This window comes from Cannabis sativa, chromosome 1 (genome assembly GCF_029168945.1).
Source record: "Cannabis sativa cultivar Pink pepper isolate KNU-18-1 chromosome 1, ASM2916894v1, whole genome shotgun sequence".
NCBI lineage: Eukaryota > Viridiplantae > Streptophyta > Magnoliopsida > Rosales > Cannabaceae > Cannabis > Cannabis sativa.
This window is the reverse complement of record NC_083601.1, coordinates 31,665,705-31,736,728: the sequence shown is the minus strand read 5'-3', so window position 1 is coordinate 31,736,728 and position 71,024 is coordinate 31,665,705. Positions and strand designations below refer to the sequence as shown.

Below are 71,024 nucleotides of genomic sequence, written 5' to 3'. Positions count from 1 at the left end.
CTGCAAAATTTTGAAAATTTTAGAATAATTTACAATATAGAAATTAATGTTTAAACCGTCTATTTCACGCACGTATAAAATACAAAAGTCACGCGTCTAACAAACTCTTCGAACACTATTTTTACGTGTTAATTTTTTTTGAATTTCTCAAAATTTTGTCAGATGTCTTAAATAATTATAATGTATACGACTATAAAAAAAAAATTAAACTAAGTAATTTTTTAGATACCGAAATATATTTTAAGGGGATGTATTGTAGAATTTTCTTATATTTTATATTCAATAGATATATTTAATGTATTTGTCGTCTATAAACAATTGTTTGAACCTATATATTTTTTGACAATGAACAAATTAGAATTTATTTGTAGGGACTAAATTTTAAAAATTAAAACTAAAGTTTTGTGGATATCGAAAACACTAAAGGGACTCTATTGGTGCACTTATATTTAAGAGATGCATTGTAAAATTTTTACAATATTTTATTTTTAGTAGAAATAATGAGTCCTCCCTAAAAATTTATTGTTTGAAACTAAATATTTTTGGGGCAATGACCGAATTAGAATTTATGTGTAGGGGCTAAATTTGTTTTTAATAAAGATTTTAGGGCTGTAAGGTGCACCTTAAAAAAAGGGTCCTTTTGTGTTTTAATATTCCAATAGTTGTAATCTTAATTTTTATTATATATATAATGATATATATTTAGTTATTAAGATATTTTAAAAAATTTAAAATGATTTACAAGAGTTCAAATTAAGAGTTTATTTCACATGTATAAAATAAAAATAAAAAAAAATACACATTAATCAATTATTTAAACTTTATTTTTGATTCGTTAAATATTTTGAATTTTTTAAAATTTATCAAATATCTTAAATAAAAATGTTTTACATTGTCATTCAAAAAAGCATGATTAAAACTGTCCAAATGTCAACAATATGAAAGGATGTATTTGTAAACCTCTTTTAGGGTTACACCATATAATATTCCAAGATTATATTACTCTGTAAATATACATACTCTTTTTTTTTATTGGGAGGTTAAGACTTTGATTGAGACCTAAAGGCTAAAGCCATGTAGTTGGGAGCTTGGGAATCTTTTGTTGACATTTTAGCATGGATTTCGTAGCGTTTTGTTTTGTACATGTTTATTCTTTTCTTTTAGTTTTGTCATTTTATAAACATTTATTTTGAATGAGGTGTCTTTTTTGTTTATGTTTCCTCAACTTAATTATTTTCTAAGTACTAAGTTGCAAATGGGATTGTTAGCATAGGTAGCACTCTATGCCTATTTAGTATTTTTGCCAACTATGATTTATACATTATTTTATTCTATAATTTTTTTTAATTTATTAAAAATGATCTCCAAACTATTTATATTTTATCAAGTTTTGTTGTATGTGACAAACATAATGATAACATGGTTACTTAAACAATTGTCACGTTAATGACACGTGTATAATTAATGTGAAAAAAAAATTAAAAATTTAATTTTACCTAATTATTTTAAATATTAACTGATTTTTAGTTTAACAATCATTTAAAAATATATATATTTAATTTTAAATTATATACATGTAATGCTAACATAATAATGGTCTAAATAGTTATATTACCATTTTGTTTGTCACTTAATATATAACAAAATTTTACTAAATAATTAATTTATAATAAGTAAATAGTTTGAAAAATGGAAAATTTAAGGGGACAATAATATAGAGATGAAGAAACAAAAAATACTATATAACCTTATATTATCCGTGTGAACCAAATGAGAAGAGTCGTATTGACTTTTTACTGCTGTTAGTCTATGGACATTGTCAAAAAAGTGTATGGTTGGCCCACTTTGACCACAATCATTCTTATATTATAATATCACCTTATTTTGGATTAAAATTACTAAAATCCTAAAACCTATAACGTGTCTGCAATTTGAAGCAGAACCACTTTAAATGTAGCCAACAAAAGCAGCCCTGTAACAAAAGCATGCATGTCAGTCATGTCACACTCGGGATTTTTGTTTGTTAAATTATTTGTTCTATTTTGTTTGCTTCTGATCATCTCCATTACCTGAGATTTTATACACATTCCCATAGTATTTATTTAGATTTATATAGACTATTTTTTTTTTAATTTGGAAGTATCAAATAAACTTGAGGAGAGATATTGAAAACTGTTCAAATGTACTAAAGGTTTCATACATTACAAACAAATTACATAATTATATTTAAAATGTTGCCCCATAGACCACTGCATACATATACAATAAATATATATCCAATTTAAAAAATGATCATATATATAATATTGATCATAGAAACAAACATGTTCAGATGGATTAAATCAGGTGTGAAATAATATTTTGATATGTATTTGATTATTTGTAGCTTCAAGGAGTGCTAGGATGGTTAGTGCTTTATCTAGAACTCGACTACAAGATGGTTATGTTTCCTATCCATGGGAGAGAAGGATGCAGGAGTTACTATCGGTTCCCAACTCTAGCTCCTTCTTTTCTCTTCTTCTTCTTCCCAAAGCTTCTGATCGAGTTGCTTCTCGCTACAATGACCTTGAGGACACTCTTGCCAGGGCAAATGCTTGGCTTAATGCTTCTCAGGCCTCTGGAGTCCCTGTTGTCTTCATGAACATACAGACCGAATCCCTCCTCACTAAGGTAAAACTTCATCAACGCATTAATCCACATACTATGAATCATGTCATTTTATTGTCACCATGTATCAAAACTCACTTGTTCAAACGAGCACTCATTCCAAAATATAGAAAAACTAAAAGAGATTGGGTTCAAAGTTAGTGCTTGGAAAAATCCTGAATGGTATCTTAAGTAGGCTAAGGCTAATAATAAGTGCCAACGTAACAGATATCAGGAGAGACGGCTTCTTCCACTGTGAATGCAGGGTCATTATCCGATCTGGCGACCCTTGCTAATGCAAGTTTATACGGTTTTGAGGATTACCATGGGGTTGACATAGGTGTTGTTCGAGCTGTTCGTCTATGGTATGCCCCCTTAGGAGGAGAAATCGCCATTGAAATAAAGATACAAGAAGACGATACCAAACTTGGATTTGCAATCAGCCGCACTGAAGAGGTATTATATATATTCTATACAATATTCTTTTCATACAACTCATGAGTACAGAGTACACCAAATCATTGTCTTGCTCATTTCATCATCTTCTTGTGATTGATTACAGGGATTTATTTACGTGTCATCAGTCATGGAAGGCAATGAGAACGTACCCTCAAGCCGATCAGGGCTGAGAGATTTATACAGAGAAGGAGTGGAGACATCTAGGCTGCTGGTCGTGTCAAGAGTATCCAACCAAAAGGTCCTTCCTTGGATGGTTTCGTCAACAGGAGCAATGCGATGCTTTGATACGGTCTCACTCAGCCAAAAGCTGTCATTACATCGACACGCCAAGGTTCCTATCTTCATACATGTCTTCTTATGGGACAGGGCATTAGTATCAGCTGCAGCTGCAGCTGCAAGCATAAACCAGACCCGGCTAAGAGCTCCATCTTCACCACCACCCGCCATGCCATTACCCCCTGAGGTTCAACTAGTGCGCCAGCCAAGCGACAGGCAAGTACTACCTTTGCCTTCTGATACTCAAGATGGTGGTGGAGCCAGTAGTAATAGGACTACTGAGCAAAGACTCATTCGTGACACAGCCGGGGAGCTCTCGTTTAGGTTCCATGATTTTGCTCTCTCTAGCAACTGGGTTTGATATTAATTATTAAGTACTGTCTTCTCTATTTTATTATTTTTGATTGTTTTGGATGGAGGGAATTTTTATTAGTGAAGATTGTTCATGTGTTATAGAGAGTTTAGAAATAAAAGGTTAGCAATGAAAAGTAGATGTTAAGTCAATGCCTGGTCCTATTTTCATGTGGTTTGTATATTTAAGAAACATGTAAAAGAATATTTTGCCTCACAAAATATGAAAAATACATATTACTTTTAATTAAGCTGACTAATTATCATTTAATTATTGCTCGAAAATAAGTGTTCAAATATTTATAACAACAGGATATGTTTTTCAAGATTTGTGTTCTCCTTTGTGAGTAGATAAAAATCTCATTTGATCTCATTCAAAATAATTTTAGGATGGAATTGTCACCGAAGTTACTAAAAATATCATTCAAGAATATAGCATTTTATTTATATTGAGCAGTGACCTGATCTAGAATTTTTGATCTGGGGGCTTAATTATTATAAAAATATTTATTATTTACTTTACATTAAAATTATAATTATTTTGTGGGATTTTCTACTATTTTGTTGTATAATTATTTAATTAAATAAAAGATATTTAATCTTTGTTTAACATTAATTTTTTTTTACTGGGGTTATAGTCCCCACACTTTCATTACTGCGTCGTCTCTGGCAGTGACTTAAATTTGATTGGAACCGAACATATTCTAATATTAATGTTATCAGCATTTCTATTAGGTGTTTTAAGGTGGCCAAAATCATATTAATATGATACATTGTGAATGCTTAATGATTTGTTATGTTATTTATTAAATCAAAATGTGTGAGACTTAATATTAAATTTTAAGATATTTAAACTTTCTTCAATAGTATAGTATAAGGTAGTCATTTCTTTATATTTATTTATTTAAATTTTGCAATAAAATCAAATTATTCTGTGGGCCACATGTATTATGAAGAAATTAAAGAATATTTTTTCCCACTAGGAGCTATTTGGTCTAATGTAATATTTTTATAAAAATGGCAATCTTTCACATTTTTTTTCGAAACGATCTTTCACATCCTTATGTTTTATGTTTGGTATAGAGTTTTATTATTCTAAGTCTGGAAGAATTATTTAAGAAAGTAATCTTAAATCCTTAAAAAAAAATGGGTTCCAAATATTCTCATCAATCTTTTTCTTTTTCTTTTTGAAAATGATTCAATCCTTCAATCTTAATAGTAATACAATAGATTTATAATATATTAATAATTTTATATAACTTTTCATAACAATCTTTTAGATTTTTGTGTTTAACCAATTAATATAATTTAATTAACAATAGTTTTTTTTTTTTTGAACAGATTTAATTAACAATCATATTTTTCGCTTTAATATTCCCATGAATCAGACTTTTCAGAATTCCTTGTACCAAATGTTCCATTACAGTAATGTTATTTATTTATTTAGTTTAATTTTTATTCTTAAAAATTTAATGACAAATTTATCCTGAACCAAGATAAATTTGATTAGAATGGTAAACAAAATTGATGGAATGGTTAGAGATTTTTGGTGGGGTTTTGAGAAAGGAAATCATGGTATTCATCTTAAGGCTTGGGATAAACTTTGTCTTCCTAAATCTTTGGGGGGTCTTGGATTCAGAAAAACTAAGGAGATGAATCAGGCATTTCTGGCAAAATGGGGTTGGAATATCTTGAATGGAAGCCAATCTTTGTGTTGTCAAGTTCTTAAAGCCAAATACCTCAGAGGGAAGGATTTCCTTAACTGCAGATACAAAGATTCAGATTCTTGGTTTTGGAAGAGTGTGGTGAAGGCAACATCCATTCTGAGGAAAGGAGCTTGTAAGTTGGTCGCTAATGGGGAAAACACGAAGATCTGGGGTGATCCCTGGATTCCGCATAGAAAAGGGTTCCACCCGCAACCTCTCCAGGGTAATCCTTCCAGCTTGAACTATGTAGCTGACCTGATACTGAGTAATGGAAAGTGGGATGTTCAGAAGCTGCGAAGCATTTTTGACTGTGAAACGGTCTCAGACATGCTGAAAGGAGGCAATCCCTCTGGGATTGGTACTGATAGATGGGTTTGGACGCTTGAGAGGAAGGGGTGTTTCTCCACTAAATCGGCGTATCTGGCCCAAGCTTTGGAAAGAGCTCCTCACTGTGAGGTTGCTCCGAAACTCTGGAATAAGCTCTGGAATAGCAAGATTCTAGAGCGTCACAAGGTTCTGTGGTGGAGCATCCTTTCGAATGCCCTCCCTGTTCGAGCGGTTATTGGGAATAGATTCCACATAGAGGATACTAGCTGCCCTTTATGCGGAATGGGGGAAGAATCCTTTGAACATCTTTTCCTATCCTGTGATTTAGCTTTTCACCTTTGGCGATCCTCTCCCTGGGGCATTTTCCCAGTGTGTGATACTGGCATCCGTGTTTGGGACTGGGTCAAGTTTATCTGGGATTTAAATAAAAGAGGGATTGAAGCTAACGATGTTTTCCTGTATGCCTCGATTGTGGTGGATACTATTTGGAGAGTGCGAAATGAGAAGGTCCATAATAACTGTTCTCCTGACATATTAAAATGTATTGACAATGTTTGTACTTCTTATGCAGATTACCATGATTCTTTGCTGCCTAGTCCCAGTCTTGTTCTAACCGATGCTTGGTCCCCTCCTCCTCGGAGTGGATTAAGTTGAATTGCGATGTCAAAGTGGGACTCAATAGTATGTGCATTGCTGTTGTGGCAAGGAATCATCTTGGCAGTGTGATTAGAGTTCAGACGGCTCGGGAAGACTTCTCGGATGCTCTGTGCGGAGAAGCTGCGGCCTGCTGCTTAGCTGTGTCTGTTGCTTTAGATATCGGATGGTTATCAACGCACTTAATGGGATTGACTCTCATTGGGCTATTGAAAACTATGTCTCTTTTTGTACTAATTCTTCTCCTTTATTTATAAGTTGTAATTTTTCTTATGTTAGCAGAACTTGTAACTTTGCCGCTCATAATGTGGCTAAATGGGCATTTGCTCATAAGGTGTTTGGGGCTATCCAGATTGCCTCTCTACCTGACAATATATTGTGTAACGACCGGGAGGTCTAACTTATTTGATTTAATGATTTAAAACGCTTTTTCTCAAAAAAAATTTATCCTGAACCAAAAAAATAAACTTTAACTAATTATTTTTTTTATATAATAATATATAAACAGGAAAAGTAAACGTATTATAGGAGAAGCCAAATAGAAAACAAGTGTAATGGTCATCCGATACACAAGGATTCAAACTCTTCATAACTAACTTTGAGGATTGGATGGGGTCCTCACAAACGATTGCTATTATTACCCAGTCATCTAACCATAAAAAAATAAAATACAGAATCTCATTTTCTCTTCCTAGTTTCCTATATAAACGATCATATCCAAATATACTGTTTAATATAACTGAATATATTGATTAAAAAAAAATCAGTTGAAATATCAAACAGAATGGCTAAGAGGACAACTGTAAGTACATGAAACATTCATGTAAAAATAAATGTTTTTCTGGAATTTGGGTCATTATATTTTTCTAATTTCATTTGTTTACATATTTTGTTCATGTGTAGAACTATTGGAGATCAATCCTTGCCCGGATGGGGTCAAGCCACTCATTTGTAACTGCCACTGCTCCCAAATCTAAGGCTTTTACACCTACCATGGACGATGCTGCTCACTCTAAATTCAGGTAATAATAAATGATAATGATAATAGTAATACTAATAACCATTTATATGGTGTTGGGAAACCAATGTTTTTCTCAAGTACCCAACTTTGAAATGTGGTATAATGAATTGGGCAGGGATTTAGCAATGAAAGGTGAGTTTGTACCAATCTATATGGTGATGGGAATGGTGTTGGCTGCGTTGACAATGGCAACACACACGGCAAAGCAACAACTGTTGCATTCACCATCTGTCAATGTAAGCAAGAAGAAGAGAGAGACAGTGGCTGAGGTGGACTACCCTGATGCTGCTATTATCTCAGCTGACAAGTTCATCAACAAGTCCTTTCTAAGAAAAGTGGCTCATATCCAAGACGCCAATCCCACTCTCCCTGACCCTACTCGACCAAACCCCTTTACACAGTATGTTGTTGTTATTTCTCATTACACCTATGCTGTTTAGTTTTACTATTTTACTCCCACAATATTCACAAACAATTTTGATAAGAGGGCTGTTTGTTTTTCCTTTGCAGATCTAGAGAGACAGAGACTCTTAAAACAGTTGGTGTGAACCCAAGCCGCCAGTGAGTCTAAGCAATATATATTATGTGTCTCTTGGATTGGATCAAGTGATGATGCCATGATGGTGGTATTAGTATACATGTACATAAATTATATATTGGTTTTTTTTTTTCTTTTGTTATGTGAATATACCATTTTGACAGTTTTACTACTATACAGCCCTCACTCACTCACTCTCTAATCAAGTATCACCCTGTTTAATAGAGTGAAGCAGAGAAGAGAGGCTCTGTTTTTTTTTTAGACTATGTACTTTACTATGGAATTGAATAAAACAAGAGACACAATAGTTCAAAAAAAAAAAAAGAAAGACCGAAAATAGAATTGTATCTCTGATCCACTAAACTATGTACTTTACTATGAAATTGAATAAAACACAATAGTTCAACCCAAAAAAAAAAGACCAAAAATAGAATGGTTGTCTGATCCACTTTAAATTGAAGAACAAAGACTGAGAATCACTGAAATACAAATAATCACAATGTGAAACCTGCAAAAAAAAAAAAAATTAGAAACTTGTAACTTTCAGTTTTCTAAACATAATAATGAGATTTATTGTACAATAATTACCATGCATTATGCAAATTGAAGGCAGTAGATGGTGACCCAGAGAAAGAATTAAGTGGTTGGCTTAAAACTGAAGGTGGCAGTTCAAAATTGCCTACAAAATTAGTCCAATAGCAAAACATCAAAAGAGAGTTATAACAATTATTTAATTGAAAGTGAAAGTGAAACTGAAGAATAAATATGTTAAAATTACTAACCACATCGAAGAAGATTATCTGGGGATGCCCTTTCTTTAGCTGGGTTGGGATCAGCATCATAAACTCTCAAATAAAGCTCTGCTCCCAAATACCAATTTTTCAACTTCTGTGACCTCAAATTCCATATTCCTGGATTGTCAAGGTACACATAAACTGCTGTCCAACTCGAAGGAAATAGTTGTACAGTGGATCTAACAACCGGGTCATAAAGGTTATAGGTCGATCTTACTTCCGGTGACCACTCAGCAATCCCAAAACTGACCAACCAAACCAAACCACACATTTTACTTTTAGAGACAAATATGTATTTAGCTTTATGGTAATAAGTCAATAAGTCAAAACCATACTTACCCAACAACATAAAAGCTGAAACCATCCAAATGCCAAGAGTCCATTTCATCAGACCAATTCTCAAACACTAGTTCTACCCAATCTCTGTGATTCCCAGTTGCCACAAATGTGCCCTCTACCGGAACAGGGTTGGTGGAGTTAGTGGGGAATTTGTCGAGCTCGAACACCCCAGATGTGTTGGAGAAGTGATCGGCCAATTTCAAGGGTGTTTTTGGGGTCAAGTATGCCACATTGTTGACCGTGTAACGAGGGACACCACCAATTTCAGCTTTCGAGGCTGTAAAGGTGAATGTTTGTGAAATTGTCACGTGTGTTACGTTGAAACTTCCTTGTCGATTTGGCCTGGCTGCTCCAGTGGTCATATTCCACCTAATATATATAAAGTAATAAGTAGCAAAATGAGATATTGAAGAAATAATATGTATGTAGATTTAGTAACTTAACATTTATAAATACATACCTGATTGATTTAGCTTGGTTTATGGAAGATTCTATATCGAAGGGATAAGGGCCATTGGGAAGAGGTCCCATGGCTGGTGTGGTAGAATTATCATAGTGTAGAATGGCAACACCATATCTGCTATATTCTGAGCCGTTGTAGAAAAATCTAGGCTCTGCAACGATGTAGAAATCTGAAGCATCCTGATCGGCTGTGACGAGAACAGAGTAAGACTGTCCAACGTGGACATCCAACGAATCCAACATTATCTGATTGGTGTATGATCCCTCTGTTTCAACCAACTGCATGGTGTGATTTTGGATCCTGAAGTTGAAACTCCATGCAACTCCCACGTTTGATATTCTGAATCGGTAAGTTTTTCCTAAACAAATAATAAAAGAGATTAATTAATTAAACTCTACTATCGAACTGACTTCGGTAACAATTTAAATTTTTACAACTCCAAATAAAATTAACACAAAAAATATATATATGTGACAGTAGATAACTTCATGCATGAAAGTTTCTTACCTTTCGTTACAGTAAATGACTCGTGGGTTTTAGTAAGTGGGTCCATATATGGACCTTTACCATTCATCAAAATTCTATCAGGTGGGGCAGTCAAATATGCCATTTCCAATGTCTTCAACTGAGATCTAATATCCTGCGTTTCAAATTACAATACTAGCCTTCAAAATAAGCAAAGATTATAAATTTTTTCGTAACAAATTTAAATGAAAATGTTGTGTTAATTTGAGGACCTTGTAACTTTTTTTGGACCAATCACCAATGAGAAGATCGAAATCAGCTTCTGGTTTTGGAAATGGGACACTAATAACTGGGCGATTATTAATTCGAATAGGGCCAAATCCACCCCCAGCTTTGTGGAAATTGGTGGAAGGGAAGTAAAAGAAGCTCCCTATTTGATCTTTCAATTGATAAGTATAGGTCCAGTTCTTTCCTGGTTGAATCGCACAATTGGTACCCGAAACCCCATCTTGCCAAGAGTTCAGCCTTTGTTGTATCCCATTCCTATATATAAAGAAATTAATAATCAATTAATTATCTCTATTTTACATCATCATCATTAACACATTTTCATTTTCATTATGAGCCAAGCCAGTAAGTAATTAATACCATGTCATTAGTAGAGGTTCATCTAAGTGATTGAACACGTTGACATGAATGTTATCATTGGTAGTGGCATTAATGAGTGGCCCAGGAAACATTCCATTAATGGTAATAACCTGAAAAATAACATGTAAATAATTATGTCTATAGCAATTAATCTCACAAAAATGATATATATTTTCTTACCGGTTGATCTACGGTGATGATTGGATTGATAGAGTTATCGATTGCAACATGCCAATCGAAAACTAATTCATCAGCCACAATGAACCTGAATAACAGAAGAAGAATGGTAGTGAATAGTAGTGGAAGGCTATCTCCACCGTCACCTGATGCCATTGCCAAACAATACGTGAAGTTTTCAGGGTGAAATGAAAACTAACACGCCAAAACAATCTGTTAAATAAAAAAAATCTAACCAGATTTTTTAGGAGAGAAAGTTTGTTTATGAATTTTATATTATTTTTAAAATTTTTGAATTATTGTAAAGTTAAAAATCGGTTATTTAAAAAAAACAGAATTAATTGTACTAAGGAATAAAAATATATTTTTAAACTATTCTAAAATGAGAGAAAATAAAATAGGTATAGTAGCTAATATGGTATAAAATACATTAGTCTATCTAATCCAAAAGAATATAATGTATTTTTTTTAAGGAAAAGAGTACAATGTATTTATTTTTTTTTTTAGCTTTTTTTTAGAACAAAATAATATTGTTACTGAGTAAGAGCTAGCCAGGCCCAGTGCCCTTATTTATTCACCTGAAATGCGGAAATTCTCTCTAGACTCAATTGGAAGAAAGCTTGAGAAAGAGAGATAAATTTAGTTTGGTCAACGATTACTGGAAGTGCTTTGATAAATTTAGTTTGGTCAACGATTACTGGAAGTGCTTTGATAAATTTAGTTTGGTCAACGAGTAAACAGGCTAGCTGAAGACTTTTATTTTTTTTCAACAAAAATATTAATGAGGGTATGTAGAGAAATCTAAAAGAGGTGTCACTTTAATTAGGTTTCTTAGTCTATCCCTTCCGGTGTACTCCATGGAGACCACCAAGCTCTCCAAAGTAACAGTATCTAAGATATAGGTAGTATGATGCGGGACTTTTAATGGGGTTTTGAGAAAAGAAATTAAGGTGCCGTTTGGTAACACTTTTGTTTTCTAATTTTTTTAATTACAAAATGAAAGTAAAAATTTTGTTTTTGAAAAAAAAAAATGCGTTTTGTAACCACTTTTGTTTTTCAATTTTAAAAACAGAAAACAAAAGTGTGTTCTGTAAAGTTTATTTTTATTTTTATTTTTATTTATTTTATTAAAGTCGGGTCTAGGTCCGAAGTCGAATTCAGATCCGGGTCAGAGGTCGGGTTCAGCATAAGGGCCGTGGGAGAGGATTTGGGTCCGGCTCATGTCGGAGTCCAAAATATTGATTAAGAAAAAAAATTGTTTGAAAAAATATTAAAAGTGATTTTTTTGTTTTTAAAATTTTGATTCTCAATTAAAAAATTGAAAAGCAAAAACAGTTTTATAGAACATATTTTTAAGAAATATTTTCACTTTTTTAATTTTAAAAATAAAAAACTGATTAAAAAAGTATTATCAAACGCCACCTAAGGAATTCATCTTAAAAAACTTGGGATAAATTATGTCTTCCCAAATCTCGTGAGGCATGGGCTTCCGTAAAGCTAATGAAATGAACCAAGCTTTTCTATTTTGAATGGGTGCCTTGAAAGCTAAATATGTTAGGAGAAAGAATTTCATCAACTGTAGCTAAATTGGTCGAAAGAAAAAAAAGCATACATTGTCTCTTTCTATATAATGTTATAGCACTACAAACAAAGTGAGGCCTAAAAAGATAGTCCAATATGATATCTTGATTTTTATGCTTAAGCAAATTAATTAACTTATTATTTGTTAATGGGCCAAAGGCATAGCATTATAGTCAATAGTCATCAACTCAATTGGACTTTCCGACCAACTTATATTTCATGTGAAATGTGAATCACTTTTCTTTATACTTCATTTGAGTTTGAAGATAAATATAAGTAGTTGAATATGAATTTAAACCCGGAAAATGTATTATTTTATGGCTCTTTAATCTTTTCCAAATTAATTTGACTTAATTTATCATGTTTATAAAATAAAACATTAGATAAGAATAACAAAATAAACAAAGAAATGAATGAATAATAAGATTTGAGATAGGGATATTTTGTGCAATATTAATCTTCATATTGTATTCCTTGAGTCTATTATCAGTCTAACTAGATTATATCATTATATTACTTACGATTTATGGTCAAACTTATAGTTCGATATAATTTTTTTATCTTAATTAAAAATAAAATCTTATCATCATTTGATCTCTAAACAAAACCATAAATTCTTCTTAATCATTTTCACAGCAAGATCAATAATACAAAAATTTATCTTCTGAAGAAAAAAAAAAAAAAACTTATTGTAAAAGGAGAATAAAATTCTAACAGAATATTGGTCTACAATGATTTTTTTATATATATCTTTTTGAAATAGACAATGATTTTTTGATAACTAGTACTGTTTTTATATGGTTATAATTAAAAAAAAAATACAAAAAAGAAATATATTATAGCTTTATATTAAAGAGTAGTGTGATAACTCCGGAGGACGTATTTATCATCATTAGTAATTGAACTACTTCAGTTCAGTCCCACATTGTCTTATGTAATTGGGTCAGAGTTATAACAAGGTTATAAAAGAAAATATTTTTAATAGTTCTACTCATATTTGCACCCGAAAATACAGTTGCAAATTGTACCGGATTTTCCTTAACCATACCCTATACTTCAAATTCTAAATATAATCTATCATAATTATTGTTCATCTTCAAAAAAAATACTAAAATTATAATAGCTCTCTCAATATTTATTGAAACATACTAAAAAAAATCTAACAATATTTTTTTAGGAGAGATAAAGTTTTATTTTTATGATTTTTCTAGTAATTATAAGAATGTATATGATTTTTCAAATTTTTGAATTATCTTAAATTTAGGTCTGTTTTGTAAAGTTAAAAATCTATTATCTTAAATCAGCTGTATATCTTTATCAAAAAAACCGAATTAATTGTACTGAGGAATAAAAATATTTTTTTAAACTATTCTAAGATGAGAGAAAATAAAATAGGTATAGTAGCCTAATATGCTATTAAATACATTAGTTTATCTGATCCAAAAGAATACAATGTACTCTTTTTTTTAGGAAAAGAGTACATTGTATTTTTTTTTTAGCATTTTTTTAGAACCAAATAATATTGTTACTGATTAAGAGGTAGCCAATGCATTTCTACCTCTTCTCTCCATATCTGTTTGAATGTAAGCCCAGTGCCCTTATTTATTCACCTGGAATGTGGAAATTCTTCCTAGACTCTTGGAAGAGAGCCTGAGAAAGGAAGATTTTAAAGGAATCAATCTGAGTAGAGGTGGGCCAAGGCTTTCTCACATATTTTAGGGCCAATATTAAGGAGGTCTGGTTAACAAGTAAACAAGTTGAAGACTTTTTATTTTTTTAAGCAAAAATATTAATAAGGGTATGCAAAAAAATCTAAAAGAGGTGTCACTTTAATTAAGTTTATTAGCCTATCCCTTTCGGTGTACTCCATGGAGACCACCAAGCTCTCCAAGGTAATGGTGTGAGATTTCTGGTGGAGTTTTGAGAAAAGAAACTAAGGAATCCATCTTAAAATTTGGGAAAAATTATGTCTTCCCAAATCTCGTGGGGCATGGACTTCCGTAAAGCCAATGAAATGAACCAAGCTTTTCTAACCAAGTGGGGTTGGAATATTTTGAATGGGTGCCTTGGAAGCTAAATATCTTAAGAGAAAGAATTTTGTCAACTGTAGCTACAAGAGCTTTAACTCGATCTTGACTTTGGAATAATGTCGTCAAGGCAATTGAAATCTTTAGAAAAGGTGTATGCAAAATTGTGCTGGATGGGAAAGACACTAGCATTCGGGATGACCCTTAGATGACTTATGGGAATGACTTTTATTCAAAATTCAGTGAGGTGTTGTCTGTGGGGCTTAATAAAGTGGCTGTCCTTTTGATGGATAATGGTGAGTGGGACCTTCAAAAGCTATCCTAATTTGTTTCACCATGACATTGTTGTAACAATTTTAAAAGGCAGCAAACTTTTAAGTGAGGGTTGTGACCAATGTATCTGGACTAAGGAGACTAATGGCCGGTTTTTGACCAAGTCGGTGTATCTCACTCAAGCTTTGTAATGTGCTCCCCTTGCGAAGTCTTTCCTGCTCATTGGAAAAATTAGTGAAACATCCTCTCCAATGCTCTTCCTATTCGATCTATTCTAGGGAAACGTATGTGTATTAATGACACTCACTGCCCTATTTGTGGTGGCTTTGACAAATCTATGGAACACCTTTTCTTACACTGTGACTTCACATTTTACTTTTGGCGTTCCTCCCCTTTTGGAATTTTTTTCCATCTCTGGCAATGGGACTCAAATGTGGGATTGGATAAAGTTCCTCTGGGTTTAAGTAACAAAGGAATAAATACCGAGGAAGTGTTTATCTATGCCTCAATTATTGTTGATACTATTTGGAGAGCTCAAAATGACAAGAAACGTAATAATAATTTGGATAAACATTACACATTATATTGACTATATTTGTAATACCCGGAATTCAGAAAAAGGATTAGCAAAGCCCTAACTAGACAATTATGAGTAATTGAGGAATTATATTATTATATAGTTCAATATATGTGAATTTATATGAATTTTAGTATGTTAAAGACCCCGTTGGTGAGTCAGGGGCATTTTGGTAATTATGACCCGAGAAGGGTAAATTGATGAAATTAATTTAATTACGTGCTTAATAGAACTATATTATTATATAGTATGCCTGTGTTGTCTTTTCAGGTGTGTTCTGACAGGTTGGCGCGGTATAGTCACAACCGGGTATTTCGGGCTGAACGGGGTTCGGGCCTGCAATTTGAATTGAATTATTTGGCATTTTATTTGATAATATGAAATCTGAAATTTGTTTGGAAATAAATGAGTGTGGAATGACATAAATACCCTTGTGTGGGTGAATAAGCGTGCATTAGCCCTAAGGGCACTTTGGTCATTTGACCTTTATTTTCTATGATGGATAAAGATAATTTTTTTATTGGAAAAAATGGGAATAATTTCTGGTGTTATCCCTTTCTCTTACCCGACCCTCTCTCCCTCTCATGCTCTCTTGAATTTCAATTTTAAGAATTGAAGAAAATTGCTTGGTGTTACTTGATTTTGGGGCTTGATTTGGAAGGATTTTAAGCTTGGGATTGAGGTAGTTTCTTGCTGAAATTATTTGAAATTGATTGTTGAATTCTTGCTGAAATTCTTGGGGTAAAAGCATGTTTTAAGTTTTGAATGTTCTTTGTTGCATGTTAAGTGGATTAGTGGTAATCTTGTTAAAATTGAGCTTGTTGTTGTTGTATGCTTCTTTGATGAATTTGGGCAGAGATTTTATGGTATTTTCTAGCTTGGAATCATGTGTTTCTAAGATGTGTTATTGCTGGAAAATTATTTGAGTTGTTGAGGATGAAGCTCTTGTTCAAGAGCTTGAAGTTCCTTAGTTAAACATGATTTTGTGATATATATGCAATCTGGTTTTGGGGGTTTTATGTTGGAATTGATGCATGAAATATGTTATTTTGACCCCTTAATAATTGCTAGCAACCCTATTTGTTGATTTGAGAGTTTGGTTGTGAATTGGGGTGATTTGGATGAGTTTTGGGCATGAAAATCGTTGCTGGTTTTTGAGTTTTCTGGGTTTTGAACCCAGGTGCCGCGGCATGGTATTTAGCATGCCGCGGCGCGCCCATTTCTTTCTGGGCAGACCCTTTTTGCAAACTTCTATTGGCCATAACTTTGTGATCCGGACTCCGATTTGGGAGTTCTATATACCGTTGGAAAGCTCTTTTCGAGCTCTATCTGAATATGTGAATTTTAAATGCCATGTGAATATTTTATGAAAATGAAATCAGGGGTTAACCCTATTTGTGAAATCCCGGATTGTGTGACTAGGATTACCGGCACCTGATCAGGAGCACCCGGGGATTTGGAATCTCTAGCATTGCAGGACATCAGGTAAGACAGTGATTAGCACGTAGAGTATGCGCAGTGGCGCTTATATTGTGAATGATATGCATGAAAGTTTAGTAACCGGGATTAGGGTTATTACCCTAACATGAGCGGTTTAATAGCCTAGGGTTATTACCCTAATGATATATGTTGTATAAATACTATGCCATGTTGGATAAATGTATATATTGAGATTATGCATTATGCGCTTAAGGCATAATTAAGCTAGACTCGGTAAGTTGGTACCTTGAGTTAATTTTAATGCGGTCTAGGGTTATTAGCCTAGAATATTAAGAATCCAGTGAAAGCATGAGTTAGGGTTAACATTCTTAGTAAATGTTATCTGAGTATATAGAAGTGTATTATATGAGTGATTACTTGTTTGTAAGTTAGGGTTATTACCCTAAGATTATATATGTTGTAGTAAATGTTGAATACACGCATGTATGTTATAAGCTATGTGAATGAGACATAACTGGGTTAGACCTGGTATATATCACCAGGATAAACCATTGAAAGAACGTAATGTATGGATTACGTATATATATAAGAATAGGGTTATGCGAGCAAGGCATAACCAGGTTAGGCTCGGTAAGCAAAACCGAGGTAAACCCTACTAAGGCCTTATCGTATATAGACGTGTGAGAGCAACACGTAGGTCTACGCCACGTAGACATAAATAGGCATGTGAGCGTAACATGCAGGTCTACAGTAGATAGACCAATGGTGCAGTGGGCACCATCAGTTATGTGTTATACATATTAAAATTAAGGGTTATGCGTTCAACGCATAATCAAGTTGGACTCGGTAATCAGAACCGAGATGAACTATTCTAGGGCCTTATTGTAACTAGACGTGTGAGAGCAACACGTAGGTCTACGCCACGTAGATATAAAGAGATGTGTGAGCGCAACACATAGGTCTACGCCACGTAGACATAAATAGGCATGTGAGTGTGACATGCAGGTCTGTGACACACAAACATATATAAATGGCATCATCGTTTAAACAGTATGATGAGCATATTATTATTGTTATGTTATATACTGTCTTGCTGGGCTTGGCTCACAGGTGCTCTACTGTGCAGGAAAGGGTAAGACATTAGCTGATCAACCATGAGTTTCAGGAGCAGGGCGAGGAATGTACATGTTCATGCCACTTCAGACCAAGCGGGTTATGGGTCTAACAGTGTTGACTTTTGTATTCTATTTTGCCGCTTAGGTCGGCTAGAAAGAAAGGACTTGTAATAAGTTTGTAAATATTTTTGGGATCCCAACGATTTAAAAGTTTAAAAGTATTACAAGTTTTATTTTCATTCCGATTAATTTAAAAGTTTAAATTCTGCGCTATTTTTTATTAGTAATCCCAAATTAGGGGATTAGGATTCCATAAGCATTTTGGGTAGCGTGCCTAATTATTTAGGGCGTTACAATATTACCTATTGATATACAGATTATAGAGTTTCCCTTCTTCCTCAGCCTAATCCGAAGACTTGGTGCTTGCATGGTCTCCTCCTCCCATGAGTGGATCAAACTGAATTGTGATGTCAAAATTGGGCTAACTGGCACATGTGCGGTAGTGGTCGCTAGAAACCATGAAGGTTCCCTGCTTTAGGTAGCTACTAAGAAGTTGTGCTTCTCATATGCTCTTTGTGGAGAAGCTGCAACTTGTTGCTTAGCTTTGAAAACTGCAGTGGAGTTAAATTTCAAGTTCATGACTGTGGAAAGTGATTCTAGTGTGGTAATCGATGCTCTTGATGGTGTCTTGTCTTTTTGACATGGTTGTGTGGTTTTGATATGCTAGTATTAGGTTCATTTTATAAAGTATTTTAAAAGTGTGTTTCAATTGATTATATTCATTTCGTGTAGAATTACGCTTGTTTTCTACTTATTTTAGGTATAAATGGTAAAATTCATAATGTAAATTAAAATTAAGAATAAACATGTTAAATGAGATTAATATGATGAATTATCATGGAATATGGAGTTCTATGATATGAGTGGTGAAAAATTTTAAGTTTTGGATGCTCAACACACTCCGTTTGTGCTTGAAAATCAAGTTTGAAGCTTCAAATGAATTTTTGACTATGATGTGTTCACTTTGAGGAAATAAATCTCTCTTTCAGCTTTTCAAAACATCTTGAATCGTCCAATTCCGAGCAATATTAAAAGAGTTATGGCTAAATATTATCAGCTGTCACACTAGGAAGCTCGCTGCCAAAAATTGAGCTTCAAGCACTGCGACACTACCTTCCGCCTATTTTAAACTTCGAGAAATTAGGTTGTTTATCTTTTTTTTTAGCTATATAAATGTTATTTTTTAACACTTTAAAGGGAAACAATCATTGAGGATGAAAATTGAAGCATGAAGTGGGAGACTGTTATCAATATTTGTCAACGAGTTCTTTTCTTCTACTCTTTTTTTATGTTCTTAATTGTTATCAGATGTTTTCAATAATTATAAGTAGCTAGACTTTTTATTAGGATGTTAATGGAGATTGTTTGACATTTTATTTTAGTTTTCATATGATTTAGTTCTTTCTCAATTTTTTATATGTATTTATTTCATTCCTATTTAATTTCTTTTAATCGTCTGATCGCCAATTAATTGTTTAATGATTTCAATGCAAAATTTGAGAAGTGAGTATTGATTATGCTATAGTGAATATTGTTACGAAAATTATGTTTATACGCAAGTGTACGCAATCAAGTAGTATCTCACGCAAGTGAGGTCGAACCACAGGGAATTGGATTAAGTACTACTAAACTATACTTATGATTCTATTCGGTAAAATAATAAGATTGAAATTTTGAAAGTAAATAACTCAGAAATTAAAGAGAAAATAAACGAAGATTAATCAAGATGAGAGATTAGGGAGGTGAATCCTGTTGATAAGCTACCTATGTTAATACCTAATTGCTATCCTTATCTCAATGTGAAAGACAGATTATAAATTAACCTAACTCTTTTCAGATCTTTTAGGTTCTAAATAATATGTTCTCTAATTAACTTCTTAATTAAATCAACACAAAATCAGCATTAAGCAATAATCTATTAGTCACTGAGGCTATGTAAATACTTTCGTTTTACATCAGAACCTAGACTATCCAAATTTTAGCATTCTCAATTCTCACTTTTCAGATTTCGAATTGAGATCATTAAACATGTAAAAGGTGATCAAGCTTGCACATGGAATTAAACACAAAGGGAAATTTGATTTTTTATGCATACATTTGGTTAAAAAAAAATTTCTAAACAAATAATAACTAATATTTGTAAAATATGACAATTTTTATGATATCCCTAAAATACCCCTATTTACATCACCCCATTTACACTATCGGACCACCCATCGGACCATCCATCGGGCCACCATCGGACCACCCATCGGACCCATCGGACCACCCATCGGACTACCATCGGACCAAATCTGCTACCAATTTTTTTTTATGTTTTTGTACATACAAAAGTAGCATCACGTGACCATCGGACCACCATCGGACTACCATCGGACCCCATCGGACTACCAATTTTTTTTTTTTTATGTTTTTGCACTAAAAAAAGTATGAAAAATTTGAGAGGGGTATTTTTGAGTTTTAGATAAAGTAGTCATATATTTTCAATGATGATATGTATTAGTTTAGAAATAAAATATTAAGTATATGTAAGTATAGAAAATCAAATTTCCCAACACAAATAAAGATAGTATTCACACATAAGATGAAGGAATGGCAATTATTTATTAACTAGGCATAAACTTAAACAACAATCATTATCCTCCCTTATTGGGAAATTTAGTTCATAATAACTCTAAAAACATCCATGATTAATTCATAAATAAAAACAAACATAAAGAAGAATTAAAAGGGGTAAAAGAAAGAACTAGAAGGTGGTATTGCTCTGGGTCTTCAAGATAGATTCCTCTCCACTTGCCTCCACTATTAGGTCTGTTTTTGCTTGATTCTGACCTTCAGTGTCGTATTCCTTATATAGGGATGAGTAATGTGCCTCCAATTGAGAGAAAAATCAAAATTAGGTCAAATCTGCGATTTCCGTACCTAGTCGCGACTAGCATTTAAGCTGGTCGCGACTACAGGCAAAACTCGAAAAACCGAGTTTCTGCCAATTCTCGAAGTCGCGACCAGGATCGCGACCAGGAAAAAGGGTCGCGACCTGGCTCTCTGGAGGTCGCGACTACTGATGCGTCTGGAGCCGAATTTTCCAATTTTTTCCAAGTTTGTCTCAGTTTTTCGCCATTTGACGGAATTCGAACTTTAACACCCCGGGAACCTGAAATAATGAAAATCAAGCGTAAAACTGCTCCAAAAGACACCAATAGACGAGATAATGCTAACTTTAAAGACCCGAAACATAGGCTAATTATAACCTAACAAATATACATATATGTTGAGATTTATATGTCTTAGCCCAAATATAATTTTTTTAGTAAATTCGCTATCAAATAAAAATTAATTTTTTTCTGAAAGAATAAAAATTAAAATTTTACAATTAAATTATGTAAACCAGATAAAATTAATTACCTTAAACTTTAATTATTGTTAAATTTTTCTTTAATTATTTGTAAGCTTTAATCATTATTAAATTTAACTTTAATTATTTGTTTCACTTTAATTAACTACATTCCTTTGTTAAATTGATGTTACTAAACATAGTGATAAGTCAATATTTTATCTTATAAATATAGTTAATTTATGTATTAATATTTTTAAATTAATTTTTTTAAAATTATTGATTAGTATGATTATAATTTGTTAGGCTATTTTAAAGACTAAACATGCATTTACAGTTATTTAAAGAAATGTTAGTATATTTTAGTAGAAAATAGTGGAAGCCACCGAGTTCGTTTTTACAAGACAGAACTTAATTACAAATTTTGACGATCTTGAAAGCAGAATTGGACTTGGAGCTCAGCATGAAAGTTGTATATCTCGTTCTCAGCTTTCTAAAACATCTTGAATCGTCCAATTTTAAATTTTATCATAGAAGTTATGGCCAAAATACAAATCACGTGACTTAAATTTTTTGGCAGGAAGTCGTGGCCACAGCGAGGAAGTGATTTCTAGCAAAATTTGAATTTTTATTTTTTTTTAAGAGATATTGTTAAGAATTATAAATATGACTTCTAGAATACGAGTTCTATCACTTTTGAAATATGTTTATGAGAGAAAAATTCAAAGAAAGAGCAATAATAAGACGGAGATTGCGACATCAATTATTTAAAAGAAGTTAAAAGAGAGACTAGACAATTTCTTTTGTACACATAACACATGTTTTCCTCTGTGGAATCACAGTCGACTAGGAGAGGAAAGGGTTCGGTTGTTGATTTGTCTAGCTCAGGTGGGCTAAAACACCAAGTCCAAAAATAAGTGGGCTTTCATATTTGGACGTCGAGCTGAGGAGGTGGAACGATTACCTTTCAGCTGGCTAGAACACCATGCCAAAATTAATGGGCTTTTATATTCCAATGGGAGACGGATCGTGGGCTGTAGCCTGTAGCCCATATTCACCAAGTCGTGGTGATGGTGGTGATTAACACTCACTCATTAACTATAAAATGTTTGACTCATTACTTTACTAACGTGGTTGAGTTTACTGACATGGGGAATTTACCGATAACAAATTGAATCATACTACTTTTCATAAAATTAATAATAAATAAATAAAGAGCAATTTGCGGCGAAACCCCCTTATGTTTTGATTTTTATACACTTAACCCCCTTATCTTTATTTTTGGTGGCAAAACCCCCTTATGTTTTAATTTTTATACACTTAACCCCCTTATCTTTTTTTTTTGTGGCAAAACCCCCTTATGTTTTAATTTTTATACACTTAACCCCCTTATCTTTTTTTTGGTGGCAAAACCCCCTTATGTTTATTTTTCTTTGCAAATTTGACACGCCAGTTAAATATTACCGTTAAATATCAACTGGATGACCACTGTATACACCTTTGTATATGTAACGGTAAAACCTCGAAGTCGATACAGTAGTAATCCAGTTAGTATTTAACGGTAATATTTAACTAAAACTTTAAATTTGCAAAGAAAAGTAAACTGAAGGGTTTTGCCACCAAAACAAAAGATAGAGGGGTTAAGTGTATAAAAATTAAAACATAAGGGGGTTTTGCCACCAAAAAAAAAGATAAGGGGGTTAAGTGTATAAAAATTAAAACATAAGGGGGTTTTGCCACCAAAAATAAAGATAAGGGGGTTAAGTGTATAAAAATCAAAACATAAGGGTGTTTCGCCGCAAATTGCACATAAATAAATAAGCAATTGGTATAATACAGTGTTTTACTGTTTTGTATGTTCTTTGTAATAGTTCGTCTCATCCTCTAATATCATTTCATATTAAATTTAACTCCAAATATTATCTTTGGATTTTAGTTTAAAGATTTTTATGGTTTAATAATTCTCTAGATATAATTTATTAAGGTTTCAATTGGCAATCTCCCATTAAGTAATGGGTCATAATGGAGAAAATTTCATGGAATGAATTACAATACATACATATAATCCATAATTATAATCTCCATAAATTCAAATCATAACCCTGCATCCGGAGCCGGCGTTGGAGCCTGGAACTCATCAAAAATCCCTGTATATACAAAAACACAAAATATTTATTTATATATATTATATGGTTCGTGGGCACTGCACTAGATAGAGTATGTTTTAATTAGCAATAATAATAATAATAATAATAATAATTACCACAAAGAAGAAGATTTTGAGGGGGTGGGCGCTCCTTGGCAGGATTAGGATCAGCATCAAAAACCCTTAGGTAGAGTTGTTGACCCAAAAACCAGTTGTTCAAGAGTTGTGATCTCAAATTCCACATTCCAGGATTGTCCAAAAATGCATAAACCACACTCCATCCTCCTGGATACACTTGCACTGTTGATCTAACTATTGGGTCATAGATGTTGTACGTACTACGTGACTCTGCTGTCCACTCTCCAATCCCAAACCTAAATATATTTATATTAATATCAAATTATCCAAATCATAATAAGTTAATTGCAATCTTTATAGTAATAACACTTTCTTACCCAACAACATGGAACCCGAAACCATCCAAATGCCAAGAGTCAATCACATCCAAACTGTTCTGAAATACAATCTCCAACCACCCTTTGTGGGTTCCCGAAACGACAGAGATTCCATATGCAGCGATGTCGTTTACAGATTGGGTGGGGAAGGCATCAAGTTGGTAGACGCCTGAGCCATTCACAAATTGATCAGCTAGTTTTAATGGGGTGCTCACTGTGTAATACGACACATTGTTCACTGTGTAGCGAGGTAGCCCTCTAATTTGAGCCTTTAGGCCTTGGAGGACGAAAGTTTGTGACAATGTAATATTTGACACATTGAATGTGCCTTGGGGATTCGGCCTCGCAGCTCCTGCTGTTAAGTTCCACCTATTTTTTCCAAAGACCAACGACACAACAACTTTCAGTTAACAATTCACACTTTTCGAAGGACATCATGACATAAAAGCTTGTTCTTGAGCAGTATTTATTTTTGTTGTACCTAATGGATTTTGCTTGATTTAATGATGAGTCGAGATCAAATGGGTCCGGCCCAACAGGGAGAGGCCCACCAACAGATGATACAGAATTGGAGTAGTGTAAAACTCCAATGCCCGTCATGCTACTACTCATCTGGGTGGTGTTGACCAACATGGGACTTGCCACAATGTAGTAATCAGACTCGTTTTGATTGGCTGTAACTAGAACTGAGTAAGATTGGCCCACGTGTACATCAAGAGAATCCAATGTGATCTGATTGGAGTAAGATCCTTCTGTCTCAACTAACACCATTTGATGGTTTTGAATCCTGAAGTTGAAACTCACAGTAGACCCCACATTTGAAATTCTGAACCTGTAAGTTTTCCCTGTTGGACACAAACACATCCCTCACTAATCTATTTTTATAAATATCAAAACAGTACACGCTTTATAATAATAATAATAAAAAAAATTAACTTCTTTGAAATTCACTATTATTGAATTTTTTATTTATTTTTTCGAGGGGAGTTTGTTTGTTGGATGAAATCTGTAATTAAGATCTTGAATTAAGTAGTATTGTTGGATCAAATTTAACAACAATGACTCATAAGGGCCCATACCTTGTGTAACGGTGAAACTTTCATAGAGCTTTGTCATTTGGTGGCCATAAGGGCCTTTACCATTCATCAAAATGATATCGGGAAGACCCTGAAAACCCATAGGCGGCTGCTGCTGCACTGACGACCGACTCCACTATTTTTCAAGTTCACATATAAAATTATTATACGATATTATAAATTTATAATTAGTCTTATTCATTAAATGAAATTGGTTACAAATGGAAAATAAACATGGAGAGAGTGAGAGATAGAAAATAGAAAATAGAAATGACCTTGTAACTATCATAGCTCCAATCACCAATAAGGAGGTCGAATTCAGCTTCGGGTTTAGGGAAAGGGACAGCAATGACATTGCGATTGTTGACTCGAATGGGTCCAAATCCACCTGCAGCCTTCTGGTAATGGAGTGAAGGAAAGTAGAAGAAGCTGCCTATCTGGTCCTTGGTTTGGAACACATAAGTCCAGTTACTCCCTGCTTTTATTGGGCAATTTGTGCCTGATACCCCATCTTGCCATGAGTTTAATCTTTGTTGAATACCATTCCTACCAAAAAAAAAATATTATCCTTCTTATCATAACTTCTCTTTTACTTTCCAACAAAAGATGAAAATATTGAACATATTTATATATTAGTACCAAGTGAAAAGGAGTGGTTCATCCATGTTGTTGAAGACATTAACATAGATAAAATCATTGGTGGTGGCATTAATAAGGGGTCCTGGGAACATTCCATTGATAGTAATAACCTGTTGGAGCGAGTAAAATTAGTATCAAATCAATACACATCTCATATATTTTAGTGTATATGATTTAAGAAAGAAAAAGAATTAGTGAATCATACTGGTTGATCTACTAACACAGGTCTGATTGTAGTATCAAGGGCAACATTCCATTCTAGAAATATGTTTATAGCATTAGCTTCTGAAAAAAGAGCTGTTATAATCAAAGATACAAATATGATTAAGTTTAAGCCCTTGTGACACCCTGTGGAGGAGGCCATTGGTAGAGGCTTAGTGTAGAACTAATAATGAACTGAAAATAGAAACAAATATGAAGCTTACAATACATATATATGAATTATTTATATATATAATAAGAAGGATGACCAAGTAATTGTGGGGTGGAATTTTAAACAAAGTAGATTATAGTAGTGTAAGTATTTTGTTGATTAGTATAAACCAAGTCATAAAGAAAAGTTACGTGTTAAATTCTAAATAATATGCCGGCCTAAATTCTTTGTGACCTTGTTTAAATCCCAAGAAGGGAATGGTTGACTCTGTCCCATACAATCTCTACTAGGTCTAGCTGTTTTTTTCTCTCTTTTTTCACAATCCAGTTGGAAAATTGGAAGACCCTTTTGTCCTGTGTACACCAATATAATATATTTTGTATTCTAACAAAAATAAAAAAAAAACTAGAATGACATTTGGAGATTACAGAAAAATGCAATTCGATTTGAGCATCAATGTTTTTGTTTCTATAATTCAAAGCTTATCCGGCAGATGTTAACTTATTAGGTTTTGAACACATTTAAACAACAACAATTGTAGAGTGCACATAATAAAAAGTTAAGAACTATAACGTCCAAATTGTACTCCTTTTTTCTGTCAGAAAAGTGTACAACATAACCATTTGTTGTTAAAGTTATTCTGATCAAATGTAGACCACAGATAAAGTTATCCGGAAAAAGAAAAATTAGCTAGAAAGTTATCGTTGTATATAAATCTCTTTTGTGCCTGCAATCTCATATGCAGCAACAATGTTATGTCTGCAATCTCATATAATTAAAACACAAAACAAAACAAAAAATCCAAAAATAAAGATGAACTGACAAGGCTTGAAGAATGAAAAATATGCAAACACAAAAATAAAAGCATAACACATATACCATGAAAAGCCAATCCCATCAAAGAGAATCTCAGATATTTTTTATTTTTTGAGAAAATCTCAAACTAGAATCATCATAAAATTATAGATCAAAAATAGCATTAAGTAATTTTCATTTGTAGAAGAGAGAAACAAGAGCTATATCTGAAGTATTTGTATTATTAGAAAAGTCTGAAGTGGCTATTGTTCAGAAAATACATCAATTCTCATAAGGGATTAGAGTATTCTGATTTGAGAGATCATATACCACCATTAAAATTATTTAGATTTTATTAATTCATCTTGTTTTGAAATAAAAAAAAAATTACACAATATCTTGTTACACATAAGTACTCTAACGATGTAGTTTTTGTTTAAATTTAGTGTCTTTGTTTCTATCAAGAAGTTATGTGTAACAAAGATTTTCTCTTAAAATTCTTTTAAAAGTTTTTCAGTTAATTTAAGTAGAACAAAATCTTCACAATTAATTAGTTCACAAGAATTTATTTAACATCTCTACCTACAAATTTATTACTTTAAATACAATTTGCTTTTAATTTCCTTTGAACAATTAGATCAAGCATTTCAAAGGTTTTGTAACAGTATAAATACATATGGCACACCATTGTAACATCTTCTGATCTTCATAATTTAGTTGGGAATTAAATGAATTGAGTATTTTTCTTTTCAATATATATGTAAGCCTATTTCTTGATAGCCTCTTCCAACTCTCGTAGCCCTCCAACCTTTTGCTCAATTTCCTCAATGAGTTCCTCCCTCCACAATTCTGATCTTGCAGTTTCTTCTATGTCTTCTTGCTGAGAAAACCCAAAATTGGCTTTTAGTACTACTTTGGTATCAAAGCCAAATTTATTGGCCTCTAATTTAAAATTTATGTGGTGACGGAATGGAGAGTTATCTAGTAGATTTGCCTATAATTGTCAAAAGAATAATAATAAAGGAAAGAGAAACAACCTTGTCATAGATCCAATGTCCAGTTCCATCTCCTCCATCTCCCCTATAACTTTCCGAGTCATAGAAAGGATCCTGTATCATGGGATTAATTTCTTTATTGTTAATTCAGTTAAAACATGTTTCTTTTGAGCAAATTCAATTAAAACATATCATTCAGATTAAAATAGTATAATGTTTCTCAAGAGAAATATTGATATACTTACTTTCATGGAACCAAAAACTAAACATCCCCAGCCAGTAAACAACATGTAACCAATATCTGTCCATAATAATTAACATCTTTTAAATAATTTAAATTTAATCAAAATATAAGTACAGAAATAATATGTATATGCATATAATTGAATCAAACACTTACAGACATTCTTTATGGCAGTGTCACTGAGATGCCAAACAGATTTGTTGATGATAAGATCTCTTTGGCCTTCAACATGTTCCACTAGTACTGCCATTAAAGGCCAATCTGGGAAAGCATTTGTTTTGATTAAAGAGCCTCTTCTACCCTTATTTCTTCCTTCAAGCTACAGTTTTTTTAGGGGGAAAAAACATTTATTCATACTTCAATATCACCACCCTGATGAAATTAGACTATAACTTGTTTGGAATATGATAAAATTTAATTTTTTTCTTGACTAAGATTTATAATGAGGTTCTACTTACCTGGTTTGAGTGAAAAAAACCAGAGCATGATGAACACTGCCTAAGCTGGAAAAAAAAAACGAAATTTTACTTAATAGTGAAAGTTGACCAAAATAGAGAGAGCAAATGAAAAACTATGAAGTATGAACAAAGTTATGTTTACCGATCTAGAACTTGAGTTGAGGTCTAACTTAGTAGCACTTTGGACATAAGTTAAGGTATGAATAGGTGGCTTGGTAATGCAGAATGACATTACAGCTTCAGCCATTGTTTTGAGTAAAAAAAATGTAACTGAATATTGAAGCTTAGATGGATACGCTTAGATTTTGGTTTCATTTGTTGTGTGGGAGGGGAGATGTGGATAAGGGGGATGTGGATAAAGGAATGATCCATATCCACCCTTACTAAGTGGACAATATATGTATGTATGCAGGGGCGGAGCCAGGATTAAATTGTAGGGGGGGCCAATAGCGCAATCAACGTGTACGATGACAAGATTTAATATATAATGATTTTAATGGCCGACATTCTTATTGGATGGTACTAACTATTTATGAGTGATCTAATATAATTCACTTAGATTAATTTAAAATTTTATAAATATTTTTAGGCAGTAAAATAAAATACATTAATTAAATAATCCAGTAATATATAAGACTCATAAGAGATTAATTATCAACATGTATTGACTAGAAAATATTTTATATCATTTCAACGTCTAAAATAAATGATTAAATTGATGGTAGAGCATATTTAAAGATAATCAGTGGTTAACAATGTGAATAGTGTTAAACAAAGAAATAAAAAAAAAAAAAAACTATATGAAATGGTTGAAAGATGATAATATATAGGTAAATTAATAATAAGAAACACCTAATTTATATATGCATTTTTTTATAACTATTTTATTTATTTAGTATGATAAACTCATAATTATATTTATTTTCTTTTTTATGAATATACAATATAGAATAAGTCTATGACTATAGTATGCTTTTTTTATGGAGTGTTTCAGTAAATTTTCTATCTGTTTTGGTATACAAAAGAACTTTTCAATCTAATTTCTTTTTTTCATAATTATGTACGTTATAGTTATCTAATCATTCGTAATTTTTTCATAAAGTTCTGAGTAGCTTACAATGCCGAAAATAAAATTTACATGCACAACTGTTTTTTCTTATACGTGTGGTATGTAACTATTTAAACTTTATTTTCAACAAATAAACTATTCGAAATTTTTTAAAAACTTACAAGTGGTCTTATATAATACACCGTACGCAATTATAAAAATAATTGAAAAATCAACGAAACAATCCTTAAAGTCTCCTACAAAAATTTCATATAATATTTATTATAAAAATTGATTAGCATTAACATTAACTCACATTTTGTAAAAAAAAAAACCTTATTTTTATTTTTAGTATTTATTTTAAAATAATATATATTTTACAAATACATCTCATTAGTTATCCACTTATTTACTTAGATATAAATTTTAGATTTGACTTTTCAACTCACTTGCTCTTTATTATATACATATACATATATATAATATTTTTTTTTTTAATACATTACAGAAACCAATAGCCATTACTTATCATATATATACATATGTTAATTATAATAGTGTAAAATTGTGGGGGGGCCAAGGCCACCTTAAACTTCCCAATACCTCCGCCCCTGTATGTATGGTAATATATAAATATTAAATATATATCTTTATATATTAAAAGTGCCTATCTAACGGTATTTCTTGGTTTAACATTCTTGGTTTAACAGAATATACTTAAAAATAAAAGAATATTCTGTTAAATTTAACGATTAGGTTTGATCTCCCGTTAAAAAATAAACCCAATAATTAAACCCAAAAAATTAAACAATCTTTTAAATATTAATAATCTCTTTTTAAATTAAAAAAATCATCTTAGCCACATATCTCTCTAACAAACCTATCTTGTGAGAATATTAATAATTTTTTTATTTATTTTTTAAAAAAGAAAAATATAGATAAAATATTTAGAAAAGATAATATAAAAGAAGATTGATTGTCTTGGTTTAGAGATTTTTGGGCTTGGGCTTAAAAAAAATAATAAAAAAAAAAAGATAAAATGAGCTGTAATTAGTATTTACCTTATATGTTTGTGCTTATTTTTAGTTTTATTTTTAATTTTACCACTAAGAGGAGAAGGTTAAAAAATATTAGAATATGAAAATATTATTGGTGCTTATTAGTAATTTGCAAAGAATGTGAAAGTCTATAAATATATAGTTGTGTAGCTATTATTAGATATGAAATGACCCAAAAAATTAAACAATCTTTTAAATAAACAATCTTTTAAATATTAATAATCTCTTTTTAAATTAAAAAAATCATCTTAGCCACATATCTCTCTAACAAACCTATCTTGAGAGAATATTAATAATTTTTTTATTTATTTTTTAAAAAAGAAAAATATAGATAAAATATTTAGAAAAGATAATATAAAAGAAGATTGATTGTCTTGGTTTAGAAATTTTTGGGCCATTTAACGATTAGGTTTGATCTCCCGTTAAAAAATAAACCCAATAATTAAACCTAAAAAATTAAACAATCTTTTAAATAAACAATCTTTTAAATATTAATAATCTCTTTTTAAATTAAAAAAATCATCTTAGCCACATATCTCTCTAACAAACCTATCTTGAGAGAATATTAATAATTTTTTTATTTATTTTTTAAAAAAGAAAAATATAGATAAAATATTTAGAAAAGATAATATAAAAGAAGATTGATTGTCTTGGTTTAGAGATTTTTGGGCTTGGGCTTAAAAAAATAATAAAAAAAAAAGATAAAATGGGCTGTAATTAGTATTTACCTTATATGTTTGTGCTTATTTTTAGTTTTATTTTTAATTTTACCACTAAGAGGAGAAGGTTAAAAAATATTAGAATATGAAAATATTATTGGTGCTTATTAGTAATTTGCAAAGAATGTGAAAGTCTATAAATATATAGTTGTGTAGCTATTATTAGATATGAAATGAGATAATAGAACTTTTTTCAATTAGAAGATTAATGTACATTTTACTATTAATAACATACATTATTATAACACAACTATATTTTACTTACTAAATATACTGACACATATTTTATTTTTATAAAACAAATCGTTCAAATAATTATACTATTTTAATTATTAATTCAAATAAAAAACTAAAATATTAAATAAAACTAACACTACGTGGCTTGGCACGTAACAATCACCTAGTATATATCTTTATATATTAAAAGTGCCTATCTAACGGCATTTCTTGGTTTAACAGAATATACTTAAAAAATAAAAGAATATTCTGTTTAATTTAACGATGTTAATATGTTTGATCTCCAGTTAACAAATAAATAAATCCAATAATTAAACCTAAAAAATTAAACAATCTTTTTTTAAATAAAAAAAAAAATCATCTTAGCCACATATCTCTCTAACAAACTGTATATTCCCAATTTTTGAAATTTTTTTTGTTATTTTTAAAATTTACACGATTTATTTTATGGGTACATGAACAAGTGAAGGAATTCCTCGTGTGAGCTGCTTGACTAATCCTCTGAAGACATGCGAGGTATGAATGCTCATCATTTAGGCCTATGTACTTTTTCTGCACTTTCTGCAAGTTCAAATTGATTCCTTATATTTCTTACAAAATAAAACTGTATCTGGGAAAAGCATCCTCATTCGATATGCCACAACATCTGGGAAAAGCAACATCCTTATAGATGCAGGAAAGTAAGTATCTATATTGGTGTTCTGTTTAATCTGCATTGTTATGGGTCATGACAGTGTTTCACCAATTAGTTTCTGTAATGCAGATTCTTCTACCACAGTGCTCTTCGATGGTTTCCAGCCTATGGGTTAGTTATTATCTTGTTTAGTGATTATTTATTATTTCATTTTAATTTAGTGGTGTAATTTTCTGCTGGTCACACTAGCTATCTGAGGGTCACAATATATGTATATGTAGTGGTTACATTTATGAAATGTCAAATTCGCATTGTGCAAATAGCAAAACTATCATTGACTGTCCTTTTTATTTTTAGAGACCTCTGATCTCTTTGTGTTGTTAGACCATACAATTTCCCACCACTTCTCCTGCAGACTCATTATTATGTTTTTAAAACATGTAACTAATATATAATTATTAGTTCTTGATCGAATATATGCTTATTATAATGTGTGTATATTAATTGGTTTATGTTTTTATAATGCAATAACTATCAATAATTTTAATTAGTTTAGTATTTTGAAGGTATAGCTATTAGAGGTTTAATTCGATCGGTTAGAATATTTTTGAACTTTTTGATTATATATGCTTGGTTTAGTTTAATATATGCACATATGTGTGGTTTTTATAAATTAATTGCTGCTACATGGATATATAGTTTTTCTGGTATGTTATTTAACTTTTTATTCTGGTATTTGAAGTTTTATTACTTAATAATTAATTAGACAAAATTTATCTGTTATATGAAATTTTTTCATGAATCAAAGTATATATATTTCAAATTATTAGTACATTTCATAGAGTAACTTTTATATGCATGCATTTTTACACTTATCACAAAAGGCTGCATTATGTATAAAACATATTAATCAGCTGATCTTTTTTGCCTCGTACTGTTTTTATTTTCTTTTCATTTAATTGGCTAACTGAAGTCTCAAGCTTCATGCCATCTCATTTAACACACACATATGTATAACCAAGTAAATATTTGAAAAACAAAAAACACACTAAAGAGGAATTAAAGCGATAAAAACAAGAGATATAAATAGATACTTGTTGACCGAGGTTTTCGGCAACTAGTAAAATAAGATTATAATAATGAGCTGTAAGAAAGCGAGATGAAGACTTTTTACGTGGTTGGGGCGTTAATGAGCCTTAGTCCACGAGCCACTGCTATTAATGGATATCTTTAATACAGATTTTACACTTGGGAGAATGTTTCTCTCTTTCATACAAGGAATGTTCTTGGTGAGTTTTTTCTCTTCTTGCTCTTTAGCAACCAAGATTCTCCGACCCCATTAAATGAGCTTTGAGGGGGTATTTATAGTGTTTTGGTGGGGCAATCCCTAGAATTGTTCTTACACATGTGTCTGTAAGTATCCATAAGGTTGGGCATTTCCGATGAATATACCATGGGTGATGCATGGTCAAATCCCTAGGTGCTGTAGGGTTTTTATGGAGAAGGTCCTTTTTGTCTTATGATTGACGTGACCCTTCGCAGAGTAGCCGTCGCTAGACTTAAATGATCATTACTGTAGCGCTGCTGTTTGGGGGTTGTGCTGTCAGACTTTATTGCGTGTTACAGTCCCAACACGCTTCCTCCCATGCAGCATTAAATGCGACTTGATCTCTCGGGAGAGACCTGACACGTCCCGGAGTGCCTTCAAGCTATGCTCACTTCCGGGAGTACCTTGTACTCCGGGTCTATCCTCCGGGATCCATGCGAATAACGCTTCCTGGTGTCATAAAAAGACTTAGCAGTTCTTCCCAAATAATTTGATCCACGTGTCCCCTCTTGACTGGTCCACGTATATTGGGCGAATTTAGGAGCAACATTTACCCCCCAAGCCTTGTTTACTTAGTAAAAATAAACCAAGGCTTGTTCAAGTGTCTCCAGTTGACTCCTCATTTCCCTAGCTCGAGCCTCGAGCGCGTGGGGGCACATTAAATGATGTTATTTAATGCGACAATACGCTTGTTCGCAGGAATGTTTCCAGCCGCCTCCTCGGTCTTATGATACGTCTTGGGGGCGCGTGAAGGTGTGTCTAATAATGGCATTAAATGCAGTGATTCACTTTTGCAGAGGTCGATTCGTTTCACGCCCCATGATTGATGCGGCGCATTGATGGTGTCAGGCGGATACTCAAACGTTTGCACCGCCTCAATGGTAGATTGATCTAGCCCGTTGATCTTTTGGGAATTCGAATCGTGCGTTTCCCCTGCCGTACGATTGGTAGGTGAAGACGCCTGTTCCTCATGCACTTTTGCCTATAAAAGCCACCATCTTTCCTTCATTTCGGTTACTTTCCATTCCTTACCATTTTTGCTTGAATTTCTCAGAGAGAAAATTCCTCGAAGTAGCACAAACTGCCCTAACACTTAAACACTTCCTGTAAGTTTCCAGTGTTCGGTTTTGCCAGTGCTTCTCAACTCTCGCTCAATCATACCCAGTACCCCCAGTTCAACAATCAACTGTAAGTTTTTTGCATCTTTAGATAATAACATGCTTACATTTATTTTGTTTGTTTTCTGGGTTTGCACTTAGAGATTTCTGGAGTGTGAGTGTTTGAGTTCTTCGAGTTCTGCTTTACGTTTCACTGTATTAGTTGTAGGCGTACAGTTTCGTTTGAAGAAGGCCGTGTATCCTTCGTTTAGCAATTGCTTAGGGCATAGGAAGACTTTTCTTTTCCTTTTTGCAAAACCACTTTTACTGCGATTTTACTGCACCCGACACTTGTTCAGGGATTCTCTTTTGAGTTTCCCAGGTGACACGTGTCCGGAGGGGGCCTCTTTCCAGCGGTTAGGGGACCCCCACTCCCTTTTTTCTGATTTAGGGTTTGGTATGGAGCCTAACTGCTGGGTTTTTTTTTTTATTTCTTTTGTTTTTCTCAGAGCATAACATGTCTGCTTCTGGCTCGAAGTCTTCAAAGAAGAAGGGGAAGAATATTGCCACCCTGGAGGAGGTTTCTCTGGGACCTGTTGCCCAGGAAGGGTACAAATCCCGCGCCACTGGTTGGGAGGCGGCCGAGCTCCAGTCGACCCTGACCTGCCCTCACCAGCTGGAGAACATCATTAATGTGGCTGGAATCAAACCCTCTACCTCAAGGACCTTCCACCGGCCTCCCCGTGACTCGGAGACGCCCAATCTCAATTATGATGGCTTCGGGGCTTGGAGTCAGACCCATCTGATGGCCGGTGCAATGCTCCCGCTCCAGGATTATTTTGTTAATTTTCTTGTATTTGTCGGCCTTGCGCCATACCAACTTATTCCTCAAGCTTACCGCCTGCTCTCAGGCTTATTTATTTTTTACTCGCGCGCGCCGGGGGTCTCCGGCCGGCGGAGATTTTGTATTTTTATGAACTTGTATCCGTCCCCAAGAAAGGGGACAAACTTAAGGACGGTTTTTATGGGTTCCGGATCCACCCTGCTAACGAAGGGGTGGTTCCGTATAATAGGCAGACTCATGTTAAGGAGTACCGCCACCGATTTTTCTTCTCCTCCGGTTTTAGGGCCGTGGACCATCCGGAGCTTCTCACGGAGTGGGTGCGGATCCCACCTTACCAGCGGACGCTCACCACTCAGGCTTTCCTTCGAAGGGCCCAAGCCTTCGCCTCCTACGACCATGCCGATCTTGACGTCGGGGGCCTGGTCACCACGGAGAATTGCAGGAAGGCTAAACTTATCCTTTCTCACCAATCCGTGGATGACTCCAACCTCTCCAAGGTTATCTGCCCTAACGTGAGGGCGCCGGTCGCGGAGAAGGCCTTCCGGGATGAGCTCATTGCCACGGCAGAGAAGAAGTACCAAGATTATCTCTGCCGGAAGGCCCAGGAGAAGGCGTATTCTAGTGCCCAGGCTGCCTCTGGGAGAGGGCTTCGCGTGGGGAGCCCGGTGGTGCGGAGGAGCCAAGCCATTGGCGGGAAGTCCGAGGCAAAATTTTTTGACAAGATTCTTCAAGAAGAGATTGGAGGTCCTTCCGTCGGGGGACCCCTTCGTCTTGAAGGTTCTTCGAGAACCGAACTTCCCGCCTCGGCCTTCGGTCCCCGAACCAAACTCGGGTGCTCCGTGCTAGCAAGACTTCGGTGCTGGTGGTAAGTCTCCTTTGATAATTCAGTATGTCCCTTCCGTTGATGAATATACCAGTCGTAGGCCCATAGGGTTCGACGAGCGTCTCCGTAGGTTTAAGATGCCGTCGACCCGGTGGGGGGATCATTTGAAGGAATTTTATTTCACAAACTTAGGAGATTACCTAGGTCGGTCCCGGATGGGCCCCGGCCCTCCGGAACCAATTCCCTTAGGTTCGTCGGCTTACATAGCGTCCAGCTGGTTTCGGCCCTCGGACAGTTATCTTGGAGATGATGCTGCCAGCATTAAAGTTCGGGACTTTGCTAGGGCCGAATTAGGGAGTCCGGGTAGGAGTAGTTTATTTGCTGCACCTTTTTGTAAGCAGTTTCTCACGAGCCTCTAACACTTGCTTATTTTATTGGAACAGGTACCTCCATGGATGCCATCCTGGAACAGCTTGCCGGGGTCCATACTCCGGTGGCTCCTCCGACTTTCACCCCCTCTCCCCCGGCCCCTTCCTTGAAGGTTTCTTCCGGCGCTCCTCCCGAAACCATCGACTTAGTGGATGACGAGGAGGTGCTTCCGGGAGAAGGCCAGGGGAAAGGGTGGGGCTTCTCGGAGGAAGCCGCCGAGGGTGCTGGAGAGCCTCAAGCCCTTCCAGTGGTAGCAGAGGAGGACGAGGAGGAGCCTGAAGTGGCTCTGATTCGCAAGCGTAAGGGCAAGATGATTGCCCAGGACGAGCCGAAGAGGCCTCGGAGGGCCGACACTCCCGCTCATGGCCTAGACGGCGGGGTTTCTCCGATGGAGGAAAATCCTGCTCCTCCTCACATTGATCTTACCCCGGTCCCGGGGGATGAGGTGAGGCAAGAGCTTCGCATAGCTAAACACAACTATGCTATGGATGAGTACTCCCGGGGGTACGCTGAGGTGGAGGCCCTTAGGAGGATTCTGCGGGCCGAGGTTGAGGCGAGTATCAATCATCCGGACTATCATGATCCGTGGAACCTCAATCTGGACCCTCTAACGGACTGGTTCTGTCCCCTCCTGGGGCCCACTTTGGCTCCCTTTGCCGCGGAAATGACCGGTGAGTTCGCTTCTCAGCTCACACGCTGTGCGCCCAAACAGTTCGCCACCTGTGCTTCTCTGAACTCCATCTTCCAGGTCCAGGACCTCAGCCATTCCCTCACAGTGGTAAGTACTTCGCAATTTCTTGCATTTCCTTTTTTGTTGTTTGCCTTTTGTTTTCTTCCTTTGAGAAGTTTTTTCTTATACCCCGTTATGGTTCAGCTTGCTGCTGAGGCTGGTCGCCTCTCCAGGAATGTCATAAACCACGGCTTCGCTCTGTCCGACTTTGGGGACATGAACGACGTCCGGAAGGTCCTCCAGGATCTCACGGCGGAGAGGCAGATCTATCAAGAGGCTGCCGAGCGCCAGGAAGCAGCGGCCAAGGCCAAGGAAGAGAAAGCCAAGGCCAGGGAGGAGGAGGCCATCCGGAGGGAGGCTCAGGCGGAGGACATGATCCAGGCCGAGGCCCAGCGGAGAGGCAGGATGGAGGCCCATCATCAGGAGGAGCTAAGGGCTCAAACCGAGGCTGCCGAGAAGGCTAGGCGGGATTTTCGGGAGGCCAGGGAGGCTTTGGACGAAATGGCCGCCAAGGTGAGGTCTCTAGAGGAGACTCACCAGTCGGATATCGAATCCAAGGCCGCTCTGGCTGCGGAGTTGAAGGAGCTTCGGGACTACAAAGATCAGTCTATCAGGAAGGCCAAGAGGGCCGAGCTCCTTTCTCCCGTCTCCTATGCCCGGTGCCCGAAGCGCTTTGATGATGGGCCTACATGGCTTGGGCCACCAATGATCAGAGTATCAAGCTTTCTTTCTATCCCAAACCCGAGGACATGATTGCCAAATTTCGGGAGAAGAAGAAGAGACTTGATGCTGAGCTTGAGGCACGGATCGGACCTCGTCTTCCGCCGCGGCGGCCGACCGAGCCGCCATATTATTGACCCAGATTGTACCCGTTCTCTTTATAACTCCTTTTTTTTTTCTTTGTCTATACTTGCTGCTGCCTTAGAACAATTTACTTACAGGCGGCAGCTTTTATTTGAAGGGGAGACAATTTAAGGCCTGTCCCCGGGCCATTTATATGTGTATGACCTAACCTTCGGGCTAGGATATTTTATTATTCTTATATATGTGCGATCTTTTTTTTTTTCACACTTTATATATTTCAACCTGTCCTTTGGCTCAGGGTTTCATACTTACGCTCTTTATTTTTGCGCATGTTTTTGACCTGCCCTTTGGGTCAGGATATTTTACTTAGCTTGACCTGCCCTTTGGGTCAGGATGTTTTACTTAGCTTGACCTGCCCTTTGGGTCAGGATATTTTACTTAGCTTGACCTGCCCTTTGGGTCAGGATATTTTACTTAGCTTGTTTTTGTTTGTCCGTGCGGTATACCCTAGTACCCCCCTGAGTGGCATAGAAACTTTGTTTTTAAGGCATTCAGCTTTATTTAATATAGAGGAGGCATACATTTGGACGGTACAAACCCTTTGAACAAAAGCTAAGTTTAATTCGCTACTGGTAATATTTTCTGAGGTGATCGGCATTCCAGGCTCTTGGGACAGTAGTTCCGTCCATTCTTTTCAGTTTGTAAGTGCCAGAACCGATTTCGTCCTCTATTTCATATGGTCCTTCCCAATTTGGTCCAAGTACCCCCACTCCGGGTTCTTGGGTGGCTGGGAAGACCCTTCTTAGGACCATGTCACCGATAGCGAATTTTCTGTTTTTAACCTTGGAGTTAAAATACTTGGTCACCTTCTTTTGATAAGCGGCCATCCGTATTTGGGACTCATCCCGGAGTTCTTCGACTTGATCCAGAGCTTCTTGGAGCAGGGCCTGAGTAGTGGCCGGATCGTAGGTCGTTCTCCTGTGGGATGGGAATAATGTTTCCACCGGGACCATTGCTTCACAACCGTATGCCATTGAGAACGGCGAGTGACCTATTGTGGTTCCTGGGGGTCGTCCGTAGGCCCACAATACCCTTGGCAATTCTTCGGGCCGCTATATTTACAAGCCGCCAGCCTTCTTTTTCAAGGTGACCTTTAGGATTTTATTGACTGCCTCCGCCTGGCCGTTTGTTTGAGGCCGGCTACCGCGGAGAAGCTTTTCACTACTCCGTGTTGGTTGCGAAGTCGCAAATTCCTCGCAATCAAATTGCTTTCCATTGTCTGAGACTATTTTGTGAGGTAAGCCATATCGACACACTATGTTTTTGATAACAAAGTCCAACGCCTTCTTAGCGGTTATTGTCTTCATAGGCTCAGCCTCTGTCCACTTGGTGAAGTAGTCTACTGCTACTATTGCATACTTTACTCCTCCTTTTCCCGTAGGTAGAGACCCGATGAGATCTATGCCCCAGACCGCGAAGGGCCGGGGGCTTGTCATCGCCGTGATCTCATTTGGAGGAGCTCTCGGTATGTTCGCGTACCTTTGGCACGAGTCACACTTTTGGACATAGTCTATACAATCTTTTTTCATTGTTGGCCAGAAGTATCCCTGCCTCAATATTTTCTTTGAGAGGCTGGGTCCTCCCGTATGATCTCCACAGAACCCTTCATGGACCTCCAGCATGATTTGTCTAGCTTCAGGGTCCGATACACACCTTAAATAAGGCATGCTGAGTCCTCTTCGGTAGAGAATTTGATCCATCATTACATAACGATGAGCACGATACCGAATCTTTCGAGACAAAGGCCCTCTCTTGGGGCAACTCACCCGTGGTTATGTATTTTATGATGGGGACCATCCAAATGGGTTCTTGCCCAACCGTTTGTGTGGTCTCTTTTATTTTGATGCTTGGCTCTGCCAAGCGTTCCACTGGTACTACCCCCAGCTCTTCGATCTCACTGTCCGAGGCTAACTTAGCCAGACAGTCCGCGTGAGCGTTCTTTTCTCGGGGGATTCTTTCTATTTTATAGTCGGTGAACTCGTGGAGCAGTTCTCGGACTATTGTTACGTACGCGGCCATCCTTTCGCCGCGGGTTTGATATTCTCCGGATACCTGGTTTACGACCAGCTGAGAATCGCTGTAGACTTCCACCCTCTTGGCTCCTACAGCTTTAGCCAACTTTAGCCCTGCTATCAGGGCCTCATATTCGGCTTCATTATTCGAAGCTGTGAAGTTGAATCGGAGTGCTGCCTGGAGCCGTAACCCAGTAGGTGATATCATAGCCACTCCGGCTCCTGAACCGTTTTCATTAGAAGCCCCATCCACAAATACTCTCCAAGTGGGGATGGGTGGCTCCGGTGTATTGGCTGTTGCCTCGGCTTCATTACATTCGGTGATGAAGTCCGCCAAGGCTTGGCCTTTTACGGAAATCCGGGGCACGTAATGCAAGTCGAACTGACTTAGTTCCATTGCCCATTTGAGAAGTCTTCCGGAGGCTTCAGGTTTCTGGAGAACTTGCCGGAGTGGATGATTAGTCAAAATTCTGATCGGATGGGCTTGGAAGTATGGTCTCAACTTCCGTGAAGCCATCAGGAGGCAGAATACTAGCTTTTCAATGACCGGGTACCTCGTCTCGGCCCCTATCATGCGTTTACTAACATAGTACACGGGGTGCTGGATCTTTTCTTCCTCCCGGACCAATGCAAGATCGACCGCATGTTCGGAGACGGCCAAGTAAAGGAACAAGTCTTCTCCAAGGACGGGCTTTGACAGGATAGGAGGTTTAGCCATATGGTCTTTTAACCTTTTGAATGCCTCCTCGCATTCATCCGTCCATTCAAACTTTTGGCATTTCTTCAGTATGTTGAAGAAGGGTATGCACTTGTCCGTGGATCGTGAGATAAAACGGCTCAATGCGGCCACCTTTCCGGTCAAACTTTGCACGTCCTTATGTTTCTTGGGGGATGGCATGTCCAAGAGAGCTTGGATTTTCTCCGGGTTTGCCTCGATCCCCCTCTGGCTGACTATGAAGCCCAGGAATTTTCCCGACTTGACCCCGAAGGTACACTTTTTCGGATTGAGCTTCATGCCGTATCTCCGGACGACTTCGAAACATTCTTCTAAGTCGTTTGCATGGCTATTGCATGCTTTGGATTTGACGAGCATGTCGTCTACATATACTTCCATGTTTCGTCCCAGAAGGCTTTTAAACATCCGGTTAACCATTCTTTGATAGGTTGCTCCGGCGTTTTTCAGTCCGAAAGGCATGACTAGGTAACAGTATACCCCCTTATCGGTCCCCGAAGCTAGTGCACTCCAGTCCGCCGTATGCATCTTTATTTGATTGTACCCGCATAGGCATCCATGAAAGATAGTAGTTTAAATCCGGAGGTGGCGTCCACCATCCGGTCAATCCCGGCAGCGGAAAGCAGTCCTTTGGGCAGGCTTTGTTTAGATCTGTGAAATCTATGCAAACCCGCCAAGTCCCGTTTGGCTTGGGCACCAGGACCGGATTGGCTAGCCATTCCGGATAGTATACGTCGCGGATCATGCTATTGGACAAAAGTTTATCCACCTCTTTCTCTAAGGCCTCGGCTTTCGCCGAGTCGAGCGGGCGTCTCTTTTGCTGTATAGGAGGCATATCCGGGTTGACGTTGAGGACATGGGTGATGACATGAGGGCTGATGCCGGTCATGTCCTCTTGGCGCCATGCAAAAATGTCAATGGCGCCCTTCAGTGTTTTTATTATTTTATCCTTTTCCTCCGGATCTAGGCCTCTCCCTATCCGGAGTACTTTGGTGGAGTCGTCGTCGCACACTGGTACCTCTTCGACGTCCTCCATTGGTTCTACGACCCTTTCAGATCCTATACGAGGATCCAACTCGTCTTCTTCAGCCTTCTCTGCTTCAGGGGGCCCCCGGACCATGAGCACTGGCAAGTGGGTGGCAACGTTGTAACATTGCCTGGCCTCTCCTTGATTTCCCCTCACCGTTCCGACTCCGGCTTCCTGGGTAGGAAATTTTAGGCATAGGTGTCGGATAGAAGTTATTGCACCAAAGTCGACGAGGGCCGGTCGGCCTAAGATTGCGTTGTAGGTCGTTGGACGCCTACTACCACGAAGGTGCAATACTTGAACGTGCTCGGGGAGTATCCGGCACAGGTAACTGGGAGCCTGACTTTTCCCATCGGGATTAGAGTTGTCCCGTTAAACCCTGTGAGCTGCGATCCGCTAGGAGAGAGGTCCCGGTCGGTCAACCCTATCGCAGTGAAGGCCTCTTTGAAGAGCAGGTTCACGGAACTTCCATTGTCAATCAGGACCCTAGCCACTACTTTATTTGCAATGGGGGTCTCTATGACCAGCGGGTCGTGATGAGGAAAACGCACTGTCTTGGCGTCCTCTTCCGTGAACGTTATGGGCTGGTCCATTAGCCGAGGCCTTTGAGCTGGGAGTTGAGTGACCTCCCACACCTCACTGTGCCTTGCGGCCTCGGCGTATCTTTTTCGCTCCTTTCGAGTGTTTCCTCCGATATGGGGACCTCCGGAGATCATGGCTATCCGTCCATTAGACCGGGGCAGTAGTCCGGGTATATGTTGGGCGTCACTGCGGAGCACTCGGAGGCAATGCTCCCGCCGTACCCCCGGTGTTCCCGAAGGCATGCCCCCGCCACCTCGCCCGGGTTAAGGTGGGGTAACCTATTCTTGATCCACTCATAGAGGTGGCCCAACCGGATCAGATTCTCAATCTCATCTTTGAGATTTTTACACTCGTTGGTGCTGTGGCCAATGTCGTTGTGATATTCGCACCTTTTACTCGGATCTCTCCGGGAGCTGTCCCTGTACAATGGCTGGGGTCTCAGGTAATGCGTATTCTGCCTTGTGGCAAAATAGACATGTTCCTGAGAGTCCGTGAGCTCTGTGTACTGGGTGTATTGGGGTGTGTACCCCTTCTTTTGGCGCTTCTCTCCCGTTCGGGTGCTGCCCTTGGAAGACCTCTTGCTTCTAGACCCTTGGGTAGGGCCTGTTAAGCTAGCGGTTGGGGCAGCCTGTGAAGGAGCCCGTCCATTCACCCCGGACGGATTGCCGTAATGGGAAGATGCCGGGCAGTAGCTTGGTTGTATCCGGAGTAGCAAAACCGTATGCCACTAACCGGAGGGGTCGCGGTCCGGACAAGCACCGAGGCGATACTCCGGCATGTATCCTGCTATCCCGGTGGGATAATAGCCTCCGTAAGCCACGATCTGGGCTTCTTCGAGGTTAATATATTTTTGGACTCGCTTCTGGAAGTCCTGAAGGCTAGCAGCGCCTTCTTGCTGTAGTTCGTTCCAGAAGGGAGTCCCAGTGCGGATTCCTGCTTGGAGAAGCGCGAGCTGTTGTCCGTCGTCGACCTTCTTGGTCTTCGAGGCTTCCTCTCGGAACCTCTTGATGTAATTCTTTAAGGTCTCGGTGGGTAGTTGCTTAATGTTGGTCAAGGCACTAACCTCCAAATTGACCTTCCTGGCGGCGACAAATTGTCTCCGGAGGTTGGTTTGGAGTTTGTTCCAACACCCCACCGATCGTGGTTCTAGTTTCTTGAACCATTCCTCCGCCGAACCGCTCAGAGTGAGGGGGAAGCATAGGCATTTGGCGTCATTGCTGACCCGCATGACTGTCATGACTCGGTTGAATCGTGACAAATGATCACTGGGGTCGGAGTTCCCAGTATATGCCGCCATTTCGGGCATTTTGAAGTTTTTAGGGAGCTCCGCCTCCAGGATATGCTTGGCACAAGGCTCCCGGTCCTCACTGTCCGAGTCGGAGTCATCTCCCTTCTGCCTCCGGGAGACTCGGGCAATATCTTTTCGAAGGATGGCAAGCTCTGCCATAATCCCTTCGTTTACAGTACCCGAGGAGACTTCGGGTCTGTATCTTTTTTGATCAAGGTGATCCCGGAGGTCACCTTGATTCCCATTGATTTGATTTCTCAGATCAATGGGTGGACATCTCTGTCCTCCTCTTCCTCTACCCCCTGGTTCCTGGTGCACGGAAACGCTTTTCCGGTCCCCTCGATCCTGAGGGCCAAGACTCCCTCTTTGGGGCTTGCCCCTCTGCGGACCTTTCCCTTTAGGGAAATCTGAGCGGACCTTACGCGGATCCTGCGCCTTTTTCTTTCGACCAGGGGCAGAAGTAGGGTTTTTTGTTTGGTTTTCCTCAGCAGGGTGCCTTATAGGGCTAGGTTCCCTAGGCCTTTGCTGCTGGGAATTAGGCGAAGACGTAGCTGGGTCCCTGTCGAGTCCAGCGGCCATTGCCTTGGGATGCACGTGAATGCCAGCCGCCTCCATGGCTTTCTGCATGGCTAGCATCACCTCATGCATCTTTTGATTTTGCACTTTCTGAGCTTCGATCTCAGCTTCGTGATCGATAGCTTTTTGTCTGAGGAGCACCAGCTCTTGGTAGCTTCCATCATCGTAAGCGTACTCGTCGAGGTGTTCCTCGTGGTTTTCATCTGGAACTTCTTCCTCGGACTCCTCTGCTGCCCTTGAGGCTACATCCTCTTCATTGGGATCTTGAGCATCTTCTAGAGGGCGAGGGTGACGTGTAGCTCTTGTCTCCACCATTATTGTGAAGTTAAATGCTTGTTGTGAAGCAGCTTTCCTCAGCTCTCAATGAAAGCACCAAAATGTTGACCGAGGTTTTCGGCAACTAGTAAAATAAGATTATAATAATGAGCTGTAAGAAAGCGAGATGAAGACTTTTTACGTGGTTGGGGCGTTAATGAGCCTTAGTCCACGAGCCACTGCTATTAATGGATATCTTTAATACAGATTTTACACTTGGGAGAATGTTTCTCTCTTTCATACAAGGAATGTTCTTGGTGAGTTTTTTCTCTTCTTGCTCTTTAGCAACCAAGATTCTCCGACCCCATTAAATGAGCTTTGAGGGGGTATTTATAGTGTTTTGGTGGGGCAATCCCTAGAATTGTTCTTACACATGTGTCTGTAAGTATCCATAAGGTTGGGCATTTCCGATGAATATACCATGGGTGATGCATGGTCAAATCCCTAGGTGCTGTAGGGTTTTTATGGAGAAGGTCCTTTTTGTCTTATGATTGACGTGACCCTTCGCAGAGTAGCCGTCGCTAGACTTAAATGATCATTACTGTAGCGCCGTCGTTGGGGGTTGTGCCGTCGTACTTTATTGCGTGTTACGGTCCCAACACGCTTCCTCCCATGCAGCATTAAATGCGACTTGATCTCTCGGGAGAGACCTGACACGTCCCGGAGTGCCTTCAAGCTATGCTCACTTCCGGGAGTACCTTGTACTCCGGGTCTATCCTCCGGGATCCATGCGAATAACGCTTCCTGGTGTCATAAAAAGACTTAGCAGTTCTTCCCAAATAATTTGATCCACGTGTCCCCTCTTGACTGGTCCACGTATATTGGGCGAATTTAGGAGCAACAATACTAATAGAATATTTATATGCATAAAACATATAGGCATTCGAAAGCTACTACCTGGTAATTAATTAATTAGATACTAATTAATAACAATAACTTGTTGCTTAATTAGAAAGTAAAATAAAGCTTGAAATTCTAAAGATATAATTAATAAGCTATATCTATTTGTATCTGGTCTTTTCTTCCTTTGTGCTCTCTCTTTAATTATAATGTCCAATCTATGATTACATGACTTTTGAGTACAATAATTAAGTGCGTAGTTACTTGGAGATATCTCAATTGATTGGGTGTGTGAATGTGTGGGAGATGTATAGAGAGGGGTTGAAATCTCCATTATAACATTTGAATAACAATGTCTATATTATAGGTTTATATACACAATTATGACATTCTTAACAATTAGTTATATAAAACATATCGTTTATAAAATAATTTACAATTAGTTACTGAATTCTTAAACAAAAACTACTAGAACTTATATAAAACTAATATTTACGTGGCTCGCCACGTAACTCTCATCTAGTATATATATCTTTATATATTAAAAGTGCCTATCTAACGGCATTTCTTGGTTTAACAGAATATTCTTAAAAATAAAAAGAATATTCTGTTAAATTTAACGATTAGGTTTCATCTCCCGTTAACAAATAAACCCAATAATTAAATTAAAAAAATTAAACAATCTTTTAAATATTAATAATCTCTTTTTAAATTAAAAAAATCATCTTAGCCACATATTTCTCTAACAAACGTATCTAATCTATAAAGATCTTTATTTGACTAATTCATATATATTTGGTTTTGGCTTATCTTCGTAACCAGCATTTATGACTATTGTTTAATGTTCTGCCCACAATAAACAATAAAGATATATTGGGCTTAATAAAACCAAAAAAATGGCAGGCTCATCACAATATATTTTGGTAATAAGTCTTTGCTGCATTGGCTTTTTGGCTGGAGGGTTTGCTCAGCTCACTCCATTTTTTTACATGCAAAGCTGCCCAAGTGTGACCAATATTGTTGGAGGGGTCATTCAACAAGCTCTGCAGACTGATCCTCGTATTGCTGCCAGTCTCATTCGTCTTCACTTCCACGATTGCTTTGTTATTGTATATACATATTAAACACTCTTATCTTAATTAGTATAAGCGATGTTTTTTTTTTCAGTTTGTCTATACTGTATATATATATATTTTAATATTGATGATAATATAATTTCCTTTTAAAAAATATATATTGCTAATATAATTTTAATGTTGTAGGGTTGTGATGGATCGCTATTGTTGGACAGCACTGATACAATAGTGAGCGAAAAAGAAGGTTTTGGAAATATTAACTTGGCTAGAGGTTTTGAAGTTGTGGTTAATATTAAAACTGCCGTTGAGAATGCTTGTCCTGGTGTTGTCTCTTGTGCTGATATTCTAGCCATCGCAGCTGAAGAATTTGTGCGCTTGGTAAATACAAATAATTAAGGGCATTTTACATAAATGTATACATTTTTTTAAATAATTACAAAAAATGTGCAAAAAAACACAATTTTAAAAATATACACATTTCAAAACATATTTACAAAAATTCATACATATTTTTAATTAAATTATAATAAATATATTAATGATTTAACTTTCTATATATAGATTTGTATAAAAAATATTTATAACCAATTGATATGATATTAATGAAAAGGCCACAACTAATTAGCAAAATATATATATTAATAATTAAAAAACATAAAAGATTCTAATTATAAATTTGTTATCATACAACTCACGTGAATATCATAACTGTTATATTTTTAAAATTGAAATCATATATAATCATAATTGCAAGGGAAATGAAAACTAATTATGATATTATTTTAATAATCTGATTATGTTATATGATTATTAAAAAACTTATAGCTATACGTATATTATCATAATCTAATCATAATTATCAAATTCTAATTATGTTATATGATTATTAAAAAGATTATATTATCAGATTTTATTGGAAAAATATTAAAAATTGATATTAATTATACATATGATCATATCAAGCCAATTTAATATATTTTAATGTTAATTAACATATATTTTGAATTAGTGATATATATATATGTTCCATATTTTACTTTTCATTCATTCATTCTTTTTTATTTTATATATGTTGTTTTTTTTTCTTTTTTTTTGGTGGTGTTTCTTATTATGTTTTGTTGTGTATGGTATTGTAATATTTTTTTAATATGTTTATATGTTTTTAGTGTTTTTTTTAAATTTATATATGTTTTTGTTAAACTTGATGGGTTGTTTTTGTTTATTTTTTTTAATGTATTTTTTTGGTGGAAGAATTATTCATGCTCCATTTATAAAGGTCCTTTTTTTTTTGGTATTTTTATCTTTTTTAGTTGTTTTTTTTTTTTGGTGTTTCTTATTATGTTTTGTTGTGTATCGCATTGTAATATTTTTTTTAATATTGTTTATTTATTTTTAGTGTTTTTTTTTTAAAATTTATATATGTTTTTGTTAATCTTGATGAGTTGTTTTTGTTTATTTTTTTAATGTATTTTTTTGGTGGAAGAATTATTCATGCTCCATCTATAAATGTCATTTCTTTGTTTTTTTTATCTTTGTTAGTTGTTTTTTTTCTTTTGTTGTTTTGTGGTTTTTTTATTATGTTTTGTTGTGTATTGTGTTGTAATATTTTTTTAATATTGTTTATTTGGTTTTAGTATTTTTTTTTTTTTAATTTATATATGTTTTTGTTAAACTTGATGGGTTATTTTTGTTTATTTTTTAATGTATTTTTTTCGCTTTTTATTATTAATTTAAAACTGTTTATTATTTTTAATCGTTAATTATTTTTTTATGTCTTATATTTAAAATATTACATCTGTATATTTTTTATAAATCATCTTCTCATCTATGTTATTGTTTTGTTTATTTTTTGGTTTTATTTTTTTTTCATGTGTGTATTTTAAGTACTTTTCATATAAATTTATTCATCGTGTTTATTTTCATGTGTTTATTTATATTAGGATTAGGATTTTTATTTCATGTGTTAATCAATAAAATTATGATTATATATGTTTTAAATTTTAAAAATATTGCATTTATGTTATAAATGATGTTGCCGTGAGTTGTATGAGAACAACAAATAATATTGTTTATAAATAGAATTTTTAAATTATTAATATACAAATTTTGTTAATTAGTTGTGGCCTTTTCATTAATACCATATCAAGACATAAATATTTATTATCCAAATCTAAATATAGAAAGTTGAATCATTAATATTTCAATTATAATTTAATTAAAAATATGTATGAACTTTTGTAAATATGTTTTCAAATGTGTACATTTTTAAAATTGTGTTTTTTTGCACATTTTTTGTAATATAATTATTTTTGTTGTACACTAATGAAAAAACCCCAATAATTAATACTACGCCAAAATAATTTGTTGTGTCGAACAAATAGCAACCCTCAAAACTATTATCAAATATATATGGCTAAGGTCACAATTATAATTAGTTGTCACCATAAAGAGCACTAATAGTCAGATCGTAATTAATTAAGTTAATAAGTCATTTTTAACTAACTATCACTATAAAAGGCAACATTAACTACTAAATTAATGTCGCTAAAAGTTAATTAGGTACTACAACACAACTTTTGGCTACAGATAATTTGGGCCAAGCCACAAAATTATGATTATTAATGTTTGTTTCAAAGTAACCCTCTAGCGAAAAAGGTTATAGTACTATATTGTTTTTCATGTTTTCCATTCTATACATTCATATTTATTGTTATATCTTTATATATTAACATAATATACTTAAAAATAAAAGAATATTTTGTTAAATTTAACGATTAGATTTGATCTCCCGTTAACAAATAAACCCAATAATTAACCCAAAAAATTAAACAATCTTTTAAATATTAATAATCTCTTTTTAAATTAAAAAAATCATTTTAGCCACATATTTCTCTAACAAACTTATCTTGGGAGAATATTAATAGTTTTTTTTTTTTTATTTTCTAATGTTTTCTCTGGATAAGCATAGGAAGCAGAAATACCACTTCTATCTTTGTGTGATTGCAGATATACCACTTCTGTCATTGACCCACTTTTTAGCTTTATAAATGGAGATGTTCATATAATATTAACACTTTACAGAATATTTATAGATATAAACTTACATTACAATGCTATCTTAAAAAAGAACTAAATAGAATAATCTACTACTCCAATAATAAATTAATTTACAATTTTATAATTACACTAATATTATTTTAATACATTATTAAATAATATTTCAAATATAAATATTTAATTTTTTCAAACAAAAAATTTATAATTTTAAAAATAAAATACATTCACAATCTTAAAAATACTAAATCTTAAATGAAACTAGCAATACGTGGCTCGGCACGTACATTCACCTAGTATATATATTAAGTGGGGAATAATAAGAAGATGACTGGCTCTTCAAAATTACTGTAAATACTAATTTTTTTTTGTTAATTTTCTCATTTTCTTAATTTTTAATTAGTTAAATTTGATTATCTATTTTCTCTTATTTTTTTAAAAAAAATTAAAATTTTCAAGTTATAACAAGTAATTAAACTAAACCGTACATATAATAATAATAATCTAAACATACATAATACTTAACTAAATTATATAAAGTGTGCCTATATAACTGAAATTCTTGGTTTTTGAGAAATTTATGGGTGACTTTTAATTTTTATTTAATAAAATAATAAAATATTATTTATATATAATAAAATAATAATAAAACAAATTCTATTAATATTTGAACTGATATTAAATATTCTACAATCACACCCCATTTAAAAAAAAAAAAGTCACTTGAATCACCTCTGTCGTCAGCTAAATCAGGGTTATGACTCAAGAATGGGCGACCTAATTTATCAAACAATGAAGATCAGGAAAAAAGGAAAATATAAAGATATCAGCAGCGACGAGGATGATGATGGAAAGAGAGCAAAACTAGGTGTATCCGACGATGAGAAGAACATAACGAGGTACCTCAGGTCCATGGAAGTATTTAAGCGTCAGAATTACCATCCCCACCGTCAACGGCAGGGAGATCATAGTGCTATTTATAATTAAATCTAACAATTTTAAAAAAAATGGCTGCGATTATAGTGCTATTTATAATTAAATCTATATAATTCAATCACAAGTATTTGGTTACATAAGAAGTGCAAGTCGAAAAGCATATATGCTAAACATAAGCATAAACCAACTTGTTCATCATTTCGTTCCCTAATACTTTTAACCAAACCAAAAATGAATGTATCGACAAAATGTGGCTCATTGCTCCTCCAGCAACATTCAATTATTTCACAGCTGTATCGAACCTATAAAGACCACAAACGATTTAGCAAGCCAAAATTAGCCAGCAGCGACTTCACAATTTGTCATTATGCTGGAGAAGTAAGTGTGAAATTTAATAGATTTATTGTAAAATACTTTGATTCATTCATTCATTCTGTTTTCTTTAATTATATTTCTGTTTGGTTCATGAGAAAATATGATAGAAAATCACACTCACACACAGATAAAGAGAAAGAAAGAGAGTGTTTGGCTATGATTTGTCTTGGGATTTTGAGATTTTCAATATAATAAAATTTTTTACAGGTTCGATAATGGAGGCGCAAAACTTGGGGTTTCATGGTGTCCTCCGGTGGTGGAGCCGATTTGGACTATGAGATTTAACTGCATATGATCAATTACACGGTGGAGTTTATTTTTTTCGTAGAGGTTGACATCTAATCTGGGTTTGTTCCCAATTTCTCTTTCAGGTACTTGATCACGTGTCTTCCCAACATTTTTTTTTTTCATCTTCAAGACTAGCTTCATCATTCCCTGTAACTCCAGAAACTCAACCTCCCTTTTCTCCAATAGAAACAACACTAATCTCAAATTCAAGAGTTTCACAGACTGAGTATTCTTTTTCTTGGACCCAGTATTTTAAATTTGGTTCAACAAAAGTTTCAACGTTGATTGTGATGAAAATAAGGCCACATGTTTGTTTTACTTAAATATAAGAGCATTTTTTTTTAACATTTACACTAAAAACAAAAATAAAATTACTATAAAAAATAAATGACAAATTATAGTCTTTTTATCCAGCAATGTTAATGTTTATTTATTTATTATTATTATTATTTTTTTGAAAGAGTTCTTTTTGGAGAAGAATAATAATATTGTAAAAAAATGAATTAAAAAAAAACATGAATAAAATAAAATATAAGAACAATTCTTAATTTTCAGTAATAAAATTTTTAAATAATTTTTTTAACAACAAATTTCATATGTTTATTAGTATGTTCATTAATTTCATATTTTTTTTAATTAAATAAATTATGCTGTCTAATCATCTTAAATGAAAATACACGCTGCTTGTTTTATCAACACTACCATATTTAATTTATCAACGAAAAAATGGACAATCCAGTTATGTGCGGACCCGGCTAGAATGAAAAGTGTAAAATACAAAAATTACATTATTGTCTCTATCAAAGCAAATGAAGATTGAAATCCACCAATGAGTATTATTAGTTTTCTTATCTACAATTTTTAGCCAAATGCTATCTTCAATTATCAACAATTTAGAGATTGATTTTTAATTTTCTTTTTATCTTACACTCATTTAAGATAATATTTAAATCATCAAGCTTTCTCACTAATATATTGCATTCGGTATTCACTTTTAATTGACAACGTTATAAACTATAATATTTAGATACACATAATAATAATCTCACCTAATAACTAATAATATTTTTTTCTTAATTTTTAATTGTATCACTTTCAAATAATATAGAAAAAAACTAGCATAAAATTTAATATATGTGCCTCGCAGGTAGGTTTTTGCTTAGTATATATATATAGTTTGGTTATTAATGTACACTTAATCAAATAAATAATGTCATTTAAAAAAAAATATATTAAATATAATGTTCAAGTATATGTTGTCGGTCCTCGCGCATACTACTCTCTCCAATTGGTCTCGAGCTCAAGACCGAAGCTGTGTGCCCACACCAGCTTATTTAACAAGTGCTGATGGACTTGAAAAATGGATGAAACCAGCTGCTACAAAGATTAAAATCAATGTAGATGCTGCAACTTTTGACAGCAATGGAACGTACTCTTTTGTTTGTGTTGCAAGAGATGAAAATGGGTGTTTGATAGAGGCTCTCACTTGTTGTCGGGCAGGGACAGTTCAACCAGCTTTGGCCGAAGCCATGGGGGTGCGGGAGGCTTTAAGTTGGGTGAAGAAAAAGGCGTGGCAAGGTGTAGTGGTGGAATCCGATTGTCTCTCCGTAATTCAAGCAATTCGTAGTAATCTTCCTTTGTTATCCTATTTTGGAAGTGTTATTTCGGATTGCAAACTGTTTTTAGAACAAATTGGTGATGTTTCTGTTAATTTTATTAGACGGTCTGCTAATAGTGTTGCTCACTCCTTTGCGAGGGCATCCTATTTTGTTGCTGATCGTAATCTTACAAGCAATGATGTATCTACTGAATTGCTTCATGTAATCACGTGTGATTGCAATTAATAAAGTTGATTAATTTCTTCAAAAAAAAAAAAAAAAGTATATGCTGTCGGGTGTTTCAAAAAAAAAAAAAAAATGTATATGCTGTCGGGATGTTAGATTTTGGTGGTGGGTGTGAAATTGTTATGATTGTAAAGAAAACATTTATTCACCCCTCACTTTTCTCCCAAAGGTTCACAAGCTAATGTCATTATTATTATTATTATTATTATTATTATTATTATTATTATTATTATTATTAGCTTGTTGAGCTCTATTCTAAAAGAGGAAAATATGGCAGAAAGTGTTATTGTGATTGTAAAGAAAACATTTATTGTATTGCAGTATGGATGTAGATCTTGTGTACATACCAAATTTATGGAATACAATATCATTGTTGTATTGATTTATTCACCCCTGAATTTTCTCCCAAAGGTTCACAAGCAAAATAAATAACCGACTCTTTTAAACAACCTATACAACACTAAAATCCATCAAAAGAAACATATATGTACAGACTAAAAACGTGACTAGACCCAAAATGTACTCAAATTGTAAAAAGAAAGTCCTGAAAATTGATCCAGAAGACTTTTTGAAGAACAATCATCTGGACTGGCTCACTCTGAAAAAGGAGAGATATTCTTCCAAACCAATAGCCATTTTGCCACTTTTAGAGGCAACTTGTTTTACAATTGTAGGAGGTCTAGTTTTGTGTATACTAAGGTGTTGTTTGAGCAATTTAGTTAAGGCAGCAACCACCACCGCCTCGAGATGAACTGTGTGCTTGCTTCTGCTTCATTGTGTGTCTCTTAACTACTGCGGATCCATTTTCCAGTAAACTTGGTACTTCCAGTATCTGTAAACCAAAACTAACTCTGTCACCAGACACATTTCTACAATTCAACAAATATGTAAACACAAGATATGGCTGCATCGACTCATTGACTCTAGTTTCTTCCCAACAGATACTAAAAGCGAAACATTTTTTATGACAGGATTAGAAATTTAGAATGGTACAATAGTTTGTACACAAGGACATGTAATGCAAGTTGTTAGTTCAGGAAATTTGTGCAACTAATTTAGAATTACAAAAACAACTTTCTTCTCTAATGTGAGCAGCCTTCCATACTAAGATGATAACCAAGTCATAATCCTGGTGAAGCAAGATTTGACAATTAATAGAACAATTTGCTTATGTGAAATAAGAGTCATAAGATCAGATGAGGAAAGATGTACCTTCAACACAAGTTCTTTAAAGCATTGTTCAACATTCTCCCTTGTTTTAGCACTACATTCAAGAAACAAACTTTTGTGCTCTTGAGCAAGAGCAATCCCTTCTTCTCTACTTACTGCCCTTTCCTTATCCTGGAAAAAGGGGTTTACAAGTGGATGAAAACAATATAATTAGGTGCATAATTTTAATGTTTTATCATAGACTAACACAAATTACATAAACAAACGTAATATTGATGAGATACTAATGAGCTCAAAATTCAAATGTTATGATCTTTGCATATGTCATTACTTCCAAACTACCTTATCGACTTTGTTCCCAACTAGTATTTTGATGCAATTCGGATTAGTGGAGTAGAGTTCTACCTCCTTTGCCCATGTATTCGATAAGTTTGTGAAGGTTTCTCGCCTTGTGACATCATAAACTGCAAGCCAAATATTAAAACCATGTTTATTTTCTTAAGTTCATGATTAATATTAGAAACAATTATGCATATGAAGCAGATTACAAAACAATGATAAGATCACCACCACAATAAAGTTGGAAATAATTTATTGATAACACAGATAAAGGGTTTCCATTTTAAACTTAGCTCACAACAATCCCCAATATCGATGTATCCTGCCATTATTGCAGAACAATTTGGTCTAGAATTCATGAACAGTATAAAAATATTGGATCAGTGTAAATGAAGTTGCATACTTGCAATTGCATACCAAGAATTATTCCATGCGCACCTCTGTAATAAGAGCTTATTACTGTGCCAAACCTCTCTTGTCCCGCTACATATACAAAATTCAAGTTAAAAATGAAGAAAATATATAAATATATGTGTATGGAAAGATCAGAGAACTCTTTTGTGAAGTAGTTCCTCAATTATATGTTACTATTACCAACCTGTGTCCCAAATTGTAAGCTTCAATCTTTTCCCACCGACTGATAATAATTTGATCTTGAAATCAACACCTGAATATCATTAAACCTTAGCTCTAAACAAATGATTGCCAAGGAATTATGATTAATATATATATATATATAAAAAAAAATAAAAAAATAAAAAAATAAAAAGCAACAAGTGTTGCCTTCTTAGTCTTAGAGTTTAAGATAAGTAAATTAAGTATGTTCAACTCATGAAAACTAAACTTCATAAATGCACTACTTTCTTTAAAAGAAAGTTTTGCATAAAAAATTTAGGGGAAGTCAATGAGAATTTGGGGGAACATGCTTCAATTTTATTTTCCTTGTCACAATAAAAAGTCTTGGCTCAAAAGGCAAGATAAATTACGATGGTTGTTACCAGTTACCACTACAATCTTAATTAGTTAAAAACATTATGTTGTAGTTCACACTTAACAGAACATGCTATACTAATTTATGCTATATTATACAATTTGGTACACGTTCAAATTCAAAGTGAAAACTGTATCACCCCCACGATGATCTTAATTGCAAGGGAAATTAAAATTGGGTTTCTTATTCTTATTTCTAACGCCAAATCCTTTACTTCAATACTATATACAACTATGAAAAGTTACTACTTCCAATAAGCAAAACGACAGACAATAGCACTTTGTCCTATTCACAAAATCCATATCAGATATCAAGGAAAGAAGACAAAAGCATTAAAAGCATATTTTTAAAGAACGTGATCAGTAAAACCACTACAGTCTCATCTTTTCAGGATAAAACTTTCATCTTCTTTCATTCACTTCATATCCATTTTCCGTTAACACAACTTGAAAAAAGTACAATGAATTGTTAACAAATTACAGCATTATTAGACAACCTTGCTGGTATTACTGTATACGTACTTCTGGATAATAAATATTTTTCTTGACATGAAAACCGAGCAGCTTGCCCAGATAATTAAGCTGAACTCAATTCAATAATAGGCCACTAAAAAAAATACATATTTTTGCAAATTTTCTTAGTTCAAGCCCATTTACACTTGAAGACTAACAAAATATAAATATACTAGGCAATTAATACAATCATGCAGTCTTCTTCAACAACAAATACAGAAACAGTACTAATTAATTAACTGGAAGACATATATATATACACACACTTTATATATAAATATATGTGAAAGTGTGGAAAGAGAGAAGAGCCTACCAATAGTAGGTGAAAGGTCATGATGAACACAGTTGGAGATGAAACTGAGCAAAATACTACTCTTTCCCACACCAGAATCACCAATCAAAAGTATCTTAAACGAGTAATCGAAATTTCCATTCCCAACTTTTGTTAACGATCCCATATATGATCACTTTTCTATACCAACCGAAAAAGAAGATATATATATATCCAAAATCCTTACTCACTCTTCATTCATGCAAAGTTGGTGGTGATTTTTTTTTTCTCTGTCTTTCATGAATTAAAAGAAGAAGAACCCAGAAAAATAAATGGCTTCAGAGTCACAAAACTAATACGAGAAATTTCCCAAAGTTGTACAAGGGAGAGGGTGAGGTTTTGGCGGGTAGGATATGGAGGTGGTGAGTACGTAAGATAGAGACTGAATCAGATTTTATGTAAACTAAATTAATATGAGTAAAAGAAATGAAAAAAAAAAAATCATTATTTGGGTTTTAGTTTTAAAAAATTAATAAATTAAAAGGGAATGTGGAAAATATTTGGACAAATGTCCTCTTTTCTTGGACTTTTTCTAAGACGTCCTTGTTACAGCTCCACGCGCTTTTGCAGGCGGGGACTGTACTCTCTCTGGACTTAAATTTGTCCTTTAATCCTTTGTCCCTTTGCTTTGTGACAATATATTATATGAACATTTTCCACATCAAGTAAACAAGATAATTAATTTTACTATAAAGTAGAAAATAATTTTAGATGAGTCCAAACAAAATATTAATAAATCTGTGGTGTATTTTTTTTTCTTTTACGAAATATGCTTTAGGGGTAAATAATTTATGTTTTAAATTTAGTTATTTCCAAGGATTACATATTATACAATATATACATTAACAATGACCCTTGAATTAAATGGCATATTAAAGATTCATAAATTCCCTGGTTTTGGTTTGGGTGCGAGAGTGTCGTTTTACTTGTTATTAAGTAGTAATCTCTCTATCAATACTTTGGTGCTGTGTCGTTTGAATTAATTTTGTTCGTAAGAATTGTCAACGTACTACGCCGTTTTGAAAAGGGAGTCTCTCTCATTTAAAAGCTTTGGTTTAATTAAGGTCCCGGCCCTGTTCTTGTGTTTAAGGGAGGTCCCTATACGATGACCATTATTTCTTTTAGTATTAAGTTCATCGATCGAATAATATATATTGTTTGCATTGATGTACTCTAAATAATCATCAAGCTGTATAATTAACCATTATTAATATGAATTAGTATTGAGGTAGGTGGCTCAGTGACTAAGGGAGTACTTATTAGTTTAATTAATCAAATGATAATTTGTTAAGAAGTTGGTAGACTTTGATAAATCACTCCTAAACACGCTAACCTAGCATGATAGCATTTATATACCTAAAATAACTAATTTTAATTATAAAACTATTTCATTATTTAATTATTCAAAGGAAAATCGTCATAGTTCACCCAACAAAAGTTTTTTTTTTTTTTTTTGACGAACACCCAACAAAAAGTTAGATAAGGGAAACATGAAGAAAAATACAGGGTTCCATATTAGAAAAAGCATTATTAATATTATGTGGAGTTTTAATTAATTTTTGATGAGATTTTGGCGGTTAAATTCTCTTAATTATTTTTTATTTACACTTAATTTTTTAAATTTAAACTTTAGTAGTAAAATCTTTTAAATCACTGAACTATTACTATATTTAAAGTGCCATTCAATTAACTGTTTTATATGTACACTCTTGTACATGTGACACATTTATATTAGTACACTTAATATTATTATTCAAAATTATTTCAAAATTTATTTTAAAATTAAATAAATAAAAATAAAATATTTAAGAAATAAAGTTATTATAAATTTGAAATAATTTTTTATAATTTTTAAATAATAATATTAGGTGTATTAATATAAACGTACAAGAGTGTACACATAAGTAGTTTTTATTGGTAGTTAACTGTGAAAAATAAATGGCATCTTAAATTTATTAACAGTTTAATAGTTTAAAAAATTTTACCACTAAAATTTGAATTTAAATATTAAATATAATTAAAATAATAATTGAAAAAGTTTAACCAAAAAAATTTAAATTGTACACTATTAAAAAAAATTAAAGAAGCATTAAAATATGTATTATTTATCTATGGGTGATTCTACAATGCACCCTCTTAAAAGGGATGTACTAATACACTCTTGACTATTTCGGCATCAAAAAAAATTTTTTAGTCTAATTTTTTTTCATATTCATGTACGTTATAGCTATTTAAGATAACCTACAAAATTTTGAGAAATTCCGAATAATTTATAATATAGAAAATAATGTTCAAACAGTCTATTTTACACGCGTATAAAATAAAATAGTCACGCGTGCAATACACTGTTTGAATGTAGTTTTCGGCATGTTAAATTTTTTTCAAATTTCTTAAAATTTTGCAGGATGTCTTAAATAACTATATCGTACATGACCATGAGAAAAAATTTGACTAAAAAATTATTTCGGGTGCTAAAACAGATAAGGGTGCATCAATATATCTATTTTAAAGGGGTGCATTGAAGAATTTCCCTTTATCTATAATCATACAACTTAATTTATAGATATTATCTCACGGTTGATAATAATGATAAATACAAAAATAATATAGGGTGATTCTACAATGCACTCTCTTAAAAGGAATGTACCGATACACCCTTGACTTGTTTCAGCATCCAGAAAAATTTTTTAGTCAAATTTTTTTTTATATTCATGTACGTTATAGCTATTTAAGATAACCTACAAAATTTTGAAAAATTTTGAATAATTTACAATATAAAAATTAATGTTCAAACAGTTTATTTTACACGCGTATAAAATAAAATAGTCATGCGTGCAACACACTGTTTGAACGTAATTTTCAGCGTGTTAAACTTTTCCAAATTTCTTAAAATTTTACAGGATGTCTTAAATAACTATAACGTACATGACCATGAGAAAAAATTTGACTAAAAAATTATTTTAGGTGCTAAAACAGACAAGAGTGCATTAATGTATCTATTTTAAGAGGGTACATTGTAGAATTTCCCAATAATATATAATTTGACAATATTTATTACCGTTTTTATTATTAGCTAGGCACCCGTAATTTTTTTAAATATTATACTTATGAGTGATTAATAATTTTTAAACTAATTTATAAATTCAAATATATAAAAATGGTGACCAAGGTATCAAAATTTTATAACATCTTGGTAGTAGTTCTATGCCTCCTTCACCCCAAAAATCAAGAAAATGAAAAAGTGGGTTGCACGCGCTCGAAAGGGAGTTGAGGCTAAGCAAACCTTCTCCAAGCAAATCTTTAAAAATATGAATAAAAAATAAAAAGGGTTAGAGATTAGAGTTGGCGTGGGTGAGTGATACTCCTTCCCTTCCTGGGTTAAATAGTGGAATGCCTCAAGGGGAACAAGTGTTGAGCATGCAAGTTGTAAGCAACAACACCTGCCTCGCCACTGCCATCTCGCCCCTACTTCTGCCACCCATTTTTTCCTTTATTTTGACTTTGACCCTTTCTTTCCTCTACGGCCGGATCGGCGTAAAAGCCTGCGTATAGGACCCACTCAACTTATTCAGTGAAATTGGAATAAAATTGAGCCAAAAGATCACGATTCAAGATAAATTCATAAGAAGTGTAACTGTTGAATTTTATGGCGGTAAACTCAGTAAAATCAGTTATAATGACTCTATTATTGTGAAAAAATATGCTAAACATGCGCAATTAAGTGAATAATTAAATCGTGCTACTTTGAAATTCAATGGTGTTACACTTTGGAACAATTAAAAAATTACAAAAATGAAACTATTCGTTTTCAACAACAAAGAGCGATTAACCAAATTCAACAACTGATTTTCTAACAAGCCTTACAAGGAGCTCTAAGAACTCTAAATAGTTGTTTGAACAACGAGTAACATTTACGTACCATCAGTACTAATATTGACATGTTTCGATTGGAATGATGAAAGAAATAACGGATTAGTCCTTCTACTACAAGGATTATTTTTTTTTTTAGTTTGAAAGAAAAAAAAAATTAAGAAATATTCACGGTAACTATTCGAGCTGATGAAATTAGTAATATTATCCGTGAACGTATTGAACAATATAATAGAGAAGTAAAGATTTTAAGGTCTAAAAAAATATTTTTCTTTAAAAATATATATAATAATTTCTAAAAATATCACATATTTTAGGGTAAATACTATTTTGGACCTTGTGTTTTACAAAAATTACCGATTGGACCTTCTGTTTTGTTAAATGATAAAATAGACCATATATTTTCCAAAATGGTAAAAATAGGACCCTGAGCTTAATTTTTGACAGCTTTGTTTTTAATATAATTAACTTGAAGTCCCATTCTTAGAATCAACTTACTTCCCTCCTATCTCCCATTCTTACCAATTTGAGTATGAAGAACTTTTTTACTATACCTAACTAAAACTCTACTTTATTTTAATTTAAAATTTTACATATATCATACCTTAACTTCTCTTTAGAGATGGAAATTTATACCGCGGGGATGGGTAACCGCGGGGACCCGCCCCTAATGGGGTGGGAATTCCCCATCTTAGTGGTTAATGGGGCGGTGGTGGAGGACAATTTCAATACTCGAAGCGGGGATGGGGCGGGGGCGGGAATAATACTATCCGCACCATATCCGACCTCGATATAGATATATATAATTTTTTTTGTTTTTTTTCAAACTTTGACACATATTTAGTTTTTATTTTCTATTAGGTTATGCTTTTTTTTAAGTAGGTTTATTTTTTATCTTCTATGAATTATGAATGCATAATAAATATTTGTGAGAATATTAGTTTAACTTATTTTTTTCAATTATTTTAAATTAATTTGTTTTTTCATTTTACCTTAATGGATACCCGATGGGTTCCCCATAACCGATGGGTATATTCCCCTACCCCGAATCCGTTGGTTATTAGACGGGGATGGGGCGGGGATGGGGGTATAAACAGCTAGCGGGGATGGGGGCGGGGATTGCATTCCCCGTACATTAACCGACCAATTTCCATCTCTACTTCTCTTTGCTCTACATTATTTACAGTTAAAATTACATCAACTACAGATTTTTTTAAAAAAAAATTACTTAAATAAGATAATTTTAAGTTTGATCATTATATGGTATTTTTTAATTTTTAAACTTTTATATGATTTATACTCTGTCATATTTTTTATATATTTATTTCAAAAACTATATTTATTAAAAAAAAAAAACCTAAATTAAAAGGAGAGTCTCCTTCTCTGTTCAGCTCAACCCTAGCCGCCACCCTCCAACTACGGCTCCAGCCAAAGCTCCACCATCGTCTACACATTTCTCTCTCTTTCTCTTAGTACTCAACAACAAATATATATAAGCTCACATTAAAAATTTTAATCCAACATTATAATAATAAAGTTTTCTTCTAAAAAATGTGCATCAAATTTTACAATTATAAATTAGAGTACAATGTTAAAATTGATGTAAATATATCACAAACTTATTATTATTCTTATTATTTTGTCAAATATAATTAATACAAACTTTATATTTCTTATTGGAGATTAGTTTGCTTTCATGTTGATTTGATGAGGTTTTTAAAAAAAAAATATAAAATAAAATATAAAATAAAATATCTTACTATCCATTTTTAACCTTTACAACAACATATAATTACATTGATACTAATGAAGTGTAAAGTGTAACATAATGAGATATGTATACATCTTTAAAAAGTCAATCTCATATTATTAGGAGGGTATGATATTTTGACAATTCTTTAACACTTCCATTGTACATAATTCATATAGTAATATGTTAGTAGAGAAGCAAAATTTAATATTTTATCTTTTACTAACTCATATACATTTTAACCACTTAACCATGATAAAAAAAAAATAACTTTCTTATTTTAACTTTTATATTTATTTTGTTTTATTATTATTTAAATTTATTTATTACACAATCAAAAGCTCTATCAGTTCTTACCTTTTAATTGAAAATTTTATTATTTTGATTTTCTTATTTTCTCTAATAAAGATGCTTATTACATAAAAATAAATAAATTTAATATTTATGTAACAATTTTAAAATAGTTAGTTTTTTAATTTTTATATCTCAGCTAATATAAAATTTATGTACAAATTACATAAATAGTACAAATAGAGTGTAAAATGTATTAAAATATATACTGACCATCTTATATATGACTATGCTTATATATAATAACTAATATTGAATTTAAAAATTTATTCTTCCTCTTGTACAATAATAAAATATGTATTTTGTAATTTTTAATTTTTAATTTGTACTACAATTAAGTTGTCAAACTTAAATTTTTGTTATAATTATTTATAAAATTAAAATTAAACAAATAAAAATAATAATAATAAAATGTAACAAGAAGAATAAATCACCTCACCTAGTAATCCATAAAAATGTAAAAGATAATAAACTTAATTATTTTTTAGATATACCTTAAAAATGAAAATGTGAATTTGTGATGGTTTAGGTTTAAGCCCATATTCTCTTTCACTGAGAACACTTGATTCGTACACGTGGGCCAACAGGCCCAGTATGAACGACCATTCCAAGACAAAGTTGTCCAACGGTCCGATCTTATCTTATCCCTCTCGGTTTTTATCTCGAACTTCTTAAAGGAATTCAATTTCAATTTTTTTCAAAAAAATAAAAAATATTAATGAATTTCAAGTTTTTTTTTAAAAAAAAAGAAATGTTAAAAAATATTAGTGGCCCTCAAGATTTTCTAATGTATAATATTGTTATCATTATAACACAGTATTAAACTTTATATAATTTAATATAATAAATTTTATAGTAAATATAATTTTAAATTTTATGTTTTGTAAAAATTAGTGAATGATCTTCTCTTTTGATAAATAATAAATTATACTTTTTATTTTTTAAAAATAAAACTAAATAGTGCTCTAAACTAATTTTTTGTTGAAAATATAACTTAATAATAATTTGATCTAAATGTGCTATGACAAAACTGATTACATTTAGTGCATCTATTCATATTAAAAATTATCTTTAAGTTAGATATATTAAAAAAAATTGTTTAAAATTGAGCGCAAATGCGCAATGTCCTATTTATACCATTTTAAAAAATATACACAATATTTTATCATTTAACAAAAAAATAATTTCATAAATATATAAACACAACAAAAAAAAAATTAAAATACCGTCAATAGAATTTTAAATATTTTTATGGCTTTCAAGATTTAATTTTTAAAAAATACAATTTTTTATGTATTTTATGTTATATTTTATTTTTTGTATTTTATATATTATTTTTTATGTTGTTTTTATATTATTTTTTTTGTTATTTTTTATTATTTTTATATTACTTTCATTTGTTTTTTTATATTTTTATAGTAAAGTGTAAAAATATTGAAAAAAAAAATTAAATGTAAAATTGTAAATATTTTGCCAAAAAAAATAACAGTTTGTAATAATTAATTTTGGCTAAAACAATTAGATGGTTTTATGGGTGTTGATGTTGACATAAATGTTGTCCAGTACTGGCAATACCTACAATTTTTTTCCTCTAATATCAGTTCTCGTTTTTTTATTAGGAGAAATGAGGTAATGCCACGTGTATGGTAAACGGTGTCGTACTGACCGATGTGTGGAAAAAGTGGGATTAAGTGATTAGTGTTGTGACTTGTGAGAACGGGCAAAGTAGATTTAGGGTTCGTGGCACTGTACCGTTGCTGACTTTTTGACCTTCACTTCACCATGCGTTACTGTTTCGTACACATTGTTTTTTCTTTTGAACAGTTTCGTACGCATTGTTGTTTAGTTACCTTTTCTTTTTTAAAAAATAAAAAATAAAATTTAATAATAAAATAATTTTTTTAGTTAAACTCTTACTTTTTATTCCAACAATAATTTTTCACCTCTTAACAAATTCTAACAAAAATTTTGCTATTATTCGAGTAATTTGTGGTATAAATACTTAAGTTTAATTTTCAGTTGTAAATAAATACCTAAGTTTAATTTTTGGCAGTAATAATACCTCACTGTTAAGTGTTAAGTAAATTACCACGTGGTAATTTCTAATTAGTCCAAGTCATTAAATTTTTATTTTTTAAAAAAAATAATTAAAATATACCAATAAGAAAATGACACGGGAATAATAACATAATATTTTAACGGTTAATTACCTATAAAGTTCAAAAAATATAGCTTAGGTATTATTACTGTCAAAAATTATACTTAAATATTTATTTACAATTAGGAGTTAAACTTATGTCTTTATGCGACAAATTACTCTTATTATTTTAATGAGAGCTTACTCATGTAGAGACGAGATAGCACAGTCATTCCCTAAAAATAATATGTATTTGTAAATAAAAGTAATATTTATGAATATAATATTAGTTTTGATATAATGATTAAATTATGTTATTAATTTAAATCCTAACAAAAGAATATTAATTTTTTAAATCTCTCTACTAATAAGATTTATATTTAATGTCTTAATTATTAAATTCTTTTGACTTTACTTACTACATTGAATCTCCATTTAATTAATTTAAACACATTAATATTTACCATTAAATTTCAACATAACATTTACATTAATTTTAAATCTAAAATTTTGGAACAATTAGGTGTAGTATATTAACACTTTTGTTTTTTAATTTTTTAATTATAAAATGAAAGTAAAATTTTATTTTTAAAAATTTTGTTTTTGAAAAATAAAAATGTGTTCTGTAATCACTTTAATTTTTCAATTTTAAAAACAGAAAATAAAAGTGTGTTCTGTAAAGTTTATTTTTATTTTTATTTTTTGATTTTATTTAAGTCGAGTCTAAGTCCGAGGTCGGATTCGAGTTCGAGTCAGAGGTCGGGTTCAACACTAGGGTTGTGGGGGGATTTGGGTCCCGGTCTAGTCGGAGTCCAAAATATTAATTAAGAAAAAAAAAATTAAAAATTATTGAAAGTGATTTTTTTAATTTTAATTTTTAATTAAAAAATTAAAAAGTGAAAACAGTTTTATAAAATATGTTTTTGAAAAATATTTTTACTTTTCTAATTTTAAAAACAGAAAACTAATTAAAAAAGTGTAAACACCACCATAATAATTAATGATTATTTTAATAAGAAATTTTATATATAAAACAAATCTAAAATGTACCATAATATTTCTTTTTTATTATAATTATTTTTATGACTGTTGGTTTATTTTTTTTTATGAAAGATTTTTATAAATGGATTAAGCTTCATTCATAAAGAATAAAAAACAGATATATTGTTATTACAGTAGAACCTCTATTTAAGAATACTCTATTCAAGAATAACCATTAACCACTAATTTGTTATAAAAAAAATGAAGTTCCAATTTGGGCCAGTTATAAATAAGAATAACATCTATATTGTAATTAGTTATACATTTTTTTAAGCCCCTTATTAATAAAATATACCTCTATATAAGAATAATTACATCTTAAAAAAATATATACATATATTTTATAAATTTATTTATGTAAAATTAATAATTTTATTTCAAATTATAGTACATGTATAAATATTATATTTACTCAAAAATAATTCTAATATAATATAGTATTAAAAATTGTTTATTGGTAATTTTGTTACATTGATATTTTTTGATATTTTGATTTTTTTTTTCAAGTGTAACTCTATTGAGTTATAACCTCTCAATTAGAATATTATTTTTTTGGTCCCAAATGTATTCTTGGATAGAGGTTCTACTGTATCTTTATATATTAAAAGTGCTTATCTAACGGCATTTCTTGGTTTAACAGAATATACTCAAGAATATTCTGTTAAATTTAACGATTAGGTTTGATCTCCCGTTAACAAATAAACCCAATAATTAAACCAAAAAATTAAACAATCTTTTAAATATTAATAATCTCTTTTTAAATTAAAAAAATCATCTTAGCCACATATCTCTCTAACAAACATATCATTCTTGGTTTAACGATTCTTTTTGGTTTATCTATTTATTTTAACAGAATATCCATCATTAAATTTATATTATTTTATAAATTATTCTAATAAAAAAAAATATAAAAATTATAAATATTTTAACTGAAAAGATAAAAAATATTATTCAATTTAGCTACACCCCTAAAAACCTGGAAAATAGTTAAGTATTATATAGCTACATCCTTTTTTATTTTTGAAGAGTTTTCATCGGTCTAGCCTAGCAACAAGAAACGGCGTCAGCGTCACAAGAAATGACCGCTTCAAACATCCATGGCAGTCTCAAGGTAAATTGATCCTCATTTTCGCATGTCTCTGAATCCTCTTCTCTCCTATAATATTGATTCTTTTGGTGTTGATCTGTTTGTTACTGCCCTTGAGTCAGAGAAGCCAATGTTTCTTTGAAAAAGCTAAAAGGGATGCTCTTTGAAGGTGTAAAATATTTCAAAAAGCTAAAGGAAATTTTCCTTGTAAGTTTCCTACTTGTTGGGTTATGTTTCTTAAATCAAGGCTGTCACGTTCAATCAAAAGTTGGGCGCCAACAGTTTGAAGAAATTCTTCACAGTCTCATCAATTGACTGTAATTGCACTCCGGTAAGAAAAAAAATGATTGTTAGGTGAAAGTGAGAACACCTAATTTTGTCGTGGTTGAAGAAAGTAGCTTTTGAGAATGTTTATAATCAAACAAGTGTCTAATTTGTAGGTGAAAATTATCCCTTTTATCATTGCTGGTGATCCTGATCTTGAGACCATAGGAAAAGCTTTGAAGGTTCTTGATTAGTGTGGATCTGATATATTTGAATTGGGTGTCCCTTACTCTGATCCTTTGGTCAATGATCTTGTCTTGTATAGTGTGTAGTGTAGTATCTTTAATTATCTCTGATATGTTATATTGATATTGGTCTCATTATTAGTTCATTGTTTCTTTAATTTTCTTACTTATGTTTATGTTTCTTACTTATGATTATTGTGGGAGGTCGTAATGTAACGTGGGTTCAAGGCCATTGTTTCTGGTTTACATACATTTGATGCTGAATGAATTAATGACAGTATGTAGTTGACCATGGAATGAAAAAAATTGAAGCATATTTCAATTAATTTTTCATTAATTGTGTGAAGATTTGGAGAAAGAAACTCACATTTGTATTGGCATTATTATTATGAGTAGGTTAAACAAAGGTAGCACTCTTGTAATTGGAGAGTGTTTCATCATAATTTTATTTGCTGAATATATGGTTCCTTCTTAGATCTTATATGGCTTTTGAGCTTTATATTTATAATTGTCCTGAAGATACTTAAATCCAAATTTCTTTATCTATTGTTTTTTTTTTTTTGTTTTCGTTCAGATTGTTTGATTTTTGTTACAATAAAAAAATTATTTTACCATTTTATTAGTTGAGTGGATAACAAATTAAAAGAAACTTCAATATTAATTTCTTTTTGTTTTAATTTAGTTACCCTTAATTTTCTTAAAAACATTTTTTTACCAATTCTTTTCCTTTAATTTTCAAAACTTAGTACAATTCATAACTTTACTATTATTACGTTTAATATATTTTACTAATATGTTAGTTTAATTTTTATTTCATCACTATTATGCTTTTTACCATTATCATTCTATATTAAACATTGTTTATTTTAAATTTATACATAATTTTTAACTTTAGATAAATTCTTTTTCTTCTTTTTGTGTCTCGATGATTTGATTCTTACTCAAAGACCCTTATATTAGTTTCTTATTTTTTTTTTTTTTGTTCTTTCAGACTCTCGCTTCAATTTCTTTGATCTTTATCACCAAGTGGGCTTTGTATCCTTTGAATAATAAAAATTGTATTGATCGCTCTTGGAAGATGGTCTTTTTTAGGTTCACACTTCATTCATCTGATCCTTCCATTCATACGGATATTGATTTAGATATAATTTTTCTTTAAGCTGGATTTGTTTTAACACTACCAATATCAATTTTCCTAATATTTTGAAATAATGTCGAATGAGCCTTCGTGTTTTATGCTAGTGTTTTATGCAATTAACATTTTCTCTTTCATTTTCTTTCTCTGGGTTTCTCTTATCTTTGCAAGAAAGTAAAGGCAAAGAAGATAAGAAGGTGATCACTCAGCTTTTCAATCAATGTGGTTGAGTACTCCATTTGGGTTGTTTTTTTTTTCTTTTTTCTTTTATCTTTTTTATCTTTATTAGATACATAGAAATCAATATTTCCATAGAGATATCAAATCTGGTTTAATAGCAGGAAAACTATTATAATGATTAAATTTCATGTTTGATTAGTCTTTTGGTTATATTTGATAATTGACATGATCGACTTTGATTCCTCTTTATCTATTAGTTATATTTGATAATACCACTCTGATTCCTCTTTATTCATTGGTTATATTTGATAATACCATTATGTTTTGTTTTATTTTTCGTAAGCTATTCTATATTAAAAGACTTTACTTAATAATTCTTTTTCTTTATTTTAAGATGATACTTTTTTTTTTTTTTGCTATTTTTTAAAATTTTACAACACGAATATATTGTTCCTTTGAATTTTCTAAAAACAAATAATAAATGTTAAAGTCATATATTGTTATGACTTATCATAAATTATTTATTCACAGTAAGAATAACTATTATATGAGTGTATATATTAAGATTAACGTATTTTTAATTATTAATAACAATGTACATATTTATAGACACAACTATATTTTACCTAACACCTTAAATAAAACTAACATAACTTTTACCTAGTTATTAATAAAACATGTGAATAATTATATGATAATAAAGAATTTGAATAATAAAAATTTAATTAATGTACGTATGTTGACTAAAAAAAAGAATAAATCTTGACAAAATTAATAATTTTTTCAAAGGTGGTTTAATTTAATTTTCAAGTCTTGTTCAAGCTTGAGGGATATTATTATAGATTTTAGTGCATATATAGTTATAATATTTTATTATTTTTATAGTGTACTTTTGAGTGTTTACTTAAATATATAGGATATATTATATAATATTTTATTATTTGTATATTATATATTAGGAGTGATAAAATGTATTTTTGTGCGTTTTCTTATCATGTTTTATTTTACTTGTTTTTATATTTCGTGTCAAACGTATTGATTCATTTTCAGTCTGCGTTTAATTTTTTCAACCCTAATCTGACCTGACCCATAAAAAATCGTATCCTATTTGTGTTAACCCACTTTGACCAATTTTATTATACTAAAGCTAGAGTTGTGAAAAAAAAAAATGATAAATTTAGGGTTCCATTAAAAAATTTATGTACATTTATTTTATATAATTTTGTATACATAAAAAAACTAAAATTTTTAAATAGTTTTAATTTTTTTAAAGAAAATTAAATTTATTTTTTTTAATTCAATATTAAATCGCTTAATATATATTTTTACATAGTTATAATATTATTAATAATTTTTTATTTTATTTAAAAAATAATATCAAATTCGTATTAAACAGAATGTATCGTAATTGATTTTTTTTTTTTTTATTTTGTGTCAAGTCGTGTTGACTCTTATTAAATTTTTTAAATTCTAATCCATAAAATTAGTATTTGTGACTTGGAAAAATATCATTTTTTTTAATTAATTTATGGGCTGTTTTATATTAAAAAATTTAAGAGCTACTGCTATTCCTTTCCTGCCGTAGTGCCTATGTCCTCCACCCTTAATTTAGAGATGGTCAACACTCGACCACTCAAGACTACCCTAATTACTAACTCAGTCTTCTACCTAAATAATAAAATAAATTATAAAAAAGTGCATGAGAAGGTTTGAGCACTCCCAACTGATACTTTATAATAGCTCAAATATAAAATTTGTAAGGAATGATGTTAAATATTAGCTCCATCAGTTGAGAGATGAGGTAAACTCATCTTCATTTTACTTCACAAAATTTTAAATTAAATCTTTCTCCACATTTAGCTAGATGAATAGTGGTTCTTTAATTTTTTTTCAATAATATTTTGATTTTTTTTAATCACATTATACACACAATGGGTGACTATTCAATGGTTACATTTTTATTGTAACCATATGTTACATTTTTTTTTAACCTGTAATAGCAGATTACTAATAGGTAAACTTTCCTTTTTTAGATTTAATTAATTATAATTAACTATTTTCTTAAAATAATTAATTAAATAGACATTCCTTTTTTAGAATTATTTAATTATAATTAACTATTTTCTTAAAATAATTAATTAAATATTTAACAAGACCTCTTTTAGCAATTACTATTTATATTTAAATCCTTACTTGACTTATTTTAATAATTAAACCATTTAATTATAATATTTACAATAAAATTTATTTTTTTTTACAAAAATTAAACTTCTTTTGACACAAATTAAAATTCTCTTCTTATAATAAATTTTCAAATAATTAATTATTTTTAAATGATATTTAATTATTTTGTTACAATTATATGAACTAAGTATGAGGCCTCAAGCTAATCAATCGATAACAAGTGCAGCCA

General features: G+C 32.9%; 7 protein-coding genes and 2 long non-coding RNA genes across 10 annotated transcripts in view; 5 read left to right on the top strand and 4 right to left on the bottom strand.

Moving 5' to 3' along the window:
• Positions 1-3,979, top strand: part of LOC115706012 (uncharacterized) — a 5,960-nt gene extending 1,981 nt beyond the window's left edge. Inside the window, exons 2-4 of the mRNA XM_030633506.2 lie at positions 2,387-2,670; positions 2,875-3,102; positions 3,209-3,979. Coding sequence (XP_030489366.2) covers positions 2,387-2,670; positions 2,875-3,102; positions 3,209-3,742 — 1,046 coding nt within the window. The 3' untranslated portion in view covers positions 3,743-3,979. The remainder of the gene's footprint in view (positions 1-2,386; positions 2,671-2,874; positions 3,103-3,208) is intronic.
• Positions 3,980-7,085: 3,106 nt separating this feature from the next.
• On the top strand, positions 7,086-8,306 carry LOC115706021 (uncharacterized). Its single transcript, XM_030633519.2, has 4 exons — positions 7,086-7,221; positions 7,323-7,441; positions 7,556-7,840; positions 7,951-8,306. The coding sequence occupies exons 1-4, from the start codon at positions 7,204-7,206 to the stop codon at positions 8,003-8,005; spliced, it is 477 nt and encodes a 158-aa protein (XP_030489379.2). The 5' UTR covers positions 7,086-7,203; the 3' UTR covers positions 8,006-8,306.
• Positions 8,307-8,329: 23 nt separating this feature from the next.
• On the bottom strand, positions 8,330-11,058 carry LOC115706002 (monocopper oxidase-like protein SKS1). The gene is made up of 9 exons (XM_030633495.2): positions 10,868-11,058; positions 10,688-10,797; positions 10,312-10,582; positions 10,082-10,214; positions 9,572-9,932; positions 9,112-9,480; positions 8,761-9,017; positions 8,567-8,657; positions 8,330-8,486 (listed from the first exon to the last, which is right to left on the bottom strand). Exons 1-9 carry the CDS (start codon positions 11,018-11,020, stop codon positions 8,429-8,431), a joined length of 1,803 nt encoding a protein of 600 aa, XP_030489355.2. The 5' UTR covers positions 11,021-11,058; the 3' UTR covers positions 8,330-8,428.
• A 12,030-nt stretch (positions 11,059-23,088) lies between these two features.
• Positions 23,089-26,316, bottom strand: LOC115706005 (monocopper oxidase-like protein SKU5). The gene is made up of 8 exons (XM_030633499.2): positions 25,793-26,316; positions 25,588-25,697; positions 25,224-25,494; positions 24,952-25,084; positions 24,354-24,717; positions 23,873-24,241; positions 23,535-23,791; positions 23,089-23,418 (listed from the first exon to the last, which is right to left on the bottom strand). The coding sequence occupies exons 1-8, from the start codon at positions 25,949-25,951 to the stop codon at positions 23,366-23,368; spliced, it is 1,716 nt and encodes a 571-aa protein (XP_030489359.2). The 5' UTR covers positions 25,952-26,316; the 3' UTR covers positions 23,089-23,365.
• A 1,003-nt stretch (positions 26,317-27,319) lies between these two features.
• Positions 27,320-28,911, bottom strand: LOC115706020 (photosynthetic NDH subunit of subcomplex B 4, chloroplastic). The gene is made up of 6 exons (XM_030633518.2): positions 28,595-28,911; positions 28,453-28,497; positions 28,151-28,313; positions 27,996-28,051; positions 27,793-27,864; positions 27,320-27,635 (listed from the first exon to the last, which is right to left on the bottom strand). The coding sequence occupies exons 1-6, from the start codon at positions 28,697-28,699 to the stop codon at positions 27,522-27,524; spliced, it is 555 nt and encodes a 184-aa protein (XP_030489378.1). The 5' UTR covers positions 28,700-28,911; the 3' UTR covers positions 27,320-27,521.
• Positions 28,912-32,131: 3,220 nt separating this feature from the next.
• On the top strand, positions 32,132-32,496 carry LOC133029224 (uncharacterized). Its single transcript, XR_009683375.1, has 2 exons — positions 32,132-32,194; positions 32,278-32,496. It is a non-coding gene; the product is annotated as an uncharacterized LOC133029224 (long non-coding RNA).
• A 13,958-nt stretch (positions 32,497-46,454) lies between these two features.
• On the top strand, positions 46,455-47,664 carry LOC133033463 (peroxidase 15-like). The gene is made up of 2 exons (XM_061108188.1): positions 46,455-46,744; positions 46,898-47,664. The coding sequence occupies exons 1-2, from the start codon at positions 46,532-46,534 to the stop codon at positions 47,105-47,107; spliced, it is 423 nt and encodes a 140-aa protein (XP_060964171.1). The 5' UTR covers positions 46,455-46,531; the 3' UTR covers positions 47,108-47,664.
• Positions 47,665-50,839: 3,175 nt separating this feature from the next.
• LOC133029219 (uncharacterized) lies at positions 50,840-51,781 on the top strand. The gene is made up of 2 exons (XR_009683374.1): positions 50,840-51,079; positions 51,284-51,781. It is a non-coding gene; the product is annotated as an uncharacterized LOC133029219 (long non-coding RNA).
• A 1,719-nt stretch (positions 51,782-53,500) lies between these two features.
• LOC115706019 (ras-related protein RABC2a) lies at positions 53,501-56,956 on the bottom strand. 2 transcript variants are annotated; one of them, XM_030633516.2, is made up of 6 exons: positions 56,534-56,956; positions 55,316-55,384; positions 55,156-55,200; positions 54,721-54,842; positions 54,421-54,549; positions 53,501-54,040 (listed from the first exon to the last, which is right to left on the bottom strand). In XM_030633516.2, the coding sequence occupies exons 1-6, from the start codon at positions 56,676-56,678 to the stop codon at positions 53,924-53,926; spliced, it is 627 nt and encodes a 208-aa protein (XP_030489376.2). In that variant the 5' UTR covers positions 56,679-56,956; the 3' UTR covers positions 53,501-53,923. The 2 variants fall into 2 exon arrangements, with proteins under 2 accessions (XP_030489376.2, XP_030489375.2); XM_030633515.2 differs by having other exon boundaries at positions 55,135-55,200; positions 56,534-56,953.
• Between the last annotated feature and the right edge of the window lie 14,068 nt (positions 56,957-71,024).

What these genes read in the sequence shown, in the direction of transcription:
- LOC115706021 (XM_030633519.2), top strand. An exon ending in GCTGCTCACTCTAAATTCAG is followed by an intron (nt 7,442 to 7,555) that starts GTAATAATAAAT and finishes TGAATTGGGCAG; the next exon opens with GGATTTAGCAATGAAAGGTG. An exon ending in CGACCAAACCCCTTTACACA is followed by an intron (nt 7,841 to 7,950) that starts GTATGTTGTTGT and finishes TTTCCTTTGCAG; the next exon opens with ATCTAGAGAGACAGAGACTC.
- LOC115706002 (XM_030633495.2), bottom strand. Translation starts at nt 11,020, where the DNA reads ATGGCATCAGGTGACGGTGGAGATAGCCTTCCACTACTATTCACTACC. An exon ending in TCATCACCGTAGATCAACCG is followed by an intron (nt 10,798 to 10,867) that starts GTAAGAAAATAT and finishes GTTATTTTTCAG; the next exon opens with GTTATTACCATTAATGGAAT. An exon ending in AGATAATCTTCTTCGATGTG is followed by an intron (nt 8,658 to 8,760) that starts GTTAGTAATTTT and finishes CTAATTTTGTAG; the next exon opens with GCAATTTTGAACTGCCACCT.
- LOC115706005 (XM_030633499.2), bottom strand. Translation starts at nt 25,951, where the DNA reads ATGGCCTCCTCCACAGGGTGTCACAAGGGCTTAAACTTAATCATATTT. An exon ending in CTGTGTTAGTAGATCAACCA is followed by an intron (nt 25,698 to 25,792) that starts GTATGATTCACT and finishes TCGCTCCAACAG; the next exon opens with GTTATTACTATCAATGGAAT. An exon ending in AATCAAGCAAAATCCATTAG is followed by an intron (nt 24,242 to 24,353) that starts GTACAACAAAAA and finishes TGGAAAAAATAG; the next exon opens with GTGGAACTTAACAGCAGGAG.
- LOC115706020 (XM_030633518.2), bottom strand. Translation starts at nt 28,699, where the DNA reads ATGGCTGAAGCTGTAATGTCATTCTGCATTACCAAGCCACCTATTCAT. An exon ending in GTTTTTTTCACTCAAACCAG is followed by an intron (nt 28,314 to 28,452) that starts GTAAGTAGAACC and finishes AAAAAACTGTAG; the next exon opens with CTTGAAGGAAGAAATAAGGG. An exon ending in TAGTTTTTGGTTCCATGAAA is followed by an intron (nt 27,865 to 27,995) that starts GTAAGTATATCA and finishes CCCATGATACAG; the next exon opens with GATCCTTTCTATGACTCGGA.
- LOC133033463 (XM_061108188.1), top strand. Translation starts at nt 46,532, where the DNA reads ATGGCAGGCTCATCACAATATATTTTGGTAATAAGTCTTTGCTGCATT. An exon ending in TCCACGATTGCTTTGTTATT is followed by an intron (nt 46,745 to 46,897) that starts GTATATACATAT and finishes TTAATGTTGTAG; the next exon opens with GGTTGTGATGGATCGCTATT.
- LOC115706019 (XM_030633515.2), bottom strand. Translation starts at nt 56,678, where the DNA reads ATGGGATCGTTAACAAAAGTTGGGAATGGAAATTTCGATTACTCGTTT. An exon ending in TGACCTTTCACCTACTATTG is followed by an intron (nt 55,385 to 56,533) that starts GTAGGCTCTTCT and finishes AATGATATTCAG; the next exon opens with GTGTTGATTTCAAGATCAAA. An exon ending in TTAAAGAACTTGTGTTGAAG is followed by an intron (nt 54,041 to 54,420) that starts GTACATCTTTCC and finishes TTTGGTTTACAG; the next exon opens with ATACTGGAAGTACCAAGTTT.